The following is a 72,089-nucleotide window of genomic DNA, read 5'->3' as shown; positions in this document are numbered from 1 at the left end:
CCGGATCGATGAGGTTAAGGACTAGCAAAATGCCCTTTGCCACCTCCTGGCACCGGTTTCTCCAGGTGTCATGGTCCTTGGTGATCTCTTGGCATTACGCCTTCCAGCCATCACGGTCTTTCATTATGGCCTCTAGATGCTTCTTTGCATTGATTTTTATAACTGCAAACCGGACATGCTGTTAAGACGCAATACTATGCCAAACTACGGTAGGCAACAAAAATGAGCAAAGGTGGTTGGACAACTTACCTTTCAGTTCCTCTGTCATCTTGGTCATGTGGTCTCGAAGCTGCGACTGGTCTTGCGCTAGTTTTTTGTTGTCCTCATTTAGGCGATCACACTCCCCGACCACATGACTGTTCTCCTCTCGGAGACGGATCATTTCAGCTTCTAAGCATACACTACAGCTGTTACTACCAACAATGCAACAGCACTTGTCAGTAGTAGGTATGATAAAATGGCTACTTACTCGTTCTTTCCTGCTCTTTATTACTAAGCTAGATGATCAGGTTCTGGTTCTAGGACTCTTGCAATGTCTTTTCATGATTGGTGGCTTCAAATCGCTGGCGCAAGCGTTCCACCTCTGCTATCAGCTCCTTATTGCTTGCAGCGATCCCCTCGATCTGGTCGAAGCATCTCTTGCGGTACGTTGCGGTCTTCATTAAGTCCTGTGTGCAAATAGCTAAGTAAGATAGCTATGACTAGATAGTAAGATCAGGGGGTGAAGCGAAGCTTACCTGCACCTCCGTCACAAGCCGTTTTGTCGCTCATTCAACTTTCTTGGTTTCTTCATCCTCCAGGATTTCCTCATGGACAACCCATTGGTTGTTCCGCCAACACGACACATACACATGTTGTCGCTTGTCTTGCGGATGGCCCAGGACCTCCTCCACTTCATCCTCTTCAGGCTCTTCTTTGAGTCCTGGTGCTGGTCCGGCGTTAGCAGCATCTGTGATCACCACAGCCTTCCCACGGGCTACAACGTCGATAAATGTGGTATGTGCTCTCACCTCTGGCCACTGCTCCTCAGTCTTCTCTATTACCTTCGACGTTGAGGTGTTTCCCTCAGCAGGTTTAGCGCTCGGAGCACTCGTGCCTGGCTTGGCTATTCCCTCGACCACCTGATCGGTGACTGTTGTCTGACTGTTTGCTTGCTGAGGCCCCAATGGATCTTCTTCTATGGGTTCCTTGGTGGTTGGCTGCTGGGCAGTCTGCTCTGCACTTATTAGTGGTGCCACGCCACTTTTGGCTAGCTGGTCTAGACTTTCGGTGGATGCCGAGCTAGTACATCTGAGATAAGTTCAGAAACCAACCATATTAAATGCAAATTGCTAACTTATAATAAGGTTACAAATTCTTACATGTTGGAAGCGCGGAATGATGTGGAGAAGGCGCGTCTTTTTGGCCGTACTTGCTCCACATGCTGTGTGGGTGACTCCTGGTCTCTTTCTCCATCCAGCACTATCGCTGGGCCTTGGTGCTCGACCCCTCCATCGCTTGTCCTTCACGCTGCAGTGGTCGGTGGTGTGCTCGGTCGAGTTGTCGCTTCCGTCGCCGGTCGCGTTCCTTGCCTAGGTACTCTCGAGGTCGACCCGGCTGCGTCCTTCATCGTCGTTGGTGATGTGGGTCCCATAGGCCTAGAGAAGACACCTTGCTCCATCAACTCCAGTTGCTTCCTCCTCTTTTGAGGGACAAGTTGAAAGGTGTCTGCATCCTCTCCCTCCTCTACGTCATCGTCTGAACAGGCAAAAATCGTCTGTCGACGCTTCTAGGCTGGGTTCTCCTCACGCCCCCCCCCTCGGGCTCATTGATATTTAGTGCCCCCAGTGAGCAAGGTGGCTGCTGATCTCTTCTTCGACTGTTTGGGGGCAGCCGACCGCTTACCAGCAGCTAGGGCCGCTGCCTCCTCTCTAGCTCCAAGCACCGCCCAGTCGACATCTTCATCCTCGATCTCGACGCTGGTCTGGATGGTGGGACCAGCTCCTTGTGGCCACTCCACTCTAGGGGGTGGTGACACAAATACTGTCGCTCTATCCCGACCATTAACCTGGGTATCAAAAATGAGTGAACACAATAAGTTTCCACTTATCCTACCACAATATAAGACTATGGGTACAGGGCAAGATGAGTTACCTTTGGGGGAGGTCGGGCAAGCTTGAAAGCATGCTCGATGTCACTCAATCTAGCATAATTTGGATCGGCTAAGTTAAATAGCTCGCCAATTCTGGCTTTGACTTTGATTTTGTCAAGCACCCCCTGCCTCATCCTTGTTGGGTCCGCACTCCCTTGATACTCATAGCCAGGATGTACTCTCCTCTAGCAGGGCTGGATCCGTCGGCTGATGAAGCTCCTAATCACGCTTGGACCATCTAGTTTTTTCCATGGGATCATTCCAAATATTTCTAGAATATGTTCCAGGTGCTTGGGTTTCTCCGACCAGCTTGTCCTCTTCTCCGGAATGTAGCCCATGTCACACAGCATGATCGTGTTTGGCTCTTTGTGAATGTAGAACCATTTCTTGTACTAGTCGTCGAGTGACATGTTCCATGGGTAGTGCAGGTACTGAGCTTTCATGCCGTCATGGAGGTTGAGGTACACACCCCCAGCTATCTTCGAACCATCGCTTCCTTTCTTCCATAGACAGAAAAGATGGCGAAAAAAATCGAAATGGGGCTGGAAGCCGCCATATGCTTTGCAGAGATGTATAAACGTGGCGACAAGGAGGATCGAGTTGGGATGCAGATTGCAAATCCCAATCTCATAGTAAAGATAGAGCCCTTGAAGAAACGGATGTACTGGAACCCCAAATCCCCGTTTAAAGAAGTCTTCGAACACCACGATCTCACCTGGTTGTGGATCGGGGTACCCCTCACCCTCCGGCGCACGCCATCCTGCTAGCTCCTTGTTGTAGAGTACCCCCTTGGTGACAAGGTCTTCAATGGTCTGCTCGTTGCTTCTCGATTTCCACCATTCCTTCGCCATGACCCCTGCTTTCTTCTGCGCATCACTTTTCACCATGAATCTGGACTTGCTGGTGAATGAGGAAATGGCGGAGGATTGATTGGTGGCGATTTCGGATGTATTAGGGTTGGCGAGAGGAAGAAGAAAGCTGTGGTTGTGAATGGCAATGGGGTTCAGTAAAAAGTAACTTACCTATCCTATACTTTATTTAACCCAAGAGTTATGCCATTTCGTCTGCCCGAGATTCTTGGGAGATGTGCGCATGCGCCGTAGACGGTTGTTTTCATAGCCTCGAGATCTAAGCCAATATATGCGCCTCTTCATTGCTAGTGTGGGAGGGCCCATGCTAACGCACCTACTAATAGGTGCCACGCAACTGTTTTCTTGACAAGACAAAAAGGTAGTATGACGTGCTATACCCGTCTACTTTGACCAGACGTGTCAGATCGGACTTGTTAGAGCAAATAAATAAATAAATACATGAAATAATAGTACAAGTGGCATATGGTTTTTTACCACACTTCTTGTGCCCGGGGACTGTCCAGACCACCATCATGCTCGAGGACTATCTAGACCACCATCGTGCTCGGGGACCGTCTAGACCACCATTGTGCTCAGGGACTGTTCCGACCACTCTCATGCTCAGGACTGTCTCGATCGCCTTCGTGCTCGGGGACTAAACTGACTACGGTTATTCTTGGGGATTCATCGTTTACCTATGCTTTGCTCGGGGACTACCCTGATCGCTCTCCTTGGCTACATGTGATCAGTACTCGCATACAGTTGAGGGGCATTTATTTTTTTCTCACTTGGACCTTGCTACAAGACTTATACCTCGCCTTCCAGCAAGCTCGAGGACTACATCGGTACGATGCACCTGCTGTTGCATCTCGTATCGCTTGTACGACAATTGGATTCTCAACTTAATTGGGAATTCTTTTTAGACCCTGGTACCACGTGCCTGCATCACCTACTACCAGACTCGGGGACTAAGTGGGCATACTTCACCTTGCGGTGAATGTGCTTATTTTATCGACCCCTACGCTCTGACTGTTGGTCATAACTACTACTATACAAGGGTTACTTACAGTTTTTCAGAAATACAAGTGGGCACACTTGATCAGGAAAGAAATCTTTTTCTTTTTTCTTTAAGAGCACCATGCATTCTTCGGACAACCAGAATCTTTAGCTATAATCGTGGTCTACTGCTCTCTATTCTGACTAGAATACTGGCACATTCGCTTGGTCAATGTTTCAACCAGTTGGAGATGACATGAAGACGGATCGCATTAGCTAAAGGAGATCGAACGGCGTGTCGTAGCATAATACATAGTGCTTGGGGACTAGCTGTGGGGGTATTAACCCCTATACCCTTACGGCTAGGCTTGGGCCAGCCCGGACCAGGAGGTCTGGCCCACTAGAAGACGACGCGTGGCTCGGCCAATCTACTCGGAGTCCCACGCAAGGAATCAAGGCAGACTTAGAGATCAAGCAAGATCCTGGTCGGTTAGAATAGGAATCCTTATCCGGACACCTATGGCAATTGTAACTGGTTAGGATTAGTTTCCAGATCTATAACCCTACCCCCCAGACTATATAAGGCGGGCAGGGGACCCCTCTCAAAAACATCTCTCATTGACATACATCAATACAATCAGACGTAGGACGTAGGTATTACGCCTTCATGGCGGCCGAACCTAGATAAAACCTCATGTCTGTCTTGCGTCACCATCTTGTTTGTAGCTTGCACATCTGTCTGCCGATAATCTACTACCTTAGGCATACCCCTAGGTAGACTGCTGACCATATTTTGTCGACAGTTACTAACTGGACTCTACTCAGCAAGTGATCAGACTCTGGAGGTCCAGTGTCCGGTCGACATCAGTAAGGTTCCAGTGAGGAGAAAACATGACCGGACGCGTCCAGTTAGTGTTGATCGGACGCTGCCAACGTCCAGTCAACTCTTTGCCACTGGAGCTCGGGGTATACTGACCGGTTCGTCTGGTCAACATGACCGGAGCGTCCGGTCACCCGGCAGAGGCACATAACGGTTCGTTTTTCAGCCGGCGTTATAAATACAACCTCCGCTCGTGTGTGGGGGTATATTTGCTCATTCCAACAGCTGAGAAACACAATATAGAGTGCCAAGAAGAGCAAGGTCCTAGTGAGGTGATTGAGATTTGAGAATCCCAAAGAGAGCCCTTATTAGTGAAAATCAAGAGTAGCAAAGTGTGCATCCACCTTCTCATTAGGCTTGTCGTGGTCAAGTGAGAGTTCATGCTTGTTACTCTTGGTGATCGCCATCACCTAGATGGCTTGGTGGTGATTGGGAGTTCGATGATCACCCGATGGAGCTTGTGGGTGACCCAACTCAAGTTGTGAGTGGTTGTGGGTGATTCACCGTGATGGAGTGTCAAAGAATCAACCCATAGAGGGCACTTGATCCTTGCGCGGATCAAGGGGGAGCTACACCCTTGCGTGGGTGCTCCAACAAGGACTAGTAGGAAGTGGTGAATCTCCGATACCTCGGCAAAACATCACCACGTTCCTCCTTCTATATTTACTTTGAGCATTTACTTTGTGCAATTCAATTCTTGTATTTACATTCATAGAATTGCCATGCTAGAGTAGGATTGGAATTTAGGTTGCAAGTTTTTTTGCGGTAGAACAATTAGAAATACTATCTAGGCACAAGGGGTTAATTGGGCTAACCATAGGATTTAATTATTGCAAAGAAATTTAGAATTAGCCTAATTCACCCCCCCCCTCTTGGGCATCTTGATCCATTCACTTCCCCACCGGCACATTTGGAAGCCCAGCCAAGAAAATTGTCTTTGACTTCAATGACATCCACACATGCTTTCACCTGGGAGAAATGGAGATGAATCTAATTCACACGTGGTGCCTATAACTCCTTGTCCTCCTGATATGATATGAATGTAATCTTTGAATTTTGTTGTAACTAAACCATGTCATGATTTGTAGAATGCAAGTGCACATTATCAAACAAATGCCAAGTGTGAAAGCCGGGTATCTAGACCCTCAAGCTATAGCCCAAACAAATTTTCATTACCCTAAACAGTGGACACTGGATGCCAAAGAGCTAGCTATTGCAAAGACTCTTCGGGAGAAAGAGCGCATCCGTACGGCAAAACTAAGGGAAGAGTCCCTTAAGGTTGCGGCATACATTGCCCTGGCTTTCATAAATCTGGAACAACACTCTACTATATGGCTACCATACAACTTCGAGTAAGTTCAACTCTATACTTAAAGCTTTGTTCGATATTATTTATTTGATGCAAAAGAGCTTATCTAGTTCTATGATTAAATCCATACAGCAACCACTGGATTTGTATAGCCGTCAATGTCGGGAGGAGCATGGCATGGGTCTTTGATGCAATAGATAGGGACCCGGTGACATACAAAGACTTCATATTGATTCTCAAGACGTATACATATCGATAATCCTCATTAGCTTATATGTTTGTATACGTACTTGTAACGTTCACTTTTGGATTCTAACAAGTTGTATTTGCTAAAATAATTCGAACAGAGCATTTAGGTTCTATGTCACTAATCATCACGAAAGGCATGATCCAGCAAGGAAGGAAAAGCTGGCTATAAAAATACTATGTGCGGTAAATGTAACTTGCTTCTTCAGTACTTCATTACATGGCTGTCAAAAGCATTACTTAACATTTTCATATGCAAAACACACAGTGCCCCAAGCAGAAACCTAGGAGTGTATATTGTGGATACTATATATGTTCTATGATGAGTAACACCGGTGCCTACAGGAGACACCCCTTAAGGGTAAGTTTGAACCTCTTCACCCATAGTATAAAAACTTTGTACATGGTATGAAATACTAAACCAAAACTTGTTCTCTTGTAGTGGAAAGAAGAGAAAGAAATGAAAAAGAGACCCATACAAGGATGACCAACTCTTAGAGCTCATCGGCGACCTTTGCGATTTTATATTGGACCAGATTATACACGTCAAAGGCGCCTACCATGATCGAGAGTCTGAGTTAGGTACAAATCCTCAGTACCAACACCTTTGTGAGACTGAAAGGCTAGCTCTAGGACGTTGATAACAATGTGTATGGAATTTGTATATTTAATGATGGATTGTATATATTCTTGTGAATTGGACTTATAATTGTAGTTTATATAATACTCTTGTGCTTGTAGTCACGGTCGCGGGGTGTTCGGCAACGTGAACGTGGTTCGAAACATTGGTCGCGGGGCGTTCGGCAACGCGAACGCGGTTTGGAACGTTGATCACGGGACGTTCGGCAACACAATTTTGAATTGCAAATTTGAATTTTTTTTTTTTTGAGAAAATGTACTATAGGGACGGTTCTAGATTGAACCGCCCCTACAAACAACTATTTATAGGGGCGACTAGTACTACAGCCACCCCTATAAATCGATTTGTAGGGGTGGCTGGCAACACCATCCGCCCCTACAAATCAATTTGTAGGGGCGGCCTGGGCACCGCCCCTACAAATGCATGATTTGTAGAGACGGTTCGGTCAGGGCGGCTGGCCAAACCGCCCCTACAAAGGGTTACCAGCCGCCCCTACAAATGCTTTTTGTAGTAGTGAGCATCAATGGCATGAGGGACCTCCAAGTCTAGTCAATAAGGCAGATACTGAAAGAAGATCGATTGTTTCTTGAAAGATAGGCCATCGACAGGAGGTGTGCTTCTATCTCTCTTTGTCCTATCTAGATTCTTCTTTTCATAGACGACGCGTATGTTTTTCACCATTCTGTACACGTGTTCTTCGTTATGACGTCTCTCCGAAGGGGGTTCAATCTCTGGGGTGTTGTTATAAAATCTAAAGAATAATTTGTTGCGGTACTTGTGACTTGTCTTTAAAAAGTGTCAGTTCCTTAGGTAAATTATCTTCTTGGATGCATCCAAGAACACTCATGTAGTACCATCCAAATAAACCAAGCATCCTGTCCTTCCTTTGATCTATCCAGACAAAGCAAAACAGCATGGGATAATCATTGGTAGTAACAAATATTATTGCTTTACATATGAAGTCCTCCTTTCAGAACGCATCATACATCGGCTCCCTATGCCTACATTGCCTCTCCATTTCTTGCATCAAAGGCTCGAGGAACATGTCTATATCAATGCCTTGTTGTTTAGGGCCAGAAATAAGAATAGTGAGGAGAAGGTACTTTCTCTTCTAACACAACCACGTTGGGATATTGTACATGGTCAAGATCATTGGCCAAGTGGTGTGGTCGCTTATCCTCTCATTGAAGGGATTTATTCTATTGGTGCTCAAGCCAAACCGTATATTTCTTGGGTCATCACTGAATTTTTTGTGCTTCTCATCGATCCTTTGCCACTGACTATAATCAGCCAGGTGTGCATTCTTATCATCATCAACCTTGTGCTCATCATCCCACCGTGTCATGAGTGCAGCTTCTTTAGGGTTTAGGAAGATACGTCTCAAGCGGTCGGTCACTGGCAAGTACCACATTACCAAGGCATGAATTCTTCTCTACTTTGCATCGTTGCCTAATGGAGTGTCCTCTGGGGGTTGAGATTCTTATACCACCTTTTTGTACCATTCTTATTCCACTTTTTCTCCATGGAGGCTTCGTCCTCACCGTAAAGGTCATTGTTCTTATACTGGCTGGCCCCACACCGGGGACATTTATCAAGTGACTTGAACATTTCGTCATGAAAAAGGATATAGTGGTTGGGACATGCATAGATTTTTTTAACCCCCATTGCCAATGGACTTATGACCTTCTTTGCTTGGTATGTGTTGGTAAGAACTGAGTTTGGTTGTGGCAGCACCCATGACAGGAGACGTAATAGATCATTGAAACTACAGTCTGACCAGCCGCACTTAGCCTTTAGGATGAGTAGCTCAAGCATAAAACGTAGCAATGTCCAATGTATCAGACAGCCCTTTTCAACACCATACATAGTCTCCTTTGAAATTTTTATCACCCTTTCTAAATTTTCTAGATCTTTCGGGCTCTTTAGTAAAATCTCTGGTCCAAGGGCTCGAATCATGTCCTCCAAATTGTCTTCATTCCCGACACGTGCTCCAAGATCATTATTAGCACCACCTTCGTCGTTACCATCCCAACCACCAGCATCACCACCTTGTTCATTGCTAAACTCGGGATCCATTCGTGCATCAAGCTCTGCTGAATATTAGGATAGGGATTCTAGGGTTTCGTCGTTGTATTCCTCCTCATCCTCGTCGTTAACAATAACCGTTTCACCATGATGAATCCATACTGTGTAGTCCTCAACAAATCCTCGCATAATCAAATGTGATCTCACATCTGTCCATGCCATACGATTCTTGTAATTTTTATAGGGACAAATAATTGTATCCTTATTCTCTATCAACATCGCATGCTTCTTTGTGGCTTCAATAAATTTATCCACCTCTTCACGGAAATCTGCCTTAAACCTTAACGAATCATACAACCAAGAGTTTCTGTACTCCATCTTTTACAACAACAAAACAAAGATTAAAGGGCTACTTATTCAGATATATATAAAAATGAATCAAATTAATAATTACTTAAGAATAATTGTATATACTTCAGATATATATGAATATAAATCAAATATAATTACATGAAGCATACAAACACACCATGGTAGAGGAAAATTAATTAATGATCCATTTATCTATAAATAATTAAAATACATATTTGTTGATTACAATAAACAATTTTAAACACAACAATTAGCAACAATTATATTTTACCCAATATCTTTCATGCAAACCCTAGTCCAATTTCATCAAACATAAATTTATAAAAACGAAATTAATAAAAAAACCAAACCCTAGATCTAGATCTATATGAACATGAAACATCCATAAAACTAACTAATTGTTCACTAAAATTAAGAAACATGGACCAAATAAGGGTATGATCTTGTTCCCTACCTAATTTACCCTAGTACATTCAAAACTTGGGTCTAATTTGCTTCATAAGTAGCTCAAGCACCATAGAAGAGAGAGAAAAGCAAAACTCTAATTACTCACTAACTAACCATTAAAACTTTTTAAAAAATATGGAATAGCATTTTCTTACCTTCTACGACCTCTTCACCAAAAGATTTGAGGCCAAAACCTTTTTTCCCTTAGTAGAGCAATTTTTAGGAGGTGCCCAAGACCTCCCTACCTTTTTTTTCATAGGTTGGAATAAGTGACCCGAGAAGGAAAAAGGAGGTTGCAGGCATTTATACAGTGGACATTTGTAGGGGCGGCTGGTGATTGAGCCGCCCCTATAAATCTAACAGTAGGGGCGGCTCGTATCACCATCCGCACCTACTGTTAGATTTGTAGGGGCGGCTGGAATCATGGGACCCGAACTCATCCACTGTAGGGGCGGCTGGAATCATGGGACCTGAACTCACCCACTATAGGGACGGTTGGTAGTGGAGCCACCCCTATAAAAAAAGTTCCTATTGCTAAAAATCATTTTTTAGTAGCGACGCACATGTACTAACTCATGGTCTTGAACGCATAAAAATAGCTAGATGTTCAAGCTTTAAATCCTACACACTGTTCGTTTGACTTATAAGTCGTAATTTTTCAGCCAACGAACATTATTTTTCTTTCATAATATATCAGCAACAGTACTTTCAGCCATGGCTTATCAGCCAATCGAATAGGGCGTAGAATATCTAATGAACCATACATCTGATTTATTATTTGTTTTCATCATAATATTTCATGTAATTTTTTCTACAAAATAAGATCTCACATGACCATATTTTCTTGAAACAAATAATAACATATAAAATATTACTAAAATTAGGCTTGGCACCAGTGGCGGTCCTACGATTTTAAGGGCCCTATGGCAATATTGTCGCAACGGCCGTATTACCCATGTATAAAATCTTATAATATATAGGCACTAATTTTACTTGTAAAATGAAAGCAAATTCAATAACATATTTTTAATTTAACATGTCTAATAATTATCAAGGAACGATATAGATTAAGCAATATATTTATAGATGTATGATAATTATCGAGGAACAATGTAGATTAAAAAGCAATATATTCGTTTTCTTTTCTCACCCATGACAAATATTTCTTAGGCAACATTATAAAATTCTAACATCTAAATTAAAAGAAAAATATAACTACATGAGTACAAAGTACTGGAAGTTTATAATACTATACAAATGATTAATTTAGATTAAAAATAAAAAGAAAAAATACCTTGGGACTAAACAACTGATTGGTGATCTATAGGAAAATTTGGTGACCACGGCTCACACTATATTTCCTCTGCGTTTCGTCGATCGGGACCGATGGTGGTTATCTTTTAGCACACGGTACTGTCGTTATTACTAGTTCTTCTTTTTGTGACGCTAATAGTGGTATCGGGACCAATGGTGGTTATCTTTTAGCACACGGTACTGTCGTTATTACTCGTTCTTCTTTGTGTGACGCTAATAGTGGTATATGGAGCGAGAGACGCAAACTTTGACGACGCATGCACCACTAGAGAACAGACTTTAGAATAATATCCCAATTTAGTATTAGTCTTGGCATTTTTTTTTTCTCCTGAGACTAAAGAACTCTTTAGTCCCGGTTGGTACCAACCGGGACTAAAGGTTCCTGCCCAACGGTCGTCCACGGGGCAGGGATCTTTAGTCCCGGCTGTTATTACCAACCGGGACTAAAGGTTTACTACCAAGCGGGACTAAAGCTTTTAGTTCCGGTTTGGGTGATGCCCTGGGAATAAAGATTAATCTTTAGTCCTGGTTTGGATCCCTAACCGGGACTAATTATCCCGGCCTATAATTCAGCTCATTTATTTCTTCGCGAGCCCGAGCCATTCCATTCAAACCCACTGCCTCTGTTCTTCAGCTTGCTGTTGTTCTTGCTCTCTCCCCCTCCATTGGTATTGCTCTTCGATTTTGGAGGTAACAAATTTAATCCTCTTATGTTTTATCAGTAGCTTATCTTATTTTGCGATGTAGATGCATGTGTAACTTTATATGTTGGACTTTATTATGATTCTATATGTCATTTTTAGCTCAAAATCACATGATGATTTGCATATATGTTTGGATAAACAAAAGTTAAATTAGTTCATCAAAATCACGACTCGCTCGTCCTCGCTGGAGCACGCGTCTTCCTCGTCCCCGGTGGCTTACGTGATCTTAGAATTAATTTTTCCATGAAATGAACATAGAAAATTGTTAAAAAAATTGTAGAAAATCCATACTAGTTGAACTTGCGGACCGTGTTCAGCTCGGCAAGTATGTTCTCTGCCGAGCGGTAACGGACGTCAAGGAGGAGCTTTGATTCTATGAGGGAGAGCGACAATGATCGTGGAAGACCGTGTTACCTTTCTCGTAGAATCGGAGCTCTTCCTTGGCCAAGTACGGTGCCGTCCGGTGGAGAAATGCTCGCCGAGATGATCACGTAAGCAAGATCAACTAGTACGGATGGTTATTTATTGAAACATGTTTTTGAGCTATAATTTGATGGATATTTGATAACTTCAGACCTACAAACGTCATCTATAAATGTTACTATCCTCGGCAACCTAAACGCCCACGAGCTCGTCGATATCGAGCAGGTCACTTAGAATTATTTTTTCCATGAAATGAAATACTTAGAAATCATGCATTTTATTTTTTAGAATTAAATTTTCTATGAAATGAAAAACTTAGAAAATAGTTAGAAAATTGTAGAAAATCCGTACTAGTTGAACTTGCGGACCGTGTTCAGGTCGGTGAGCATGTTCTCTGTCGAGCGGTAACGGACGTCAAGGAGGAGCTTTGATTCTATGAGGGAGAGCGGCAACGGTCGTGGAAGACCGTGTTCCCTTTCTCGTAGAATCGGAGCTCTTCCTTGGCCAAGTATGGTGCCGTCCGGTGGAGAAATGCTCGTCGAGTTGATCACGTAAGCAAGGTCAACTAGTACGGATGATTATTTATTGAAACATGTTTTTGAGCTATAATTTGATGGATATTTGATAACTTCAGACCTACAAATGTCATCTACAAATCTTACTATCCTCGGCAACCTAAACGTCTGCGAGCTCGCCGATATCGAGTAAGTCACGTAGAATTATTTTTTCTATGAAATGAACTACTTAGAAATCATGCCTTTTTTAGAATTAAATTTTCCATGAAATGAAAAACTTAGTAAATAGTTAGAAAATTATAAAAAATCCGTACTAGTTGAACTTGCAGACCGTGTTCAGCTCAGCCAACATGTTCTCTGTCGAGCGGTAACGGACGTCAAGGAGGAACTTTGATTCTACAAGGGAGAGCGACAACGGTCGTGGAAGACCGTGTTCCCTTTCTCGTAGAATCGGAGCTCTTCCTTAGCCAAGTACGGTGCCGTCCGGTGGAGAAATACTGGCCGAGATGATCATGTAAGCAAGGTCAACTAGTACGGATGGTTATTTATTGAAACATGTGAAATCCGTACTAGTTTTGTTTAAATATATCATTTTAGAAAATATAAAATTTACACTAGTTTACAAAAATAAGTATAGAAAGTAGATGACAACTGGTACCGGATCCTCGGCCTCTCGTTCGGTTGCGAAATGACTGAGGCCAGAACTCCCTCTCATTATCTGCGGCAAGTGTAAGTAGAAGATTGTGATGGAGTACCGAGTCAAGAGATAGGGACCCAACAAGGGTCGTGTTTTCTACAAGTGTCCGGATCACGATGTGAGTTTCTTACGCATTTTATAATTATGGCTAATTGACCTGCTTTTCTTGAATATTTTTGACTAAATATTTTTTGGCTTTAATTTCAGTGGGAGGGCAATGGATGCGATGGTTGGTACTGGGAGGAAGATTATGCTACATACGTGTAGAATTTGGGTACGCTTGAGGTAGCGGCTGCTGCTAATGAGGCAGTGAGCCAGTAGGAGAAGCTTATTGATATTCAACAGAAGAATGATTTGTCTGTTTTAGTTGCATACGATCACGAAATAATTATGTTACTGAAGTGCATTGTAATTTTAGTTTGTTTAGTGATAGTTGGGATTGCTTACGTTGTAGCCAGGCTTAGTTAATTAATCAACCATGTGTGTGTCATTTATGTTGTGTAATAAAATACTTAATTATGTTTAAGGTTTTCATAATTTGTCGTGTAATACAGATTATGTCACGCCATTGGATGTACAATGCCGATCACCGCTCCCAAGACTTTATTGAGGGCTTGCACTATTTCTTAGATTTGGTCGAGGCAAATAAGCAGGATGGTTTCATGTGCTGTCCATGTGCCCTATGTAAGAATTTAAAGAAATATTCAAGCTCAATGAGTCTTCATTCACATTTGCTTAAGTCAGGTTTCATATCAAACTATATATGTTAGACTAAGCATGAAGAAAGTGGGGTCATGATGGAAGAAGGTGAAGGAGAAGATTTAGACATTGATGACATTATTGCTCAGTATGGTGCCTTTGATGATACTACAATGGGGGGATATGAAGAAGAGGTAGCGGTAGAAGATGATCTCGGTGATGCTCTTGGCGATGCCATTCGTGATGCACAACAAGAATGAAAAAGTGAAAAAGAGAAAGTTAAGTTCGAGCGCATGCTTGAGAATCATAGGAAGTTGCTATACCCGACGGCCGAAGAGGGACAAAAAAAGTTGGGTACAACACTGGAATTGCTACAGTGGAAGACAAAGAATGGTGTATCCGACAAGGTATTTGGGAATTTATTGAACCTCATAAAGAAGATGCTTCCGAAGCCAAATGAATTGTCCACCACTACGTACGAAGCAAAAAAGGTTGTTTGCCCTTTAGGATTAAAAATCCAGAAGATACATACATGTCCTAATGACTGCATCCTCTACCGTGGCAATGAATACGAGAATTTAGATGAATGCCCGGTATGTAAAGCATCGCGGTATAAGATCAGGCGCGATGATCCTGGTGACGTCGAGGGTGAACAACGTCCTAGAAAGAAAATCCCTGCCAAGGTTATATGGTATGCTCCTATAATACCACGCTTAAAACGTTTGTTCAAAAATAAAGACCATGCAAATTTGTTGCGGTGGTATAAAAAAGACCGTAAGGTAGACAATATGTTGAGACACCCAGCTGATGGGTCCCAGTGGAGAGCGATAGACAGGGAATTTCCAGAGTTTACAAATGCGGCTAGAAACTTAAGGTTCGCCTTAAGTACAGATGGTATGAATCCTTTTGGACAGAAGAGCACTAGTCATAGTACTTGGCCAGTTACTCTATATATCTACAACCTTTCTCCATGGTTATGTATGAAGCGGAAGTTCATTATGATGCCGATCCTCATCCAAGGTCCGAGGCAACCTGGCAACGATATTGATGTCTATCTGAAGCCATTAGTTGAAGAACTTCTAGTTTTATGGAACAAACCAAGGGTCAATGAGCCAAAGCGCCACATAATTCTTTCTGGGAAAATAAATATAGTGGAAATTGAAGACAAGTCAGACATGTCAGAAGATTATGAAAGAAATGTCCGAATTCCACCCTTCATAGTGAAGAAAGATCCAAGCATCATGTTAAATGATGAAGACACTCCATGGTTACGACAAGATCATAACCAAGGGTCATACGTCAAAAAGAAATTCACTGTTGTGTCCGCATAATACAACGATGCATGTTTAATATATTATGTTTTAGAGACGGATATTATGTAATATGTTATGACTTCACAATTATAGATCTTGCTGAGATGATCAAACTAGTATTCAGAGTTTTTTCATCTGAGGTCATTTAGTGTCTCATTTGAGCAAGTTTGACCAAGTCAAATTTGGTCAAATAAAAAAACAACACTTTGACTCTAGTATTATGAACTCTAAATGACTTTCAATTGAAAAGTTTTAAATACCAAGTTTGTTAAACTCAAAAATATCTACAATTATTGTTTTGGCCAACTTTCCATTTGAGAAAGTTTGGATGGTTCAAATTTGTGATTTTTAAATTTTGACGCCTACAAACTAGTTTTTGGGACCCTAGATTGTCTCAAATTGAAAAGTTTTGAATACCAAGTTTGTTCATCTCATCAATATCTACAATCCTTATATAGGTCATTTTTTCATTTGAGAAATCTTGAACAAAATATAGTTCAAATTTCACAAGTGTGTGACATAGTTTTAGAAAGTCTATATAAGATTCAAGAAGTTGTGACTAGTGTTTGATAAAAATTTCTCAAATGGGAAAATGAGCTATGTAAAAATTGTAGATCTTGCTGAGATGATCAAACTTGGTATTCAGAGTTTTTTCATCTGAGGTCATTTAGTGTCTCATTTGAGCAAGTTTGACCAAGTCAAATTTGGTCAAATGAAAAAACAACACTTTGACTCTAGTATTATGAACTCTAAATTACTTCGAATTGAAAAGTTTTGAATACCAAGTTTGTTAAACTCAAAAATATCTACAATTGTTGTTTTAGCCAACTTTCCATTTGAGAAAGTTTAGACGGTTCAAATTTATGATTTTTAAATTTTGACGCCTACAAACTAGTTTTTGGGACCCTAGATTGTCTTAAATTAAAAAGTTTTGAATACCAAGTTTGTTAAGCTCATCAATATCTACAATCCTTATATAGGATATTTTTTCATTTGAGAAAGCTTAAATAAAATGTAGTTCAAATTTCACAAGTGTGTGATATAGTTTTATAAAGTCTATATGAGATTCAAGAAGTTATGACTAGTGTTTGATAAAAATTTCTCAAATGGGAAAATGAGCTATATAACAATTGTAGATCTTGCTGAGATGATCAAACTTGGTATTTAGAGTTTTTTCATCTGAGATCATTTAGTGTCTCATTTGAGCAAGTTTGACCAAGTCAAATTTGGTCAAATGAAAAAACAACACTTTGACTCTAGTATTATGAACTCTAAATTACTTCTAATTGAAAAGTTTTGAATACCAAGTTTGTTAAACTCAAAAAGATCTATAATTGTTGTTTTGGTCAACTTTCCATTTGAGAAAGTTTGGACGGTTCAAATTTGTGATTTTTAAATTTCAACGCCTACAAACTAGTTTTCGGGACCCTAGATTGTCTCAAATTGAAAAGTTTTGAATATCAAGTTTGTTAAGCTCATCAATATCTACAATCCTTACATAGGCTATTTTTTTATTTGAGAAAGCTTGAACAAAATGTAGTTCAAATTTCACAAGTGTGTGATATAGTTTTAGAAAGTCTATGAGATTCAAGAAGTTGTGACTAGTGTTTCATAAAAATTTCTCAAATGGGAAAATGAGCTATGTAAAAATTATAGATCTTGCTGAGATGATCAAACTTGGTATTCAGAGTTTTTTCATCTGAAGTCATTTAGTGTCTCATTTGAGCAAGTTTGACCAAGTCAAATTTGGTCAAATGAAAAAACAATACTTTGACTCTAGTATTATGAACTCTAAATTACTTCTAATTGAAAAGTTTTGAATACCAAGTTTGTTAAACTCAAAAAGATCTATAATTGTTGTTTTGGTCAACTTCCCATTTGAGAAAGTTTGGATGGTTTAAATTTATGATTTTTAAATTTTGATACCTAGAAACTAGTTTTTGGGACACTAGATTGTCTCAAATTGAAAAGTTTTGAATACCAAGTTTGTTAAGCTCATCAATATATACAATTCTTATATAGGCCATTTTTTCATTTGAAAAAGCTTGAACAAAATGTAGTTCAAATTTCACAAGTGTGTGACATAGTTTTAGAAAGTCTATATGAGATTCAAGAAGTTGTGACTAGTGTTTGATAAAAATTTCTCAAATAGAAAAATGAGCTATGTAACAATTGTAGATCTTGCTGAGATGATCAAACTTGGTATTTAGAGTTTTTTCATCTGAGGTCATTTAAGTTTGGACGGTTCAAATTTGTGATTTTTAAATTTCAACGCCTATAAACTAGTTTTCATAACCCTAGATTGTCTCAAATTGAAAAGTTTTGAATACCAAGTTTGTTAAGCTCATCAATATCTACAATCCTTATATAGGACATTTTTCATTTAAGAAAGCTTGAACAAAATGTAGTTCAAATTTCACAAGTGTGTGACATAGTTTTAGAAAGTCTATATGAGATTCAAGAAATTGTGACTAGTGTTTGATAAAAATTTCTCAAATGGGAAAATGAGCTATGTAACAATTGTAGATCTTACTGAGATGATCAAACTTGGTATTCAGAGTTTTTTCATCTGAGGTCATTTAGTGTCTCATTTGAGCAAGTTTGACCAAGTCAAATTTGGTCAAATGAAAAAATAACACTTTGACTCTAGTATTATGAACTCTAAATTACTTCTACTTAAAAAGTTTTGAATACCAAGTTTGTTAAACTCAAAAAGATCTACAATTGTTGTTTTGGTCAACTTTCCATTTGAGAAAGTTTGGACGGTTCAAATTTGTGATTTTTAAATTTTGACGCCTACAAACTAGTTTTCGGGACCCTAGATTGTCTCAAATTGAAACGTTTTGAATACCAAGTTTGTTAAGATCATCAATATCTACAATCCTTATATAGGTCATTTTTCATTTAAAAAAGCTTAAACAAAATATAGTTCAAATTTCACAAGTGTGTGACATAGTTTTAGAAAGTCTATATGAGATTCAAGAAGTTGTGACTAGTGTTTGATAAAAATTTCTCAAATGGGAAAATGAGCTATGTAACAATTGTAGATCTTGTTGAGATGATCAAATTTTGTATTCAGAGTTTTTTCATCTGAGGTCATTTAGTGTCTCATTTGAGCAAGTTTGTCCAAGTCAAATTTGGTCAAATGAAAAAACAACACTTTGACTCTAGTATTATGAACTCTAAATGACTTCTAATTGAAAAGTTTTGAATACCAAGTTTGTTAAACTCAAAAAGATCTACAATTGTTATTTTGGTCAACTTTCCATTTGACAAAGTTTGGATGGTTCAAATTTATGATTTTTAAATTTCAACGCCTACAAACTAGTTTTCAGAACTCTAGATTGTCTCAAATTGAAAAGTTTTGAATAGCAAGTTTGTTAAGCTCATCAATATCTACAATCCTTATATAGGACATTTATTCATTTGAGAAAGCTTGAACAAAATGTAGTTCAAATTTCACAAGTGTGTGACATAGTTTTAGAAAGTCTATATGTGATTCAAGAAGTTGTGACTAGTGTTTGATAAAAATTTCTCAAATAGGAAAATGAGCTATGTAACAATTGTAGATCTTGCTGAGATGATCAAACTTGGTATTCAGAGTTTTTTTATCTAAGGTTATTTAGTGTCTCATTTGAGCAAGTTTGACCAAGTCAAATTTGGTCAAATGAAAAAATAACACTTTGACTCTAGTATTATGAACTCTAAATTACTTCTAATTAAAAAGTTTTGAATACCAAGTTTGTTAAACTCAAAAAGATCTATAATTGTTGTTTTGGTCAACTTTCCATTTGAGAAAGTTTGGACGGTTCAAATTTGTGATTTTTAAATTTCGACGCCTACAAACTAGTTTTCGGAACCCTAGATTGTCTCAAATTAAAAAGTTTTGAATACCAAGTTTGTTAAGCTCATCAATATATACAATCCTTATATAGGCCATTTTTTCATTTGAAAATGTTGTAGAACAAAAAATACTATATTTTCTTTATTTTTATAGGTTCAACAAAAATTTCCTGTCAATTTTGGTCAAAAACCGAGAAAAAATTGAAACATTGACGTTACAATAATGTGATAATAAATTTCTTATCGAATAATATTAGTTTTATTAATTTTAAGTTACAAATATATTTTTGCATTAACAAAATACTTAGTATTAGTAACATTTATATTCTATATTCATAAAAGAAATTAAAAACTTTAGGTTACAAAATTTTCCTATTTACAATAAATAATTAGTTAATCAATAGTATTTTTTAAAATAAATATTATAAAGTATTGAAGTTGCTATGGAATTAATTGATTAACCTAGTATTAAACAAAATCAAAATCCCAGACCTTTCCAATTACGCTGGCGGGTTGCCAAAATTTTCAGGCCTTCAGTCCCGGCCCAGGCCAAGAACCGAGACTAAAGGGTGGGCGGCAATTTCGGTGCCCGCCCAAAAATACCTTTAGTCCCGGCTGGTAACACCAGTCGGAACTAAAGAATATTTAGTCCCGGCTGGTAACACCAGCCGGGACTAAAGGGTTGGACCTTTAGTCCCGGTTGGTCTTACCAGCCGGGACTAAATATCCTTTAGTCTCGGCTGGTGTTACCAGCCGGGACTAAAGGGTCTCGGCCTATATATATCGAACGTCTGTTCTGTTCATCTTTGATCTCACCTCCGTCGCTTAGCCCCGCCTGGCCGCGCCATCCATCGTCGTCGAGCTCGTCTCTGCCGCGCCGCCGCCGTCGTCTACCCCCGCTCGGCCGCGCCATTCTCCCGGCCCGCATCGCGCGCCAAATCCCGTCTCCGCCGCCGCACCCGACCCCACCCTCCGTCACCGATGCTTCCTGTGCGCTCACTGTACCCTCTATCGAACTCTCGTGATCTGCTGCTCTCGATCGACCATGTTTTTTAGATTTTTTTTACAAAGTCTCGGCTGTATGTTAGATTAAAATGTATTAAATTTTAATTAGTAGTTTATTGTTAGTTTTTAGTTATTTTTAGATAGTTTTTGATATATGTTAGATTTAAATGTATTAAAATTTAATTAGTATTTTATTTAGATAGTTTTTAGATAGTTTTTTTATTATAGTTTTTGATATATGTTAGATTAAAATGTATTATCTATTACTAGTTTATCTAATTTCATGTTAGATTTATTTAATTGGATTTAGTAATTATATATTCTATCTCTCTATATATATCTAGAGAGAGATTCTATATGTATATATATATGTACTTAATTATTTCTATATGTATATATACATGTACTTATTTTCATGTGTTGAGAGAGAGAGAGAAAATTGTATCTAGAGAGACATTCTATGTGTTATCACATGCATATCTAGAGATATAGACATATGCACTTATTTCTATGTGTTGAGAGAGAGAAAATATATTGTATCATTCTATGTGTATATATATACATGTACTTATTTCCATGTTTTTGGATCGAAAGTGTTTCTGATTCGATTCCAAAGCCTATACCTTATTATTGTTTATCCTTATGAAATATTATGTGTTATTATATTTAATTGGATTTAGTAATTCTATATGTGTTATCATATGTACTTATGTTATGTACCATAGTAATTCTATCTATGTGTTATCTTGAAGATACAAATGGCTGCTCCGGATGATAACTTGAGTGATGACATAATGGCAGATATTATCAACGCCGGCACCAATGTGGATGTAGATGACACGAGTCAGTACTTTGCTGATTATGAGGATATCCTGAATATGTCGATGGTTGAAGATCAACAAATTGTCGCGCAAGAAAATACTGGCGAGGTATATTCGATTATCTATCATCTCTTATAGATGCATGCATACATATATTTGTTGTTAATCATTGTGTTTCTACTCATGTAGCCGGTCTTTGGATCTACATCAACCACCGACAAAAGTAGGAAAGTCCGAGGGCCAAAAAAACCATTAGAGGGCCGTTTTATAATATCAGAATTCGACACCAACACCGGCAAACCATTGGGACCACATGCTCAGACATATGTCAATCAATGTGGGTTCATTGTAAGGGATAGGATCCCAGTTAGTGCTCATGAATGGAAGCAGAAGATATCCGCTCCTAATGTTAGTTTTGTATCTGATCGTGACAAAAACCTAGCTTGGAGAGATATCACTCAGCATTTCATATTACAAGCAGATGATGCTTTGAAGGAGCTAGTGAGGGATTGGACAATGAAGAAGATGGCAACATTGTTCCAGAGTTGGAAGAAGACATTGTATAAAAAGTTTATCTTGAAGAATGCTACGCTGAATTTCAATGCTAAGGCGTTTGTCAAGTTGGAGTCCCATTAGGATGCCTTCGTAGAATACAAGACATCTCAAGACAGTAAGGAACGTGTGATGAGGAATCGGTAGAATGCCCAACAGAAGCAATACCATCATCGCATGGGATCAGGTGGTTATAGGAGTGCTATTCCCAAGTGGCAGAACCTAGAAGCAGAGATTACTGCCAAGGGAATCATACCTGAAATAATAGAGAAGAACTAGCCTCAACGCGCGAAGAATTGGTTCTACGCTCATGGGGGAAGCCTAGACCCAGATACTGACAAGCTAATTTTTAGCCAAAAAATTGAGAGAGCAACACAGAGACTAGCTCGTGCTAGGGAAGAAGCTGATAGTGATGTTTTCAAGCCCAATAGAGAGAAGGATGAATTAACATATGCCCTAGAGAATCCTGAACATGGTGGTCGAACAAGAGGCTATGGGGTGATTCCATGGCTACACGCATTCCCAGTAGACAAGGATACCTACAGAAGTCGCCAGAGAAAGAAGGATGAGGAGGCAGAACGAATCCGTGCATTGGAGCAATTTATTGATGAGTCACGACAAGCATTGCTTGAATCACGTGAACGAGAAAAATCTCTTGAGGCAAGAATGTAGGAGGAGATCAAGAGGCAAGTGCAGCTAGCAATGAGTCAAATGCAATTGCAATCAACGCCGAGAGTCACCATTAGCCCCGTTGGTTAGATGAAAAGCAGTTGTACTTCTACGGAGCTACCAGTTATTCAAGACGACGCTGGGTTGCGCTTCCCTGTTGATGACATTACCGAGCCTCTAACAACATGTGAGCTGCACATTCCAGATGGTAATAATGCATCAATCATGGTGGCTGTCGGGGTTGTATCTCCAATAGACTGAACGAAGACATCAAGAATCCATGGGTCAGTTATTCAACCTGGATATGCTAGCGTCTCGGTCGATAGAGTGCTCAAAGGTTACAACAATGTTCCTCTTGACATTAAAGGCGGTGATGGGGAGAAGACACTAGGAGAAGCAGAGAAGACATTTATTCAATGGCGCAAATGCTTCATCATCATTCTTGGGGCGCCACCACTTCCCCTACCTCACCCTAGGTACGAATGAAAGTAAATGAAATATTATTTTCCATTAATTTTCTATTGGCTTCAAAAATAATTGACACACAACTTGTTTTTATAGCAGGGTCTCCCCCTAGCCTAGCCTAATCATTCATTCCCCATCTCATCACAGCGTCACGGGAGGCAAGACGACTTCATCCCCACGGCGATCGCCAACTCCTACACTGGCCCCATCGTCTCCACAACGATCTCCAACTCCTACACCGGCCCCACCGCCTCCACAACGATCTCCAACGCCTCCACGCCGGTCTCTGCCAACACCGGCCTCATCGCTTCCATGCCAGTCTCCAACACCGCCCCACCCCCTCCACAGCGATGCACTACAAAGACGTCTAAGGTCCCGGCGGCAAAGAAGACCCCGAGAAAAAGAGTTATTTCTCAAAAAATACTTCTTAAAAAGATTGATGAGCAAATAGCAGCTAAAGAAGACAAAAAAGTAAAAGATTTTTTTATAGATATAAAAAACAAGAGTCAAGCGAAGCTTAAGGAGAAGTCGTACTTTTACATACCACGAGATGTGCTGAGGCAGAAGGTCGATGCTCACAAGAAAAAGATGATTGAACTTCGTAAGCCTTCGCCACTATCAGACTATGACCGCTTCCTCGTGAAGTCACATGATGTAGATAAGAAAAGGAAAAGAGCATCAGGAAAGGATGTCCCATAGCTCGGACAACAGAAGCAACCAATGCAAAATCTTGTTGTTGCTAATGAATATGGTTCCAACATAGAAGTCTATCGACCAGACAACTCTAGAGAAGTGTCGGTTCAAGCCCTTAATGCTTTTTTTGAAGATACTGGTTCAACCTTGGATCAATTGATGGGCAAAGCTCCAATCCAGAACCTGGAAGTTGATACCTGGAAGACTTATAAATATGATAAAAGTCTATACAACCCTATGGCTCTGAATGAATTGGGTACGCAAATGTACTTGCTCAACAAGTGGTACATGCAGGCGTGTGTCAGGGGTGAGTAGTGGATCTTTGTCAGATTTAGAGACCATCATTACTTCCGTGGCGATGACATCTTACATATTAGTTTAGAAGAATTACATCAACTATACCACATGGACGCTCTGGACAAATCAATCATTAGCTCCTTTTGTTTGTAAGTGATTCTTACTTTTATTTAATAAACTCACTTCCACGCGTACATGTATATAATTATCCTCACATGTAACTTATATCTATATACAGATTCTAGATGTCAGAGCTCCAAAGAATACAAGACACCAGTGTTGGCTTCATTGATCATTATATCGTATTTAAAACCGGTATTATTGTCAAGGAGCGGTGGGTATCTGAAGCACAGAAGAATATCATGATGTTCTTCGTGAAGCAGTACGACAAGACAACAATACTTTTCCCGTACAACTTTGAGTAAGTGTTAATAATAATGTAGTCTACAGATTTTATGTAATATCAATACAACTTATATGCATGTACGTGTGTGTATAAACCAATGCAGGTTTTACTAGATACTCATTGTCATTGAGTTAAACTCAAGTCGGTTAGTAATCTTTGACTCGTTGAGAAAAGAACGGGCACTATACCAAGATATGATAGACATTATCTAGGGGTAATTTCGATCTCTCGCGCACAACTATTATTAAATAGACTTTGCCATAATTTATTAACGATCGTATATTATTGGTCGCACAGGGTTTGAAAAGAGTTTATTCGGCAACACCGCAAGGATTGCAAGGCACCACTTAATGTAGTTGAAATACCAGTAAGTTGTACTATATACACTTCCCCACGTGTTTAATTACTATATCGTACTTCAATTTACGTGTGAGATGATGAGAATAATCTTCTTCTCATACAGTGGTGTTTGCGGCAGCAACCAGGTAATAACTTATGTGGATACTACGTTTGTGAATTTATCACTGCGCACATAAGAAGAACTCCTAAAGATGTCCTCAGAGTACATATATATCAATTTTTTATTTATTTTTAAATGAATATATATATATGTATTAATACTTTTCCTTTTATTTCAAATGCAAGACTGAATGGTTGAAATGAAGGGTCATGCAAAAAGACCATCTGAAAGCAGTTCAAGAGTCAATAGCAGGATTTCTTCTAGAAAAAGTGTTAAATCCCAACGGTGAGTTCTACTTTGATCCTGAGGAACTAATGATGTAAATTAAATGTTTATTTATATCGTTATTTTCGAGAACAAGATTATGAAAGTGTTGTATATATACATATATATATCTATAATATATATAGGTTCATACTTTATTCGAATATAATAATGCTTGAGATGAGAATTAGATGTAATTATATGCGTGCGTGTATTTATATTAGCAGCGTAGAATACGTACATAAAAACATATTATATATTAAACAAATACGTGTAACTGAACTGAAAACAAATTAAATAAAAAAAAGAAAAAAAAGAAACCTTTAGTCCCGGTTGGGGTTACCAACCGGGACTAAAGGGTGCGCTAGGTTTGCTCGGCTGGAGGGCCTTACCAACCAGGACTAAAGGTCCCTCTTTAGTTCCGGCTCGATGACCCAGGACTAAAGGTGGCACCTTTAGTCCCGGGATCGTTGTCCCGGCGCGGTAACCGAGATTAAAGGCCGTTATCGCCCGGAACAACAAGTCCATTCTGTAGTAGTGATGCACACGCGCTCGCTCTGTCCACATCAACTGGTACGGTGCCCAAAGCCCCTCTTTTTTTCTACCCTACAACAGGAGTCTACTCGCGAAAGTACCACGATAGTCACATATAGATAATATGACCACTTGGGGATTGTATTACACGGTGCGTACGTAAGAGACTGGATCATAATAAACTTTTACAAATAAATTACAATTGTCGTCAGTTTGGCTAATCTAGCTACCCTTAGTCCAACGTTAGGTGTAACACAACTACACAAAGGTGCACTTTTACAGAAGCAGGATTCTCAAATCTCAATCACCTCACTAGGACATTGCTCTTCTTAGCACTCTCAAAGGTGTTTCTCAGCTGTTGGAATGAGTAAAAGTACCCCCACACACGAATGAAGTATTTATAATATGGGCTGAAAAACGAACCGTTATGTGCCTCTATAGGGTGACCGGACGCTCTGGTCATGTTAACCGGACGCGCCAGTTAGTTCACCCCGAACTCCAGTGTTTACACTGTGCCCGGACGCTGGCCAGCGTCCGGTCGTGATTTTCCCTCTTTGGAACCTTACTGGAGTCGACCGGACGCTGGCCCTCAGCGTCCGGTCGCACCAGGCGAAAATAGCTTGGTCAAATGAACTGACCTCGGACCCTGAACCAGCGTCCGGTCAGTATTTGACCCTCCATTCACTTTCAACTCTCGATCATACATGAAAGAAGTTTGCTCTATTGGATCTAAGGGCTATTTTGGAGCTACCTAGTGCTAGATTTAGCAAGTGTGCACCACACCTAACTTACTAGACTCACCTAGGTCAAGCTACCCGTCCATACCCCCTTAATAGTACAACCAAGGAAAAACAAAATCTTAAACTACTCTAAGTGTCTCTTCAACTCCAAACGATACTTAGAACTAGTCCATTCTTAACCTTGTCGTACATCCTTTGAAAACCGAAACGATTTCCATCGTAGGAGTATGACCACCATGATTGCCTAATCGATCTCCATTACCGTGACATAACTTAATTGCCTCTACAAAACACACGTTAGTCATAGTAATCACGTATTGTCATTAATCACCAAAATCCAACTAGGGGCCTAGATGCTTTCACCGCCCCTACAAATCTAACAGTAGGGGCGACTCGTATCACCATCAGCCCCTACTGTTAGATTTGTACGGGCGGCTAAAATCATGGGACCCGAGCTCATCCACTGTAGAGGCGGTTGGTAGTGGAGCTGCCCCTATAAAAAAGTCTCCATTGCTAAAAATCATTTTTGTAGTAGTGACGTATGCGTACTAACTCATGGTCTTGAACGCATAAAAATTGCTAGATGTCGAAGCTTCGAATCCTACGCACTATTTACTTGACTTATAAGTCGTAATTTTTCAGCCAACGAACAGTATTTTTCTCTAACAATATATCAGTAACAGTACTTTCAGACATGGCTTATCAGCTAATCGAACGGGACATAGAATATCTAATGAACCATACATCTGATTTATTATTTGTTTTCATCATAATATTTCATGTAATTTTTCCTACAAAATAAGATCTCACATGACCATATTTTCTTGAAACAAATAATAACATATAAAATATTACTAAAATTTGGCTTGGCACATTAGCAGTAGCAGCCATCGCTTTCAAGCTCTGACATATAGCAGCAGACAACTGGTTCATATCGTTGCTAGTTCATAAAGAAGTACTGTTGACTGATTTGTATGAGAGAAAAATATTGTTCCAACTAAAAATTTACGATTATGCCTCCCCTCTCATATTTCTATCATCTCTCTCCTGACGTCACTTTCAGCAGTCAATAAGGCACTGCATGCGTACAAAAACTAGTGAGGCCTTGTTTAGATTGTAAATTTCTATGATCTGGACATTGTAGCATGTTTTGTTTGTATTTGACAAACTTTGTCCGATCATGGACTAGCTAGGCTCAAAAGATTCGTCTCATAATTTACAACCAAACTGTGTAATTAGTTATTTTTTTTACCTATATTTAATGCTTCATGGATGTGTTCAAAAATTGATACTATGGAAAGAGAGTGAAAAAAATTTTGAGGCAATCTAAACAAGGCCCAAGTTAAAATCAACCTACTCTAAATTCAGGTGCTGCTGCACTTTTTGCATCGACACAACAAGGAGGCCCGTGGGTGTACTTTTCGCATGTGCTCGTACTTCTGTTCCAAAACGCAAGCAGCTGATCGATGTGGTGTCACCAGGCTGTAAGCCTCCGTTTTCCTGCGGACCAAATATATTTGTATCAAGATTAGCATTTGTAAAAAAAAAAAAGAAGCCGTACATTTATGCTATACAAATCTGACGTGGCCTTTATACAGCTGGAAGAAAAATACGATAACTTTTTCTCGAGAAAATATGGTCAAGTGGGATCTTATTTTGTACATCCACCAGCGCACTCCTGCTTTGAAAAAGCTGACGCCCTCCTCCATGCGATGGACCTCACTGCTCCATCCCCTAAACCCGCGCTATAGGAAAATTTGGTGACCACGGCGCACACTCTATTTCCTCTGCGTTTCCTTTTGAGTCACTGACAAGCGGGCCGAGCTATATATATATATAGACACGCACACGCATGTGGTTGGAATTGGAAGTGGAACGTGCACCGAAATAATGCCCTCTGCGATTGACCTGGTCGTCCGATATTTTTTTTTTCGTCTGTCCTTTTTCTTTCGAGAACTAACATGCATTGCATGTGGTATTACTAGTTCTTTTTGTGATATAGATAGATGCGACGAACGAGACCGGAAGTACTATCAGATAGTCGATCGGGACCAATGGTGGTTATCATTCAGCATACGGTACTGTCGTTATTACTAGTTCTTCTTTTTGTGATGCTGATAGTGGTATATGCAGGAGCGAGAGAGGCAAACTTTGACGACGCATGCACACGCGCTCGCTCTGTCCACGTCAACTGGTACGGTGCCCAAAGCCCTCCTTTTGTTTCTACTCGCGAAAGTACCACGATAGTCACATAGATAATATGACCACTTGGGCATTGTATTACACGGTGCTCGGTGCGTACGTAGTACGTTCTGACGGAGACTGGATCATAATAAGCCTTACAAATAAATTACAATTGTCGTCAGTTTGGCTATCTATAGCTACCCTTAGTCCAACGTTAGGTGTAACACAACTACACAAGGTGCACTTTTACAGAAGCCGGATGCACAGAAAAAACGATGCATCATACATTCAAGGAAACTATTACTAAATCTTTCTTCAGAATTATAGGGATTAAGCCCCAGTCTTAGAATAAGTACTACTAAACCTGAATATGAAAAAAAGAGAGAGGACCTGTAGACCATCAAAAACCAACCACTAACCACAAAAAATGACTCCTTTCCTCGATCCAGGGATCAATCGATCGGATCTGCACCAGTCAGCGGTCACCAAGCTTAGCTAGCACCTCACCTCGATCGGATCGGACATGCATGCACTAGAGGCAAAGCAATCCTAGCACCTAGCTAGCTTTTCTTGCCGACCGAGATTTCCTGGTTCTCGCCTCGTTGCGTGCGAGGAACATGGTTCCTTTTCCAATTCCATCGACCGCGCGTACGTGACGACGAACTCGTTCCACCTTTGAGCCCGGTCCGGTCCTAACCCAAACCTAGTAATACTTTATTTAATGGTAGTTGTTGCACATTGCCTTATACTAAGTATATCAACTAACACATAGTTTGCGACGACTAATATAATGACCGTTTACTAATGCCATACATGACTAGCTACGGACGACACGGCATTCCTATATATAGTACTCCCCGTGCCGCCCAAGACAGGCTATACCTCGTCGTGCTCCTGCAAATTAGCTTCAGTTTGTTCGATCCAAAAGCTTTGCTACATACCTAGCTCCGGTTGGTCGCTCGCGTCGACGACCAGACCAACCAGCAGCAGCCATGGACCGCCGGGACGACTTCTTCAGCGACTTCATGGTGCTGCGGCCGGACAAGGGCGGCGTCCGGAGCCTGCTGCACCTGCTGTGCTCCTGCAAGGTCGCCGACAACGACGCCGTCGACAGCCCCGTCGGCACCGAGGTCGCCGAGCGGCGGCGGAGGTGGGCCATCTTCGTCTCCCTCGTTGTGCAGATGCTGCTGCTGTCGGTCAAGACGCCCCTGGCGGCCTTCGGGAGGGCCGTCGAGTACTGGATGAACCTGCTCACGGAGAATGGCGGCGGCGTCATTGGGCTTGCCAGGAACGCTGTGCAAGGTACATATGAACATGATCAGTTCTTTCTTTCCTTAATTAACATGATGAGCATAAGAATAAAAAAAATAATGGGTGCGCGTATCGAACTACTCCAGCACATAAAAATGGGTATATATATATATATATACCACGATCGTTGCCTTTTAAATTTCTTGATTGACGTGTACTAACTAATCTTTTGAAAGGTGAAAAAAAATATTCGTGCATTTTTTTGCGTTTGGTTTCCAATTTTTCCAGCCTATATTTCCTTGAAATAACTTTCTTCATTTGCATATTTGTGTATTCGCTAAAAGAACAAGACACAAGGTTTAGACCTTGTTTTGGAACATAGGAATTCTTTTCTATTCCTAACTTTTCCATGTGCAACCGAGTTTATTTCTATGAAATTCCTATACGATTCTTTTGATGCGTTCCAAACGGACACTTATCCTTTTCTTCTAAATCATGTCTGTCTCTTCTTTTGTTTGTGCACGCACACAGATAAACATTCAGATATGAGATATTTTACGGTGCTTGGGAGGAACCACCCGTTCCTCTCCATGATAAATATTTTATAAGGGCAGCTTAGTAATTGTATCCCTCCCGGAGCACCCATCCGCCCAGTGCTCGGCTTCGGCTCCCAGGGGACCTCGTCGGTGATTGGCCCGCCTCGCGCTTCTATCCTACCTGATCCACCGCCGCAGCCCTCATCGACCGAATACTGAACACCGGTTAATGCTTGGGCTGTCTAACAAGCCTATTACCCAGACCCACTATGTCCGCAATGTCCCATGCCGTCAGATCGTGTCCAGGAACTCCATGTTTCTCTGAGGCATCTCCTTCAAAAACAGCTCAGCTTCGTTCGTCGATGAGGTGGGTGACGGAGCGCTTAACTAATAACTTCTGGGCGAGCGCTCAGTGGAATATAATAGCCTGCAGATCGGGTGTGTTTGCGTCCGTGCATAAGCTCCTAGGTGGCGAGCGCTGCAGCCCGACATGGCCGGCGGGTGCCGCCGAGAAGAGCTTTTCCGATCATGGCCAGCGAGTCCACCGCAGCTTAATATCGTTGCTACACGGAAGTACCATTTTACCCTCCACAATTTAATTAGAACCGGTTCCAGATCCATTAAATTTTAGTTCCGGCCCACGTCTTAAGTTCCTCCTAATAGGTTCCTCCTGTTTCTTAACTATCCGATTTAGCCAAACGGATGGCTCTAATTATTTTCGAGCACCGTAAAATTTCTCTATAAATATTTGCATAAATTGTTCTACATGTGCACGATTTGGCACCCCGTACATGTACAACTTTTTTTTTGATATTTTCTTTGAAGTCTCGAAGTTCATCTACCCGTAATATAATGGTTGTAGAAATAGTTTAGTTGATAAAGTATGAATGAATTTCCCAAAAGAATGAACATGATCCTAATAAACAAACACCCGTTTGGGAACGCACAGAAGTTATCTTCTCGATCCAATCTAACTATTAACAAATGAATGTTGTTGTACCACGAATTAGATGGAGGGTATTATATATTCTTTTTTAAAAAAAATATATCTTATTTATGAATGCGTAGCTAAGAATGCAAAGTCAAATGATGCCATCATTCTATGAATTGATCAATCTGATAAGATGGAATGAAAGCAAACACAACTGCTTAAATATATCATTCGAATGCAGACATATAGTAAGTGATATATAGTACATGCCTAGTTTATCGCTTATTCGCTTTGTGATATTTAACAATGCTGCAAGGATCAGCATGCCTAGTTTCCTGTCCCGCGAGAATTTAAAAAGAGTTGCTTTCTATAAAAACAGGATTTTCCTCCGTAAAAAAGAAGAATTTAAAAAGAGTTATCACCGGTTTAAGAGTTAATTAGCAACACGTCATTAGAATTACATGACTATTGAAGTATTGATGGATGTCACACAACTGTAGCAGTCATAAAAAATAATATAATTTGTAGATTATACATTCTGGTGCAGGGATATCTCAAATCGTTCTAGTGGAGTTAAGTACTTTCAGACATTCCTACTTTATGAACATGTGAAGAAGTCAATTCAATCATTCTTAGCTTCCTCCTGAAGATAAGGATGTTGTCAGTTCCTTATACTTAACAATAAGTTGAGTTGGGTGTCTTAATGGTTTAAGCAACTAGTTGAATATTGTCTTTTGCTTTCTGTCGTGGGCACTAACTGTGGCAATCATTTCCTTGATAGAAGGGAATTATTTCCCTGTAGTATGCTTTAGTTGTCACCTTAGGACTTACAATAAAGTACTGTAAGGTTGATGATGTAGCTTGCTTTTTAGTTTGAAATTAAAAATCAAGCATGAGTTCAGAAAAGTGGCAAGTTCGTTCCTTTGCAGATCTGCATTACACCAAATGTTTGATAATCCTCATTCTCATTTCAGTTCACTTTCTAGACATTGGATGGATCAGCCATACTTAAGTGTGGAAAACGCACAACTGATCATTTGGTTTTTGCAAGTCAAAACAAAAACCCACGTGTTCCACAAGAAGACAAACATTGTTAATTGGCTTTGTTTTTCAAACAAGTACGCAGACAGCTCTAGGTTTTCAACCGAGTATATGACCTTCCTAACAGTACTATGTACATACATCCATGTTCCGTAATTTTCACCTTAAATTACAAACAACAATCACGCTGATTTTCAAACTAGTACGATAACAATGACATTGGTTTCCAAGGAAGAACAAGAACTAAATTCATCCGTTGTTTCCACCGAACCATAAATTGCAGGGAAAGTACGAACTCCGGACAGGACATCTCCAAATTACTGGTCCTTCATCGGATTAGTTGACACGAGAATTGAACTGGACAAGAAGATCAAGGCAGCGGATAGCAGCTATAACGCAGCTCTTGGTATCATGGCTGCAAAGCTAGCCTACGAGAACAAACTCGTCATCAAAAACGTCGTCGAAAGCAATTGGCAGGTGCAGATATGCAGAGTTCAATTCTGCAGTAAATTTTTTTGTTACTTTCTCAAAAGAGAACATGATTTTCATGCTATCAGTGTCTTACATATCTCCACTGTTCGTGGTTCTGCAGATGACGTTCTTGGAGTTCTTCAACTGTTGGAATGGTACGTATACGTACGATCCGTTGTTCAGTACCACGTTCAGTCGTTGCATGCCATGCGTATTAGATGAAGTGATTAACACGCGTGCGTACGCGCTGTGTGCTTTCTTTGCAGAATTCAGGGGCGACTACACCACCCAGGCGTTCATGCTGGCGGACAAGCCCGCGGACGCGGAGCTCGCCGTGATCGCGTTCCGCGGCACGCAGCCGTTCGACGCGGAGCAGTGGTGCACGGACGTGGACTTCTCGTGGTACGAGATCCCCGGCGTGGGCAAGGTCCACGGCGGCTTCATGAAGGCGCTCGGCCTGCAGAAGAACACCGGGTGGCCGGTGCAGCCCACCGAGGCCGAGACGAAGCGCCAGTACGCGTACTACGCCATCCGCGAGAAGCTGCGCGCGTTCCTGGCGGCGAACCCGCGCGCGCGCTTCGTGGTAACGGGGCACAGCCTGGGCGGCGCCCTGGCTGTGCTGTTCCCGGCCGTGCTGGCGCTGCACAAGGAGGACGTCCTGCTGGAGCGCCTGGCCGGCGTGTACACGTACGGGCAGCCCCGCGTCGGGGACGCGCAGCTGGGGCGGTTCATGGCGGCGCACCTGGACCGCCCGCGGCGGCGCTACTTCCGGTTCGTGTACTGCAATGACGTCGTACCGCGGGTGCCCTACGACGACGCGGCGCTCCTGTTCAAGCACTTCGGGCTCTGCCTCTACTTCGACAGCCTCTACAGGGCGGCGGCGGTGGCGGAGGAGCCCAACAAGAACTACTTCTCGCCGCTGTTCGTGGTGCCCAAGTACGCGAACGCGGCGTGGGAGCTGCTCCGGGGGTTCCTCATCGGCCACGTGTGCGGCGCCGTGTACGCGGAGGGGTGGGTCATGCGGGCCGCCAGGGCCGTCGGGCTCGTGGTTCCCGGCCTGCCGCCGCACTCGCCGCAGGACTACGTCAATGCCACCAGGCTCGGCGCCGCCTCGCTGGAGCTGCTGCTCCGTGATTAGAGCTTGTGGAAGAATTCGTGGAAAATAGAGGACAGAATTCACATGTATGCCCAAGGATAAACTTCGGCTTAATTTGTCACAAGTACATACATCATCAAAGCAATTGTTCACGATACCGTACGTAGTGCCTTGCGTCCTTGGATCGCTAGTTGACGCCTATGTTAGCAGTAGTAGCACGCATGCTGACGATCGGTACAGAATGTTGTAGAGATAGAACAGCGCTGGACATAGAAGCGAAGCAACCAATGCCCGGCAAGGTACGGCAAGGCTGGACAGTGACAGTCGGGAGCACAGCCTTCGTCGCTTACTCCACGGTTTAGGCTTTCCAGCCAAAACATTATTTTTCTCTCACACAAACCAGCCAGCAGTACTTCTTTACGAACCAGCAACGAAACGAACCAGCCAACCTAACAGACTATTAATCATGGGTTGCATACTCTTGCAAGGCTCGTTAGAGTAGCCAACTAACAGCAGGAAAGGCATGTATGGTCGCCTGGCCGGGTCATCGTAATCTATATCTATGTGACTATTATATCTTTCCACTCAATTTTATACTCCCTTCGTCCTTTAATATAATGTATTAAGCATTCAAAAATTATGGCCAAATATAAGATATTTTAGGGGACAAGAGATAGTTTTGCATTAAATAGTAGCACAAATTTGGTAGATGTTATATTGTTACTTATTATTTATCATTCAATCTCCACTAATCACATTCACAATAGTGTTTGATTGAGAAATGAAGGGTATATGTGTCTTTTGTACCCCCCTTAATTTGTCCTAAAATCTCTAAATTACACTATATTATAGGACAACAAGAGTAGTAGCATAGCATCATAGAGGCAGAGCTTCGGGCCATAGATCATTGTCGCCCTTTCACCGCTAAAGAGCACGTCCATGTTGGTCGAGCTCCGTGCGCTCAGGACTGATGTTTCGATAGCTAGGACCCTGGGTAGACTAAAGCCAGAGAGGGCCAAAGGAAGGAGGACCTCAGGCAGACAAGAACAAGGGAGGGCGGCAAGGGGATCCACTGGTTGGACCTATGGTTCTACTTGTGCACCTCAATCCACCTAGAAAGTGGAGGGGTGTGGGGAGGTTCATATGTAGGGTGGGGCAGTCAAGCTTGGCCAACAGAGGCGAGGGAGGTAGCGTCCGAATTTGAGCGTGATAGCGGTGGAGGTGGCGCATAGGCAAGAGGGAAACAAGCGTTTATGTGGGCATAGGTGGGGAAGGAAGGAGCTGAAGGGCACAAATAGAAAGTAGGAGGTGTGAGAAGACCACCCAGGATGAGAGGTGGAGGGGAAAAAGTAGGGAGGCCTCCTACTTGGTACCTAAGTAAGTAGGGGAGCTGTTGGAGTGAGGCTCTTGCACTTTGGTACCTAAAAGTAGCTAGGGTAGTAATCTACTAGAGTTGTTTTTAGATACCTGAGGTGATGATGCTCTTGCTTGTTAGCATTGAATTGGAAGTCGACTTTCTTGATTCAAGGGGTTACTTCTCGTCCATGGGGCCGTTGAGCCAGATCAGCTCGGACACTAGCAAATCACGCTTCACATCAGCACACCTAGCATTGCCTTTCAGATCTTATTTCCTAACAAAATCCGCTCTTCCTCGGCCTCCTCTGCTGCCCTATTGCTGAAGCAGTAGGATAGTTGCTTCCGCGTCGGTTCACGTCCCCCTCAAACGTAGAGCACCCGCATTGCGAGGATGTAGGCAAAAGGAAGAAGACATGCATGTGCTTCCGTGCAGCCGTGGAAAAGAAATTTGATTGTTTTTTCTTCTTCTATTGTTTATACTACTCTCTCGTCCCCCCCCCACACCCCCACACCCCACCCCCCAAAAAAACTGCAATTCTAGAACTAAAGGGAGAAACAAAGGTAGTTGACAAATCACAAAAATACCCATATATCTAACATTGCAGTTCTTTTTTTAATCGGAAAAGCACGCGAACAAAATGAGCCGTCTAGCCGCCACATCGCCTTTCTTCTACTGGAGATGTGCATGCTGGTGATTTGAGTGGGTCCTACATAGCCCTGCATCCTATACTGGTACCTATATGAGTATTTTTAGGACAAATTTTGAATTGTAGAAGTGCAGTTTTGTGGGACGTGGGAGTAGGTGCAATAAACTAGATATAGCAAAAAAATGCTATCAAAACCTATTTGACGTGGCCTAGTCTTAGCACCTTAGGTACTGTCATACACTATGTATGCTCTAAGATGTCTATGACACTAAATTGCGATTTGCGAGGGGTCTATAATCTTTATAGGCAACTAAATTATGTTGTTTCATAAGCATTTACAATTTCTTATAAGTAGTTAAATATAAAATTTATCAGCAATTAACTGTGACCCACGATACTTGATACAATAGGATAAAATAAAACCCAAGCCTTAAGTATTGGTTTCACTGTGTTTCAAAAGTTTTGGAAATATTTCCATCCAGATGAAACGTCTCTCCTTCATCTCTTCGTCGTAACCCTAATATTATATCATTGATTTTGTTTATATGACATCTTATTAAATGAGATTAAAACTATGTGTGTGTTTTTTTAGACGAGATTAAAACTATGTCAGGGCTGATTAGAAGAAATATTTCACGGGGCAACAGAACTGCACAAGTGTACACACGTCACACGCGGCAGCCGTTGTAGTGTTTACCATCCGGGATTCAGCCTACCGGATTCAACCGGCCCAGCAACCCAATACCCCTTCCTGAACCCACCCCTCTCGGCCTCTTGCCTCAATCGGCCCAAAACCCCCAATCCAAGCGTCCATTCCTGAATTCCTCCCCGGCCGGCAGCCGCCCCCCGCCGCCGCCATGAACTCCGTTCACAGCGAGGCGGCCGCTGCTGAGAAAGCGCGGCGCAAGAAGGACAAGAGGGAGAAGAGGAAGAAGCGCAAGGACGCCAAGGAGGACGACTGCGGCGCCGCGACGGCCCAGGAAGAAGCACCCAAAGAGAAGAAGCAGAAGCAGAGGAAGGACGAAGACGAGCGGGAGGGGGAGTTGAAGAAGAAGCCGAAGCCGACGGTGAGCATCGCCGTTGCCGGCTCCATCATCGACAACGCCCAGTCCCTCGAGCTCGCCACCCTCGTCCGTACCCACCTTTCCTCCTTGTCGCACTAGTCCTTGCTATATCTTGCAGCACGAATCCTTACAAGAGCATCTCTTCTGTTTCAGCTGGCCGGCCAGATCGCTCGCGCCGCCACCGTCTTCCGCATAGACGAGGTCGTCGTCTTTGACAGTACTCCCTCGGCGGAGAATGGCGGCGCGGGTGATGGTGAAGAGAGTGGCGCGCGGTTCCTTGTTCGGATTCTGGAGTATCTGGAAACTCCACAGTACCTCCGCCGCCGCCTCTTCCCGATGCACAAGAACCTGAAGTTTGTGGTGAGATGCCAAGCAATGTGGTTGCCCTCGACATTTGATGATTTGTCTAGGTACTAATGGTGCTGTGCTGTTTCTGGTATGCAGGGATTGCTTCCACCGCTCGATGCGCCACACCATGTGCGCAAGCATGAATGGTCTGAGTTTCGTGAAGGTGACATCCCTTCTGGTGCCCTTGCTATTGATTTTAAATTCTGAGCTCACAATTTGAAGTAGGGTTTCATGTCCGTCAAAAAGAGTGCTGATAACTAGTTAAAATAACTTTTACCATTTCTTGTGGAGCTAATCTAGGAATATTGTGTCTTCTTATAATTCAAGCGCAACACATGCTGAACATCTGGAATGGAACACAAATGTGCACTTATAAATTAGAATATGGCCATTTAAGGCTCTTTTGCTAATCAAGCTTGCACATCTTCCTTTTAAATTTCAATTGTTACTCATTGCCTTTGCTCTCACATTTGGAAGGTCTCTCAAACTCTAAAAAAGGTCTGGCCGAACTTGGTTAGTGTAGTACAATATGGTGATGACAAAGGGGTGTTCCCCTCTGTAGGTTTTGGATTGGATTGCTACTGCTCGTTCAGAGGGGACATTTGAAGGTTGACATCCTTTCGACACTACTGAACTAGTGATTAGTGAAAGTAAACGAATACCAATATATGGTGAGGAGATATTTAGTTCAAACACACAGTTAGGTGGAAAAGTGCATAACGATTTGGTTAGTACACCAATTAACACTCAAAGTTTCTGGGAATACTTGGGATGTAATTCTGATACTCTACCTATGTGGCCTTTGAAGTTCACCCTGTACTGGGAATAAGAAACTGAGAAATTTCTTATACATGTTAAATCAAATGAAGTTTTGTTGCTATCCACACCAAGCACAGCTTGCTTTTTCCTGTATCTTGTTTGGAGGTTGCATTTCAAATGGTCTTACAACATATAGTGCATCATGCATATTTTTAAGTATTTTCTCATGTCGATTTGATGCCCAAACTGGAAGTCTTTGCACCTAATTCTGTTTTTACATTGCAATATGCATCTCTGCTGGCATGGTGGATTTCTACTACTTGTTCAAATCATGTTCGGCTCGCTCATGTTGAATAATTGTCTGTTTCCACATATTTTGATATTCCTGACCCAACAAATGCTTACATGTTACTGAATTTAGACAGGTGTAACATTGGAAAGTGATCCCTCAAAGGGGACTCTTGTTGATGTCGGATTAAGTAAGGTATTATGGATCTTCTAGTGTCCTTTTCTTTGTTCTGTGCCACTTGTCTGGGGAAAGGCGTTTACTGAGTTTGAAGATATGTTGAAAGACTGGGGAAAGCCTATCATATCTTACAATCTATGGGAGTATATAAATGGACACAGCCTTATGAAAATCTTAAATATAATTTTGCTTACGTTAATTGACTTATTTTCTGTAAATAAGGCTTTTTAAGGCAGACAATGAGGTTAGGAAAAACAAATCCCAAGATTTGACAGACCTTAATCTATCATTTACAGATAAAAAAAACATTTCACAATGTGTATTATCTGATTTGCACTTAATGGTTTCATATATAGAACAGATCACCACTTCCATGCAAAAAATGTGGCATTGATTCTAGTTTATCATGATTCTGCAGAATGTTCTGGTTGAACAAACACTAGAACCAGGCAAAAGAGTAACTGTAGCCATGGGAACAAACCGTGACCTAACAACAGGTAAACCAGTCATTTATGGATTGCAAAATATGATTGTATTGATACTTCTTTATCTATACCTTTTCCAATGTATGAAGAATTTGTGCATGTCTTAAGTAATCTAGATAATCCACATAAAGGCTATTCCTATTTCCTAGCATTTACATTTGGCAGTAATTCAACACTTCTATCATTAGAACAAATTTAGTTCATGATATTTGTTGGCTTGTTGCTTCCTCTTCAACTTTTGGTCTTTCTCATTTCAAGTTTTCAACTCATAAGTGTTGTTCTCAATGTATTCTTCTGATGTATTTTTGTTTTTCAAATCAATTTTGAAACCAAGTTATGTTGCCTATTCTTGTGCAGTATGTCTCTCTATGTCCTCATACTAGAGCAGTATTAACTTTAACTGTGTACTGTTTTATTTTGCCATTTTACTGTAACTTAACTTGTACCTGTATCTAGCTTGCATTAGGAAAGTTGTCCCCCCTTCCACACCCAGGGAACAGATGGGATCTTATTGGGGCTACAAAGCGCGTTATACTTCAAATTTAAGTAGTGTTTTAAAAAATTCTCCATTCAAGGTACTGTTTTCACATCTTGCTGTTCAGAAAAAAAGTTGTGTTATGATTACTCACTTCCACCTTCCTTCGTTTTGTTATTTACTATCCCTAGGAAGAATATGACCATATCATTGGCACCTCAGAGCATGGACAAATAGTTAATTCTTCTGAGCTTACCTTGCCTACTTTTAGGTATGCCATCTGCTGTTCTCATGGACCACCTTGAGAAACCAATTTAGATTTGTTACCATTTCTTTTATTACTTGAATGTGTAAATTCCTCCGAATTTGCTTAGGATGCTCCAGCTTTATTTGAGTATGCTAAACTGTACATTTCAACAAATAGTCAAATAGTTGTGGACACATGTTTTATGTGCTAACCTGTGCTAATAATTCTTGCTAAGCAGTAAGCAAGTAGCTGCTACCTTACCTTTGTGTTAAATTATCATGAGTGGATAAACATTTAACCAAGGAATGTGTACCTTCACTTAAGTATTGAAATGATACGTTTTAGTAAAATTCTTTCTATAGTAACTATTGGCTAGTATTGTGCTATTGCCATATTCCAAGGCTGAGCATTGTAACCATCTGTGTATGCTTTATGAATGACCCTTGCCATGTATATTAGCGACCATTGTGAGTCTATCGGGTCACTTATGAGGCTTTACTGAACAGGCACCTGCTCATTGCATTCGGTGGACTTGCTGGTTTGGAAGAAAGCATTGAAGAAGATACAAATTTGAAGGTATATATGTTATTTCTGTTATGATACTTCATATTTCTAATGAAACCTGATCTCATGCATGGAAATTAGGAGTTATGAAAGCATTTCTGGTCTATGGTCAAATTGAGAGTACTTGAAATGTCAACATTGCATGAGAACCTGAGCTAATTTGGTAGCTGAAACATTCAGCTTGTGTTTGCAGGGACTCTTTCACTTAATTAATGATTGTAATATTACTACTGTTGGTGTTGAAGTCACTTATTTCTGTGACAGGGTAAACGTGCAGATGATGTATTCACATCTTATTTGAATACATGCCCCAACCAAGGGAGCAGAACAATAAGAACAGAGGTACCTGCCTCTTGTAAGCTTTTAAAATTTCAGTTGTTATGACATCTGTTGGTATGCTAACAGCAGTAGAGAATTCTTTTTCCAGGAGGCACTTCTCATTTCCCTCCAATACTTCCAAGATCCCATTAGGCGAGCGGAACAGAAAATGTAGAAGGTAATACAGACATGCAAATCTAGCGATGCCCCACAAGTTGACCCTGTCAGCTACAGAGCTTCACTTGTAATGGTGGAGTTTTCTCACTGAGAATTTTACCTATGTGGCGATGACAGTGGAGCCAAGAGGTTGTGAGCCATAGAGGACATTTTGACACAACTATTTCGGTTTAGAAAAATTGATGTGGAGCTGACTTAAGTGAAAGTGAGTGTTAGCTTGCCATTTCGATGTATCCAGTGGTCCACGGTAGTCTATCGCTGTTTCATACTTTCATGCCTTTGACAATGTACTAAAAACGGAGGATCGCTTTTAGCACCATAAGGCCATGCTTGACGCAGTGCTATTCTTTGTTAGGCTACATTGTGCTTGATTTGGAGTCAATACTGCATAATGCAATTGATGATCACCATTAGTAGCAGTGATGGTTCATGTTGTATTGGTGTCATGGTTTAGTTCTCCTTCAGTTCCATAATGAAGTATGTGCATTAGAGAGTAGTGCTGCCCTTGTGATTGATGGGTGTGTATTTATGTGCCCTCGAGCCAAATCCCAGATGGATTTTGATCCACTAGGGTTTTTGGGTTACAATTGCCCATAAGAGGAGGCGGTTGAGTGTATTGAAGAATTGTTCGTATGCCGGCGTTATCACCCCGTGGTGATTCGTGTCTGTGTCGGAGTCGGACACAAATCACAATCAATACCGCTTTCTTATAAGGCCCGATCCAGAGGGGCGAGTCCAGCCCACGTACGTCTCACGCCAGCCACCGCCATCCTCCCTCCCCATCCGCCGACACGCGCGACGCCGGCTGCCGCCATTTCCGCGTAGCGCGAGCGAGAGGACGCAGGCGACCGCACCCACCGCCAAGAAGATGCCTGGCTATGGCCGAGTCGCAGCGCGCGACGAACTCCGCTCGAAGACGATGGACTTGGCTCCGTCCGAGCTCTCCGCCCCTGATCCGCGCCAGGTGCTGAGGAAGAGGCTCGGCGAGGAGATGGAGGCGCTCCGCGGCATCCTCAGGAAGGCCGAGCTCGTGGTGCGCAAGAATATCGACAAGGGCCGCGCGGCACCTCGCCGCGGCAAGGACGGGCGTTTCTTGGCCGCAGAAGCCCGATCAGAGGCCATGGAGGCCGACCGTACTCCATGTGCCAAGAGAAGAAAGGCGATGCCACCCCTGGAGATCATCGAGCCTCCGCCCCGGATATCGAAGTCCGATCAGGCTGCATGTGCCAAGAAAAGGAGGACGACGCCAACCGTGGAGATAATCGAGCCCCGGATATCTCAGGACGAGATCTTCAGCTTGGTTACCTGACTGTCGTCGCTCTCGTCGAACATGCCGACGCGCATCCTCGAGTTCCTGAACAAGGAGTGCACCGGTCACACAAACGAAAAGGCTGGGGAGATAGAGATCGATCTGGGATCCATGACGCGCTCCGCCATGTTAGAGCTGCAGAAGTTGTTGGACGAGTTTTCTGAAGAAGAGAAGCGTCGGCAGCAGAAAGAGGAGTCGATGAACGTCTGCAGATCCATTAGTCGCTCATCTTCCCGTGAACTAGAGGAAGGTGAGTTCATCGAAGAGGATTGTAGTGCCACCACGGATTGCGGCGATGCTTCTCCTGTTGTGGCATGTAAGGGCCTTTCTTCACCGCCACGAATACTTGAAGACGGAAAGATGACAGAGGAAGAGGGCGCCATATGCGGCGACACTGGCCCTGTTGCAACCGCTGAGACCGCAAAAAGCCCAAGCAACGGCAGTTCGTCTGGATCCTCCAGCAGCAGTGATGGTTCATCTGGATCTTCTTGCGATTCATCAAATTCAGACCACAGCGACTTAGACTCTGACAATGAATGCATGACAAGCAATGTGGCTCCTGCCGTTCTTCCCATTCCCAAGGCCGACGCCTCTGCCATAGCAATGCCAACCAAGGGTCTTTGCTCACCGCCACGAATCCTCGAAGACGGAGAGATGACAGAGGAGGAGGAGGTCGACATTGCGGCGACACAGGCCCTGTTGCAACCGAGAAGTTTGTTGAAACAGCAAAAAGCCCCAGCAGCAACCGCAGCTCTAGCAGTTCGTCTGGATCCTCCACCAGCGGCGGCAGTTCATCTGGATCTTCATGCAGCGATTCATCAGATTCCGACAGCAGACTCTGGCTCCGACGATGAGTGTGTGACAATCAATCCGGCTCCTGAAGTTCTTCCCAAGACCGACGCCTCTCCCATGGCAATGCCACACAAGGTTCTCAGTCCCATCGCTGAAGAGGAGTTTGCTGAAACTAGGAACAGCCGAAGAAGCAACAGTTCATTACTTGAAGATGGCGAGATAGAAGAAGAGCACGGCACCTCCCCTGTGGCTGCAGAGAAGTTTGCTGAAACCGTCAACAGTACAGGATCTGCCAATGGCCAATGCGTTAGAAGCAGCCTGCCTCCTACCGTCCGTCCCGAGCCATCGAAGCCACAGCCAGCGGCACAAGGCACTGTTCGTCGTTTCTATGCCAAAGGTTTTGAGAAGAAGCGCGAGAGGGCTGTGGCTGCACAAGGCACCGTTGGTCATTTCTATGCCAAGGCTTTTGAGAAGAAGCGCGAGAGGCAGAGAGCCTACGAAAAGCTGGAAGAGATGGAGAGGAACGCCAAGGCGAAGCCTATCTTCGACCGGATACACCCGGGACACTTGAGGCAGCTAGGGATCACCACCCCGGTGGAGTACGCTGTCACCTCGGAGCGGCTTTTTCCTGCTCGTCATGGCTGCCCGGTGCAGAGTCTACTTGGGCTCTTCTTGAAATCATAGTAGCAGACCACGGAGATGGCAAAGGATCCACTAGATACTCCAAGACCTATTGGAAACTTATTACAGTAGGTTCAAATCATACATGATGTATTAGTGTTTATGTAATCCGGCTGTACTTTCTGTCGCACAGTATGATGTACTTGTGATGTTGTAATCTGTATGCTGTCGAGTGTTGAGCCCTACAAAAGCTTATCGAGCATTGATCAGTCTAGTGAACCTGATGTATATTGCCTTGAAACCAGTTAACATTGCGCCCTTGTGTTGTACTTCTAGACAAGTATACATCAGGTTAATATGTGCTGAGGAAGTTGTATATGGCTAGCTATGTTTGCAGTCTAAGAATGAAAATATTCATATATTCTGGGGGAAAAACTGTCCGCAGCATTGCAATACAAAATATATGTTCCTAACCCAGATTTACCCACGTATAATGGGACTGCATCTGGAGCAAAGCCAATATCGTAGACAGATGCAATCTAAAGATATACGACGTGCGACTGCATTTGGAGCAAAGCCAATTTCGTAGACAGATGCAAGATATACGATCTACTCCTAGACAATTCGTCCAAGTCGGGCACACTGGATGCAGCAGCCAGCAGGTTAGCCATCATCCCGTATATCCAATGTGGCCCAGTCAATGTTTACCCAAACCCGCCGTGGAATATTTAATTTGCTTTGATTTTATTATTTTGAATGCAATATGCATTTTCTCACGAGTAAATAGAAGCAACTGCGCAAGTCATGATAAACTTACACAAAGACAATGAAACTTGCTGAAGTTAATTTTTTTTTTTGGTTAGTTACTTACACAGCAAATCTCTTGGCAAACTCACGAATATAAGCATCTTATATTGATTTCATCACGTTTTCATACAAAGACTATTTAGTTGATAGCCAAAATTTCGTTTCTGTGATCTGAAGTACACACTTGCTGGAGCTATTGGTATCACTACTGGAGATGGTCTCTTTGCCGAGGGCCTGAGGACCTCGGCAAAGGCCCATTAACCCTCGGCAAAGCCTTTGCCGAGGGCGGCCCTCGGCAAAGAGCTCTCGGGGAATTTTGAGTCGGCGAAGAGGGTCTTTGCCGAGGGCCCTTTATCAGACACTCGGCAAAGCCTTTGCCGAGGGCTGGAGCGGCACTCGGCAAAGAAAAGCAGCCGTCACAGCGCCGGCGTCTGGGACAGAGTCTTTGCCGAGGGCCATCTCTGGGGGCCCTCGGTAAAGAATTATTCTTTTTTTAAAAAAAATCTTTGCCGAGGACCTCCAACCATGGCCCTCGGCAAAGAAATGTGCAGAATTTTTTCAAAAAAATCTTTGCTGAGGGCCTCCAACCATGGCCATCGACAAAGAAATGTTGCAGAAATTTTATTTTTTTTTAAAAAAAAAATCTGGGACGGCTCTTGGCAAAGGACCCTTCTTTGCCGAGGGCAATGGGACGGCTCTTGGCAAAGGACCCTTCTTTGCCGAGGGCCTTGGTCATTGCCCTCGGTAAAGAGGCAGAAATTTAATTTTTTTTTGTTTTTTGCATTCCATCGACATAAACATTTCATATATATACATATATATATATCAACCATCACACATATATATATCACACAGAACCCATTTTCAAACAATATATCACAACCATAATTGTGAACCACAAATCACAATATATTACAACGACAAGTCACATGTTCATCATCATTCACATGTTTATTACGACAAGTTCATGAAATCCAAGCACAAGTCCGAACCATAAACCACAAATATTACAATAAAGTCCAACCACATCACCTAACACTAGTCCTGATCAAAGTAGCCTATGAGACGGTGGTGAAGGAAAGGCGGGATCACCCGGTGACGCACTACCAAATTGATTGGAACCCGCGGACGAAGGCTGCACAAAGGAGGAGAGATTGCATGTGTGAGTAATCCGGGAAAACAGTTTTGGAACTTAGAGATTGTATCTAGTAATCTAGGAATACAAAAAGATTAGACTCAATTAAAAATTTTGGCAGCACCTTCCCTGCACGGGGAGGTTTTCAAAACCTGCAAGAAACAACGGCACGAATGCCGACATCCACAACGGCACGAACGCCGACATTCACAACGGCACGAAGACCGACATACATGCAAAACACAAGCGAAAAGTGAACTTTCATACTTACAGAAGTAGCTGCAGGAGTAGGAGGAGCTGAAAACTGCACAGGTACACCCGATGCTTGCCCAAGACTTTGCATGATCACCATCATCTCCGCCATCTGCTTCTGCGCGGCCTCGAACGCGACCTGCTGGGCTTGCAATTGTGCGGTCAGTTCCGCGTTCTGCTCTTGACTTTGCCTTTTTGTTTCTTGCAGCTCGGTCTGCAATATTTCACTCCAATGTATCAGTAATGCAAATCTAATTTAGGTGTGTAAATATCAACGTACGACGAGTAAAACAGGAATTACCTGGAGTGCCTGGACCTGCTGCAGTGCTGGAGAAGGCCGTGAGCGTATGGGCTGGCTGGAGCTCGTGCTCCGTGCTCGGATAGCGTCGAGGGAGGGAACAATGGTGGAGTCGATGGCGCCGTCTGCAATCCACAACCGCCCATGTTTCTTGCCTCCTCCGAGTCTCATGATCGTCTCTGCATCAATGGGCTCAGTGCACACATTGTAATCTTCCCCATAGATCTCCCTTACCGAGGACGTGTACTCTTGGACTTTAGTGTATATGTTCAGGTCGGAGTACACCTGGGCGGGGCAGCCGGGTCGAAGGAGACAGAGTACGACGCCCTGCCCATGTGGAGATGTCTAGATTTTAGGCATCCGACGTCACAACTTGCTCGAAACCTTCTTAAATTTTTACCACAACCTACACATGCGATAACATGACACCTCGACAAGTTTCATGAATTTCGGACTTCGTATGAATTTTATATAATTTAAAAACACTTTTCGACAAGTTCCTCGTCATGTTACGTGAAGAAAATGCCCGAAATTTGATGCGAGTTCGTGGATAGGGACTCAACATACACCAAATACCATGAATAACATTTTTTGAATCACTAAATTGCATTATTCCATCCACCTGCAGTTCAAATTTGAAATATTCAAAAAAAATCAACGAAAAGAAATAAATTAGAGAAATATATCAAAAAAGTCAAATTTGGCCCAAATTTTAAAATTGAGATTTAAATAATGTATTATAGCACCACAAAAAAACTGGGTTCAAAAAACCAAAAAAAAAACTCTTTGCCAAAGGTCTAGCCTGGCCCTCGGCAAAGGGGTCTTTGCCGAGGGCCTAGCTAATGGCCCTCGGCAAAGAATATTTAAAAATAAAATAAAAAATCTTTGCAGAGTGCCTAACGGCGGGCACTCGGCAAAGACTAACGCCAGTGGCCGCCGTGACCCATCCGGCCATATTTGCCGAGGGCCTATTTTGCCGAGGGCCAGGTCCTCTGCAAAGGCTTCTTTGCCAAGGGCCTATCTTTGCCGAGGGCTCCTGGGGCTGGCCCTCGGCAAAGACCCCCTTTGCCGAGTGCCCGAAATCTAGCCCTCGGTAAACCCACAAGCCCTCGGCAAAGAGGACGTCTCCGGTAGTGTATACCCAAATATTGTGACTGTGTAAGAGGCGCTTCACTGCTTTTATGAACAAAAGCACTTCTTAACCACGAAAAGGTGTTTTCCTTATTGCGTCCAACTTCGAAGCCATCAATTGTGCCAAACTTATTCTCCCTCCTTCAACAAGAGCTTCCTTCAAATTACTGAAAAGCTGACCAGGTGGCCTAATTCCTTTGTCCAGCATCTCCTGGAAATATACGCAAGCTTCTTCGAGCCTGTTCTCAAAGCATAACCCATTGATCAATGCCGAAAACATATGCATACATGGGAGGACACCTCTCTCCCCCATTTGCTTCCACAGCTTCAATGCCATATCAACTCTTCCGTTACTACAGAACATGCCAACCATCATTGTATAAGTATTGAGCCGAGGCTCACAGCCGTCCATTCCCATTCTCTGGAATATATTATAAGCCTCCTCAAATTTCTGTGATTTTATCAGATAATGAAGAATTACATCATAAGTACGGGAATTTGGACCAATTTTACACTTCCTCATCTCGTCAACCATCTTGAAAGCATGCTGAAACTTTGAGGCTCTGCAGTAAGCTCCAACTACTGCATTGCACGTAGCACCTCCATGGGGAACCCACTTTTCTTATAATGCTCAAAGTACTTCAAAGCTTCATCAAGCCTCTCCTCTGAGCCAAGGCCATTGATAAGCATACAGTACACATGAGGACTTGGCATGCAACCACTTGCTTCCATCTCGTTGAACACCTTGATGGCCTCATCACATTTGCCAGACTTGCAGAAGGCGCTAATCAGCATCCCGTAGGCAACAACATCAGGCCTAATGACAGCATCAATCATTTCTTGGTACATCGTTTTCACCATCAACACATCTTTCTCATGGCCCCAACCTTCCATAAGGACAGTGTAGGTTTTCAAATCAGGTACAAACTTACCCTTCCTCTTCATCTCCTTATAGATGGCTTGCGCCTTCTTCACTTGTTTGGATTTGCTTAGCGTGTCAATCAGCCAGTTGTAATCCGACAACTCAGTTTTAAGCCCAAAAATGCTCATCTTCTCGAATGTCTCAACAGCCTCTTTGACCTTTCTAGCCCGAGCATACCTTCGGACGATGAGCTTGAATGTGTCCTTAGACAGCAAGCCCCGGCACCGCATGGTCTCCACCAAGCTCCACACCAACCTGAACTGCTTGATCTTGCCGAGCGCCTCAATCAGGTTGTGGAGGCCCTCAGCCGTGTAACTGAAGCACTCCTGCCTCTCTGCCCAGCGGAAGAAGGCAAGTGCTAGCATCCCAGCATTGCTCAAGTTCTTGAGCACTTCAGCTACGAGCTCTGGAGACATGGCCACCCCAAGCGCATCAAGCGTCGATGCAATCCTTGGTTCTGGTTGTGTGGACACAATACGACACACCATCTTAGCAGCCTCTGACATGCCCACAGGGGGGCCATCCCCAAAGGCGTCGCCTGGCGCGACTGTGAATCGCAGTGGCTCTGCACTGGCGTGCTCATCCGTGGACCGCCGAGCCACAGTACAAAACCCTGAAGCGTGCGTTCGGCCGAGCACCTGGCAGGCATGGCCAAACAGTGTGTGGCATGGCAGTTTTGGTGGAGCAGGAGGTGGAGGCATTTCGTCAAACAGTCCTTGCGCATCTGTAGTGAGCGCGCAGGGGCCACTCCTCACGGAGCTACCGAGCAGGGTGGATGCTGGGCGGGCGAGGCGATGCATCAAATTGTGGTTCTGAGAGGAGGGTTTGAGGGACAAATGATTTTGCAGTGGCGGTGAGCGGTGGGAGGACAATCAGGACAGGAGGGCGTGGCAGTGCCTGCACTAGTGCTAGATGCCTAGATGCGAAAGTTCTTTGTCCTTCTACTATCCAAATAACTGCACAAACAAAATGAGTAACATGTCAGTTCACTAATTATATGCACAAAGTGCAGAGTAACATGTCAGTTACCAAAGTGTGCAACTCTAAATTAGTGTAAACTTGTGGTTCAAACAGTAGTCTGCAAGACTGCAAATGATTAATTTCATAAGTATTCTTATGGTCATATTTTACAAACTGTGACCAGTACCTAGTGAACTGCTTCCAAGCCCTCATGTGCCATATATGGCTGCCGGTGCTAGGGATTTACCTGTGGTTCGGCCAACCACATGTAACACCTTAGCACGTGGAAGTATTAAATATAGCATTATGTATCCAAAAAATCATCAGTAGGATCCTATATTTTTAGAATATTGCTTATTTCACCCATGCATAGTTATTTTCATCTAAAACATTTCAAACAGGTAGCAATACTAACCAATTTTCTTCCCAGCTCATGTAACACATCCTTGTTAAACTTCAATGTGTACCCATAGCTCAGTTGTTATCTTGTAGCTCCACTTTTTGGGAAACAGAACCTAGTTTGAACCTGAAAACTCATCAGTAGAAGCAAGGTGATCAGGGAAGTAAACTGAAAGGAGTTAGAAATACATTTCCACCAAGTGTGTCATTGTAGCTATGCACAAATTTCCATTCAGATTGTAGTTCACAAAGAAGACGATAAGAGGCAACGAACATGTTTGATAGCTGAAAGTGAAGATTACCATTTTCTATTGTTCACAAATCAGCATCTAAGCTGAACCATTTGTGCCTAGGATGGCTAGCGGCCATTCAGCTACCATAATTCTTTCTACAAAAATCATGCAAAGTACTTCTGATGCTGTGGAGAAAACACATATAAATATAGCTTGTACCAACAAAGATCAAACATAGGGGAAAAAAAAGATAAACATCTTAAGAGGAGAAATAAATATATCCCCTCTTAGTTTGAAAATAGATTTGAAAAGGTTGATTCAGAGTGTCCACTTAAGAATGTTTATATCCCCCTCTTAGTTAGGACTTAGGCGTGCACAACCTCTGTTAGGTTCCTGGGCATGTCTGATTATACAAAAATACATGTGAGATGGAAACTTTTCTAATCAATTCACCCACTGAAAATAGATACCATTCATCCACTAATTATGTGCAGGAAACAAACATTCTATCTATTGCATGGAAAGCCTACAAGTTACAGTAGGACAAAGGGTATCAAGCAATTCAGCCCCCCAAAAAATTCAACATTTGCAACCTCGTCAAATGCTTAGCTGTTAGATAGAATACTGGTTGGTTACTTACGATCTAGAAGACCCCTTTTGTTAATAACTTCTTTATGGACCAGAAGACGCAAGTAGAAGCACTGAGATGGATGAAGCTAAGACTTGGATGAAGGTTCAGCTCGTATTTTGTGAAACTTTCTTCAATATAAACACGTATCTGAAGTCGGATGAAGGTTCAGGTCTAGTAGATATGTTTGATTTATTCCTTGAATGATGGTCTGTATCGTCTCTTTCGTACCAATGATCTCACAACAATGGAGCAGGTTTCCAATGAATGATTTTCTATATTACCTCTTTTGCAACCGAATCGATGAATAAGGATAATGAACCTATAAATGCAGTAGCTAAGGTAAACCTTTAAAATGCAGCAGCTAAGGCAAACCTTTAAATGCAGTAACCAAGGCAAAGCATCTTGCACGTGCAGTCAGTAGCTAAGAACAAAGGTGAAACTACAACTGGAGATATTGCAACTAATATTTTGCCAATGGACTTGAAATAGACAACAAGGACAGTTTAACACAATTGTTAATTTGTGGTACAGTTCATTGAAGTTATTTACATCTGAAACAGCTCAAGAAACTGAGCCCAATGCTCAATTCTCTGTTTGTCCCAGACCATGGTTAAAGAGAAGGAATAAAGCATCAGTGTACAGTTCTCGCTGTAAATCCCTTTTCTGAACATGTTTTCCTCAATTGATTTAATTCATTTGAATCACTTGTACTTAGATCTTAAATCATATATACAGACTCTACTTATTTTTATGCTGTAGTTCATTTGACTTATTTGCATCTGAAACAGCTCCAGAAACTGAGCTCAATGCTCAATCCTGGTCGGTAGTCCAAGACCATTAGGATTTAGGAGTTTCTTTTATCGACAACTTCAAAGGATTCAAAGGAATATAGACACAAGATAATATACTAATAGTTAACTGTAAAATAAGTAGACTCTGGAACTGAATACAGACACAGGTATAAAGACGCAAAGCTAAAAGCAGGGAAAAAGAGGCGATGGTGGTAGCGGCTTAAGATAGGGCATCTCCAAAATTACAGGAATCACTCAGTCACTCCACCAGATTGACCATCAATTGAAAAAAGACAAGTATTCCAACATATTGTAAAGCTGGAAAAGCAGTATAAATATATATAAAAAAACAGCAGGCAGATATGAGGATTTCATCGTGCAAATGACTGAACGTGTACTGAGCGGATGGTCTTCAATATTGGTGAGGCAACAGCTAGGCGTCCAGTTAACCCATAAGGTAAACAGACACATGTATAATCAAAATAGTTAACTGATCACTGTGCAATTTTTATTCCATCGAACTGTAAGCTAAATTAACTGAATCCAAATAGATAACAGATCAAGGGGGCCTTGGTGTTCACCTTTCACTGCAGCCGCTTGGTGTTCGGACCAGATGGAGAGTGCCTTGGCATTCACCTTTCACTGTAGCCACTCGGTGTCTGGACGACGCATTGGTGAGGCGAGTACGGGGCTGTCAGTGCCGCAGCCGGTGAGGCTTTGTACTGGCCTGATCGAGGCTTCTTCCTGCTGGTGGATAAGTAATACGGCGGAGGAGGTGTGGCTCCAGTGGTAGACCTAGGATTTGAACCCAGGGTACGCCTAGCAAGAAATATAAAATGCAATACATATACGTAATTCGGTAGATAGTTGGATATACAACTACAAGATAATTTAAATCGTTCGATATACAAGTAGAAAATAACAAAATAATAATAATATGTTTAAAAGTCTTATATAATACTTTAAATTCAAAACTTGCAAAAACAAAAATATATATTGTTCTTCATGCTTCAACTTCCTGACAACAAACAGACAAGCAGACAGCCTGTTCGTTTCGCTGTGGCTTGTCGTAAACGATCGTAAATTTCCAGCTGGAACAGTATTTTTCTCTCAAACAAACCAGCCAGCAGTACTTCTTCACGAACCAGCAACGATACGAACCAGCCAACCGAATAGGTTGAGAAAATGGCACATCAGACCCACTTAACTGCAATGTTAAATCACAAATTAGGATTTGATTTCATCCTAAGCTATGCAAATGAGCAAACCACTGGCCATTAAAATATAGAAACACACACCTATTTCACAAATGCACAATCCCTAAGCACAATTTCACAATCCCTAATCCTAAAGGGAAGCAGACTCTTAGTGACTCACCAGGGGGCAGGGGCAGGGGCTAGCGGCCAGCCGCCAGGAGGCGCTCCTGTGGAGGCGCGTCGGAGTCGTGGGGCGCCGTGCGGGGGCAGCTCAGTTGCTGCGGGCCGGCTGGAGCCTGGACGGCTGGAGCTGAGGGCGGTTGCAGGGCATTGGGAAGACGGAGATCGGGGTTAGCAGGGCCTGGGCGGGTCCGTAGCTGTCGGCGGCTCGTCGTCTTCGCGTGGCGGTGGCTGGCGGCGCGCCTCGCTCGGGAGTCGGCGCTGTGCTGTTGGGCCTTCGGGGGGGAGACGAGGAACGGGCACAATATCGACGCTTCTGAAAAGCTGTTTGGGCTGTGTTTTCAAATACCTGGCACGTTGATCAACCGGTGATCTCTAGTTATCGCATAGGCACAGTTCATCTAAACGGTCGTTTCAGCGGATTAATCGGCCTGTTCGTTTAGCCATGGCTTATCGTAAATGATCGTAAATTTTCAGTCGGAACAATATTTTTCTCTCACATAGCCAGCAGTATTTCTTCATGAACCAGCAACGATACGGACCAACTAACCGAACAGGCTGAATTTTTCTAGAGAAAACTTGGTAATCTAGATTAAGTCATCTCATTTTTTAAGTTTATATTTTAGGACTTAAGTATGCTATTCTTTCGATAATGGAAAATGCTAGCGCACGGATGTCCGCTGCGGATGTTTTCCATCGGACGCCCGCCCGCACGCCTGAGAAGTCTGCCCCGACACCTGACCACCCCTATCCGCGCACCCCGTTCCATCCCCATCTGTTCGCCCCCGCCCCCACATGTGCATCCCTGCCCCGTCAAGCCCCCGACCACTGGCCCTCAGCGCGCTGCACGCCACGTCCGCCAGACACCAGCTCGCTGCACCCCTATTCTCCGGCACCCCTGACTCTTCGAACAACAGGAAACACGTGTAACATGAAACAGTTGAATGCAACGTATGTGTGAAACCATATGCAACATTCAAATAGAACACTTGCAACTTGCATCATGAAAACAGTTGCTGCAACATAAGACTAAAACAGATGAAACATTTTGGAACATACTATTGCAACATATGTGTGTGAAAGCATCTAGGCCTCTAATTGGGTTTCGGTGATTAATGACAATATATGATTACTATGACTAACGTGTGTTTTACAGAGGCAATTAAGTTAGGTCATGGTAATAAAGATCGATTGGACTATCATGGTGGTCATGCCCCTACGATGTAAATCGTTTTGGTTTTCAAAGGATGAACGACAAGGTTAAGGATGAACTAGTTTTAAGTGTCGATTGGAGTTGAAGAGACACTTAGAGTAGTTTAGGACTTTATTTTTCCTTTGGCCATACTATTAAGGGGGTATGGATGGGTAGCTTGACCTAGGTGAGTCTAGTGAGTTAGGTGTGGTGCATACTTGCTAAATCTAGCACTAGGTAGCTCCAAAATAGCCCTTAGATCCAATGAAGCAAACTTCATTCACGTACGTTCGAAAGTTGGAAGTGAATGGAGGGTCAAATACATGATCGGACGCTGGCTCCGGTGTGATCGGACGCTGGCTCAAGGTCCGGTCAGTTCATTTGACCAAGGTGTTTTCGTCTGGTGCGACCGGACGCTGAGAGGTCAAGTGACTGAACGCTGAGGACCAGCGTCCGGTCGACTCCAGTAAGGTTCCAGAGAGGGAAAATCTCAACTGGATGCTGGCCAGTGTCCGGTCACACTGTAAACACTGGAGTTCGGAGTGAACTGACCAGCGCGTCCGATCAACATGACCGAAGCGTCCGGTCACCCCGCAGAGGCACATAATGGTTCATTTTTCAGTCCATGTTATAAATACTTCCTCCATTCGTGTGTAGGGGGACTTTTGCTCATTCCAACAGCTGAGAAACACATTTGAGAGTGCCAAGAAAAACAAGGTCCTAGTGAGGTGATTGAGATTTGAGAATCCCAAAGAGAGCCCTCATTAGTGAGATCAAGAGTAGCAAAGTGTGCATCCACCCTTCTCATTAGGCTTGTCATGGTCAAGTGAGAGTTCGTGCTTGTTACTCTTGGTGATCGCCATCACCTAGACGGCTCGGTGGTGATTGAGAGATTGGTGATCATCTGGCGGTGCTTGTAGATGACCCAACTTAAGTTGTGAGCGGTTGTGGGTGATTCACCGCGACGGAGTATCGAAGAATCAACCCGTAGAGAGCACTTGATCCTTGCGCGGATCAAGGGGAGCTACACCCTTGCGTTGGTGCTCCAACGAGGACTAGTGGGGAGTGGCGACTCTCCGATACCTCGGTAAAATATCGCCTCGTTTCTCCTTCTCTCTTTACTTTGAGTATTTACTTTGAGCAATTCAATTCTTGTCATTTACATTCTTATAATTGTCATGCTAGAGTAGGATTGGAACTTAGGATGCTAAACTTTTATGCGTTAGATCAATAGAAACACTTTCTAAGCACAAGGGGTTAATTGGGCTTACCATAGAGTTTAATTATTGAAAGAAATTTAGAATTAGCCTAATTCACCCTCCTCTTGGACATCTTGATCCTTTCAATTGGTATCGGAGCCTCGTGCTCACGTATTTAGGCTTCACCGCCTAGAGAAAGATGTCTCATGGGGATGGACCTCCTCCTATCTTTGAGGGGGATGATTTTCCATGTTGAAAAATTCGTATGGAGGCGTACTTAGAAGCTCTAGATGTTGGAATACTTAGAGCCGCCTCACAAGGCTTCCCAAAATCTCGGGATGCTACTAACCTACAAGGCGATGAGTTGAATTATGAAAAATGGAATGCAAAGGCTAGAAACACTATATTTAGAGGCCTTTGTAAAGATGTGTTTAACCAGGTGAGGAACCACAAAGATGCCCATGCACTATGGTCGGACGTTTGTGCGCTCCATGAGGGAACAAAGAGTGAGAGTGAGGAATGTTATCATCTTATCATGAAAAAGCTTAACTCTTTTGAAATACTTCCTAAAGAATGTGCTAATGAAATGTATTCATATTTGAATGGTCTTATAGAGGAAGTCAATGGGCTTGGATTAACTCAAATGCAACCATCTGATGTTGTAAGAAAGATCTTGAGTGTCCTCCCCATTGATAAATATGGGCATATTGTGACCGTGCTTCATCAAGGTGATCTTTTCACCGCTACACGGACACAAATCTTGGGAAAGATCAATGCTTATAAGATGTACATACACATCACACCTCAAGATGGCTCATTCTCTAACAAGAAGAAAGAAAAGGACTTAGCATTCAAAGCTAGTCAAGAGAAGGGCAAAGCAAGGCTTGAGTATAAGAGCTCAAGTGATAATGAAGTTGATGATGCAAGCCTTGCTCTCATGGTGAGAAAAACCGCCAAAATGCTAAAGAAGCTCAACAAGAGTGGCATCAAGTTTAATGGCAAGAAGAAGAAGTTCTTCACTAGCTCTAGAAGGAAGCCAATCTACGAGATGGATTGCTACAATTGTGGAGAAGTTGGTCATCTAGCTCACCAATGCACAAAGCCCAAGAAAGACAAGTTCAAGAACAAGAGCAAGGGCAAGAAAGATAACTCAAGTGATGAAGATGAGAAGAAGAAAGACAAGCCATACAAGAAGAGAGATGGCAAGAAGAAGGACTTCCACAAGAAGAAGAAGAGTGAAAAGGCATACATCGTCGGTGATTGGCTCATGTACATTGATTCATCTAGTGGCTCATCCGATGATGATAGTGACAATGAGAAGGTGTCCGCCATTGTTATTGACTCTTCATCATCTTCACCACCACCATTGCCATCATGCTCTACACACCTATGCCTTATGGCCAAAGGTGAATGCAAGGTATCAAATGATGATGAGAGTAGTGGTGATGAACATGCTAGTAATGATGATAGCGATAGTGATGATGATGAATATGAATCACCTTCTTATGATGATCTTGTTAAATTGCTAAATAAATACTCCAAGATCATTATAAAGACTAGAGCTAAGAATGATAAGCTAGAAGCTAAAAATGATTCTATTTTAGCTAAATGTGATATAGCCAAAAAGGCTAGTGTTGAGCTTAGAGAAGCAAATGATGCTATATCATCCAAACTCAAGGAGCTCAAATCTTCTAAGAAAGAGCTTAGAGAAAAACATGATAAACTTGAGAGGATACACAATGAGCTCATGACTAGCCATAACAAGCTAAAAGAAGAATATACAACTCTTAAGATTAATCATGATAACCTTGTTATTGCTCAAGAATATTTATCCAATGAGCCACACGATGCTACTAATAATGTTGTTAAGATTGATATAGCTACATCATGTGATAATTTGATCATTGAGAGCATTGAGCAAAGTTCTAGTAGCAATGGCAAGCAAGTGGTTGAGGCCGATGATTATGATGAGTTTGTCAAGCTCAAGAATGACAATGAAAAGCTCAAGAAAGATCTTGAAGAGATCAAAGGTCACAACACTATTGTGCTAGAAACTCTTGATCATGATAGTGAATTGATGCTTGGGAATGAGAAGCTCAAAGAAGAAAACAAGAAGCTCAAGGAAGAGAAAAAAATGATGCTCTTAAGGAAGAGAACAAGAAGCTTAAGTTAGAGAAAGAGCATCTCAAGATTAGATTGAGCAAGTTCACTAGAGGCAAGTATCTTCAAAGTGAGCTACTAATGAACACCATCATGAAGATAAATAGAAGTGGCATTGGGTACATGGCAAATAAAGAGAAGAAAGCTCAAGCCCAACAACATAAGCCAAAGCCAAAGAAATGTTTTGAGTGTGGATAAGAAGGCCACTTTGCTCATGAGTGCCAAACTCCACCACCATAACCCTTGCCTAAGCATGCTAGACCTTTTGCCTTCAATGCTCACTACATGCTTAGAAAGGATTCTAGTGGAAAGATGAAAGTCATGTTCTTAGGACCTCCAAATAAGAATAGGCCTAAGAAAATTTGAGTTGCAAAGTCACTTATTGAGAAGGTGAAGAGCCCTCAACAAGTTTGGGTTCCTAAAGCTTGATCTCTTATGTGTAGGTGAACTACAAGACCGGTGAAAGTCATTGGGTTATTGATAGTGGTTGCACACAACATATGACCAGTGATCCTCGTATGTTCACCTGACTAGATGAAGAAGTAGATGGACAAGAAAGAATCACATTTGGAGATAACTCAAGGGGCAAGGTTAAAGGATTGGGCAAAGTGGCAATATCAAATGATCATTCTATCTCAAATGTGCTATATGTTGCTTCTTTGAGTTTCAACTTGCTATCCATTGGACAATTATGTGATCTTGGCTTCCAATGCTTGTTCACTGAGAAGGAAGTTGTTGTATTTAAGAAGGATGATGATCAAGTGATATTCAAAGGATTTAGATACAACAACCTATATTTAGTGGATTTCACCTCTGAAGATGCAAATTTGAAGACTTGTCTATTCACCAAAACAACACTTGGGTGGCTATGGCATAGAAAACTTGCTCATATTGGAATGAGCTCACTCAAGAAGCTAATGAAGAATGATTTGGTGAGAGGGTTGAAGGATGTGAAGTTTGAGAAGGATAAGCTTTGTAGTGCATGTCAAGCCGGCAAGCAAGTTGCAAATACTCATCCAACCAAAGCTTTCATATCAACCACAAGAGTGCTAGAACTCCTTCACATGGATTTATTTGGGCCAACAACATACAAGAGTTTGGGAGGAAATCTTTATTGTCTTGTGATTGTTGATGACTATTCAAGATATACATGGGTATTCTTCCTTCATGACAAATCCGAAGTTGCATCTTGCTTCAAGAAGTTTGCCAAGAGAGCACAAAATGAGTTTGAAGTGAAGCTCAAGAAGATAAGAAGTGACAATGGGAAGGAATTTGACAACACAAACATAGAAGCGTATTGTGATAAAGTTGGGATCAAGCATGAGGTCTCCACAACATATACTCCTCAACAAAATAGTGTAGTTGAGAGGAAGAACCGAACATTGATCACTATTGCAAGAACAATGCTAGATGAGTACAACACCCCCGAAGCTCTATGGGCGGAAGCTATCAATACCGCATGCTATGTATCCAACCACCTATTCCTTCAAAAGTTCCTTGGTAAGACACCTTATAAGTTGCTCAATGGAAAAAAGCCGGACATCTCCTTCTTTAGGGTGTTTGGTTGCAAATGCTACATCTACAAGAAGCAGCAACACCTAGGGAAGTTTCAAAGACATTGTGATATTGGTTTTCTTGTTGGTTACTAATCAAAGTCCAAAGCATATAGAGTATTTAATCATGCCACCGGCTTGGTTGAAGAAACATATGATGTGGAATTTGATGAATCTAACGGCTCTCAAGGAGCACATGAGAATCTTGATGATGTAGGTGGTGAACCTTTGAGGGAGGCTATGAAGAACATTCTGGTTGGAGACATCAAGCCTAAAGATGATGAAGATGATGTACAAGTGATTGATCCACCTTCTTCATCAAGTGTGCCACAAGATAATGATAAAGATGGGAGAGTAGAAAATGAAGACACCCATGTCTCTGTCCACAACCTACTCCTCAAGTGGTCAATAGAAGAAATACACCTCTACTATAAGATCATCCACAAGATCTCATCATTGGGAGTCCATCAAAGGGTGTAATGACTCGCTCACAAAAACTTGCTTCATTTATTGCTCATCACTCTTTTGTCTCTTGCTATGAGCCTACCAAGGTAGAAGAAGCTCTTCAAGATCCGGATTGGATAAATGCCATGCATGAAGAGTTGAACAACTTCACCCGCAATGAAGTTTGGACTCTTGAAGAGCGACCAAAAGGTGCAAGAGTTATTGGAACAAAATGGGTGTTCCGCAACAAGCAAGATGATCAAGGCGTAGTTGTGAGGAACAAGGCAAGACTAGTTGCAAAGGGGTTCTCTCAAGTTGAAGGATTGGATTTTGGAGAGACCTTTGCACCGGTTACAAGACTAGAAGCCATTCGTATCCTCCTTGCATATGCATCACATCATGAAATGAAACTATATCAAATGGATGTGAAAAGTGCATTTTTAAATGGCTTTATTAATGAACTAGTCTATGTTGATCAACCTCCCGGGTTTGAAGCCTCTAGATATCCTAATCATGTTTATAGGTTGTCCAAGGCATTATATGGGCTTAAGCAAGCCCCAAGATCTTGGTATGAGCGCCTTCAGGACTTCCTTATTGAGAAGGGCTTCACCATCGGGAAGGTCGACACCACACTATCCACCAAGAAGCTTGATGGGCACATCTTCATTTGTCAAGTGTATGTTGATGATATCATCTTTGGATCATCAAATGAAGATTCTTGTAAAGAGTTTGGTAAATTAATGTCCAAGGAGTTCGAGATGTCAATGATTGGAGAGCTTACATTCTTTCTTAGTTTTCAAATCAAACAAATGAGAGAAGAGATTTTCATCTCTCAAGAGAAATACATAAATGATCTTCTCAAGAGATTCAAGATGGATGAATGTAAGCCAATCAAGACACCAATGCCAACTAATGGACATCTCAACCTAGATGAGGGAGGTAACACGGTTGATCAAACTATCTACCGCTCTATGATTGGTAGCTTGTTATACCTAACCGCATCTAGGTCCGACAACATGTTTAGTGTGTGTATGTGTGCAAGATTTTAAGCTAATCTTAAGGAAACTCATTTAATTGCCATAAAAAGAATCCTTAGATATCTTAAACACACACCAAGCATTGGCCTTTGGTATCCTAAAGGAGCTATATTTGAGTTAGTTGGCTATTTCAATTCGGATTATGCTGGTTGCAAAGTTGATAGAAAAAACACATCCGGAGGGTGCCATTTGCTTGGTAGATCACTTGTGTCTTGGTTCTCCAAGAAGCAAAATAGTATGGCTTTGTCCACCACCGAAGCAGAATATATTGCCGTGGGTGCTTGTTGTGCACAGATACTTTACATGAAACAAACTTTTCTAGACTATGGGGTAGTTCTAGATAAAGTACCTCTTTTGTGCGACAATGAAAGTGCGGTAAAACTTGCAAATAATCCGGTTCAACACTCTCGCACCAAGCACATAGATATTCGCCATTGCTTTCTTAGAGATCATGTTGCTAAAATGATATATCATTAGAAGGTGTAAGGACCAAGGATCAATTGGTGAATATCTTCACTAAACCGCTAGATGAGGCAATATTTTGTCGATTGCGGAATGAGCTCAATGTTCTTCAAGTATTGCATTGCATGTGCATGAATGCTGTTTTATCGTTTATCTTCAATTATCCTCTTATTGCCTATTTTCATAAAAAGAATAATAGCCTAAGGCAAAATATTTTTGAAAAACATGAGGGTTTGAGAGAGGTCACTCACATAAGTCTCAATTGGTGTTTATTTGGATCTTATTGGAGTTGGGACTTGATTGGGAACAGGCAACACGAAGGATTTTGAAGATTCGCTGGAAAAGGAGTGATCGGACGTTGCACCGGACTCTGATGTCCAGCGTCTAGTCAGTTCACAGGAGGTGAACTTGCTGTGAAGGAGTGACCGGATGCTGGAACAGTGTTCTCCCAGTGCCTGGTCAGAAGGCGATCCAGCGTTCGGTCGATCGAAGACGAAGGAGACAACTTACACCAGACTCTGGCTACGTCCGATCGGTGTACACCGGACGCATCCGATCATGATTCCAGGGGATTTGGACCTCTCTGGAATTGATCGGACGCTGGGTGGCAGTGTCCGATCGTTGCCACCGGAGCGTCCGGTCAGTAGAAAACCTATAGGACCCGGATTCTTTCTCCTTTTCCTTTTCTACTCCGTGGGGGACCCCCATATAAGCCACGCGTCGCTTGACCTATTCCCGTACCACGCGTCGACATCGCTGTCCCAAGCTGTATCACCACCGTGCCTCCACGCGCCACCGCTCGCGGTCGCCACACACCGTCGTGCCTCCGCGCGTCGCCGCTCGCGCTCGCCGCCACCACCGTGCCATGCGTTCGCACGCCACCACTCACGCTCGTCGTGCCTCCATGCGCCGCCACTCGCGCTCGCCACGCACTGTCACGACTCCACACCTCTGCGCCTACGCACCGCCACCCATACTCAGTCACGTCTGAGCCACCACCACCGCCGCCGCCGCCGTGCCCTGCTCCCCGCGCCAGCGCTGCTGTCTTGCAGCCGCACCCTACTCCCTCACGCTAGCGCTGCCGTCTCACCGCCGTGCCCTGCTCCCGCGCCACTACCGCCCGTGCGCCCGCAGTTGTCTAGCACCACTGAGCAAGCCCATGGCCTAGCATCACCAAGTCCCTGCCCTAACGCCGTCGGTGTCCTAGCCACTGCTCACCGTGCCTATTCATCATAGTGCATCGCCAATCCACACCACTGCAAACCCTAGCCGACCAGTGGTTCCCCGCGTGTCGCTTCTTTTTTCTTCTTCAGATCATCGGTTCGTCAGGTAGCAAGCCCTTGGTTTCTATTTCATACCTAATTGCTTGCTTTCTTGGGGTTTCGTATCTCTAGATGAATAATTAAGATTATCTGTATATCCTCTATTCTATCGTGCAGCGAGTCGATGCCGTTGAGGTCATACTTATAGTTGTCAGTCAACTCGGGGTCAAGCTCGCGAGTACGGATCAAGGCCAAGCCTCGGAAGTGATAGTTGGTAGTTGTTTCTTTTTAGTAGCAGTTGCTCTTTTTAGATCCAACCAATGGTTCACATCAAGAATGTTGGAGGTGGTCCCGGAGATTAGGATCCGAGGCATCTGCCTCGTTTGCCTATAGATCCAAAAGGCAAGGCGACAAAGAAGCTGGCAACAAAGAAGCACAAGTATCCAGATGCAGATACAGCTAGAGCAGCCATAGTTGCAGAGGCCATAGAGCATGCCGAGAGAGGAGGTGTTCATAGTGGTGTAGTTATTGCAGATTAGTAGCTTCCACCAGCGACAGTAGAAGCACTTGAGCAGGTTGAGCACCGTCATGGTGGTCCAGCTAGGACTGTCATGGTAGCAGGATGGCGAGTTGTCTTGGATGAGAGTCAGCCTTAGGGGGAGCCACAGGCAGCAGAGCAGACTCAGGAGGGATAACAGGCCGAGGAGACAGAGTAGGCACCTCAGCCATAGCTTCACTGCTCTGGTCGTACTTGTGCTCCAGTCACACCAAGGGTAGATACACAGTGGAGGGGTTCTCGTCCACCACCCAGACCATAGGGTCCGCCTCTAGTGACTCATCTAGATCTGAGGGCCGCCATGGCCAAGCAGGTGCAGCAGCTCAGACTTATGGAGTTTGAGCAGTGGTTTCTGCTGAGGCGAGATGAGCGTGCATCAGAGGGCTTCTACACACCACTGCAGGAGGATTTCTACAATGCATATCTTAACAGTGGAGCTGTTTTCAGATCTCAGAGTGTGTGTAACATAGAGTCTATTGTTGCAGTAGTTGGAGAGCACATTTGCCCCTACCTTTCTTACCTGCCAGGGCTGACAGATTTACTTGGACGGACATAATTGTATGTTCCATCTTGGGTTCATCAGTTCTATGCTTCTCTCTGGATTGACCCGCAACACAGATTCATACATTTCGCATTTAGTGGCAGAGATTATAGGCTAACGAGCACTAGGGTCAGAGAGATACTCTAGCTTTAGGAGCAGCCCGTCCGGCTACATGAGGTTTGCTATGGATAGACAGTGCCCCCAGATGTCCTCATGGCGGGATGGTGCCCCCTATAGATCTAGTCTGCCATTGCTTCACAGAGTCATTCAGCGAGGGGTCTAGCATGACACCCAGTGATCTTACTCCCACTACTAGAGCACTTGATGCCATTATGAGGAGGACACTGCTTCTGAGGATGGGGTATCACGAGGGTTTGACTCGCATACAGTTGTGGCTACTGAACTGTCTGATGCAGCAGACAGTGTTTGATATTTGAGATATCCTTCTATCAGAGATGGAGGACACTATTGTTGAGGGGTTCAGAGGTCACCAACAGTTGCCCTATGCCCACTGGATCACATTTCTTATTCACAGGGCAGTTACTATGAGGCCGCCTGAGATGCTAGCTGAGTACATTGGTGCTACGACAGAGTTCCCTGCATATAACCTAACTCAGATGATCCATCATAGTACACCGACTGCACCTAGCCAGCCACACCATCGTCCAGAGGTGCCAGAGACTACAGCCCAATAGGATGCTACTATTAGGGGCATAGCAGCTATAGAGGAGGAGTAGTTGGATGCTCAGCAGGAGGGGATGGTTGCGAGCGACCCTAGTGATAGCTTAGATGAGGACTACCGCGAGATACCTCAGATGCCTCCTCGATGACATGACCATGAGGCCAGTAGCTCTAGTTCAGCTCCACCTGCACTGTAGATAGACCCTGCTCTACTTGCCATACTTGAGTGGATGAGGCAGGATCAGGTTCGCTAAGCTCAGGAGACCGCCGCCACGTTTGCATAGTTCCAGACTCGATAGGATGAGTTTTAGTGGTAGCAGCAGGCCATACAGCAGCAGCAGTAGGCCATGCATTAGTAGCAGCTCCTCTTGCAGTAGCAGCTCCTTGGATTTATGCAGCATGTAGTGATAGCTATTGAGGTTTCACCGCCATAGCCTTCACCCTAGCTTGGTTAGTCTGCCACCACTTCTATGACTCCAGCGTTATAGCCTAGTGGGCTTCAGAGTCAGGGACAACCACCAGCATAGTTTGCTTCACCTACAGAGCATATGTCCCAGTGGTTTGCTTTGCCTATGTTAGCCCTACAGTTCACACCTCTCCAGACGGGCTTCACACCGGCTCAGACTTCCTCGCTGCTAGTGCCAGAGACTATAGTGTCTAGGAGCCTTGGTGCATCCTTTAGTGAGTTGACAAGGTAGCCTACTCTGCCATATTTGCATGTCCTAGGTCCTTCTATAGTTGCACCTGTAACGTCTCGCCTCTACAAGGCCGGACTCGCTTACATCTGGCATCTTCTCTAGGATATAGACTGCCCTCACAGACCAACACAGGTCTTTTCTGCGCACTTTATCCTCACTCGTGCATACCCGGGAAGAACTTCCTGGTCGGTCACCCATCGCTCCAGGCCAAGCACGCTTAACCTCAGAGTTATTTGCAGATGGGCTTCCGGAAAAGAAGTTGCAACTTATTGGTATGAGTATCCTATTAATCCTATTAAGCACTAGGCCGGGATGTTACATCCTCACCCCCTTAAGAGATCGACGTCCTCGTCGATCAATCCCAAGCCAGGAGCGTCCTCTCTTGGCCATGTCCGTGTGTCCAGTGCCAGCGCATGTGCCATGCTGTGTGACCACACCGGATCCACACCAGCCATGCGCACCATGCCTACGCAACTACGACACACGCACCCGTGAAACCGCGAGAGTCGGCTTTGATACCATTCTGTAACGTCCTGCCTCTACAAGGCCGGACCCGCTTACATCTGGTAGCTTCTCTAGGATATAGACTGCCCTCACAGACCAACACAGGTCTTTTCTGCGCACTTTGTCCTCACTCGTGCGTACCCGGGAAGAACTTCTCGGTCGGTCACCCATCGCTCCAGGCCAAGCACGCTTAACCTCAGAGTTATTTGCAGATGGGCTTCCGAAAAAGAAGTTGCAACTTATTGGTATGAGTATCCTATTAATCCTGTTAAGCACTGGGCCGGGATGTTACAGCACCTATTACCGGGACTACAGAGACGCTCCCTTCCTCAGTGGCATCATCAGAGCCAGCTGCTTTAGTCATACCTGCACAATCTAGAGTAGCTCCAGTTGTTGATCCGACCTAGACCGCTTCAGCATCGCTTCCAGCTATAGAGGGTCAGACAGCTTTGAGTTCTGGCTCAGATGATGATGACACTCAGTTTTAGCTTGCTCCTCGTACCTCAACACCCGACTCGTCCGCTGTAGCCCCATCGACCGACCCTTAGGTTTTGGTGTTTGACGCCAAAGGGGGAGAGGGATCGAGTATGCTAGACTTAGGGGGAGCGACTTAGGGGGGCTTAGTTTACTTAGACTATCTATTACATTTGGAGTTTTATGTGTGATACACTATTATGCATTCATTGTGTGTTTACCTTTATGCATTAAACTTTTTATGTGATAGTGATATCTATGTGATTGTGATATATGACATGTGTGTTCTCTTCTTTGAATTATTTATGTCATATCACTTGTGCTGTGCTCATTTGCTTTGCTTCTGCGTTTCACTCCGATGCAAATGAGCTTTATTACTTGTACTCATGCTTATTTCATATCTTTTGAGTACATCATGTTGGCTTGGGTCATATAAGTTTGCCTAACTCTTTTGTTCTTATTACCAAAAGCTTATATGAACCAAGCATGTCAAAAACCTCAACTCTTTCACATACTCGAGGTAGTATTGTCATCAATCACCAAAAAGGGAGAGATTGAAAGCATCTAGGCCCCTAGTTGGGTTTTGGTGATTAATGACAACACATGATTACTATGACTAACATGTGTTTTGTAGAGGCAATTAAGTTCGGTCATGGTAATGGAGATCGATTGGGCTATCATGGTGGTCATGCCCCTACGATGGAAATCATTTTGGTTTTCAAAGGATGAATGACAAGGTTAAGGATGGACTAGTTCTAAGTGTCGATTGGAGTTGAAGAGACACTTAGAGTAGTTTAGGACTTTGTTTTTCCTTTGGTCATACTATTAAGGGGGGTATGGACGGGTAGCTTGACCTAGGTGAGTCTAGTGAGTTAGGTGTGGTGCACACTTGCTAAATCTAGCACTAGGTAGCTCCAAAATAGCCCTTAGATCTAATGGAGCAAACTTCATTCACGTATGTTCAAAAGTTGGAAGTGAATGGAGGGTCAAATACATGACCGGACGCTGGCTCACATGTGACCAGACGCTGGCTCAGGGTCTAGTCAGTTCATTTGACCAAGGTGTTTTTGTCTGGTGTGACCGAACGCTGAGGGCCAACGTCCGGTCGACTCTAGTAAGGTTCCAGAGAGGGAAAATCTTGACTGGACGTGTCCGGTCACACTATAAACACTGGAGTTCAGGGTGAACTGACCGACGCATCTGGTCAACATGACCGGAGCGCCCGGTCACCCCGTAGATGCATATAATGGTTCGTTTTTCAGCCCATGTTATAAATACTTCCTCCATTCATGTGTGGGGGACTTTTGCTCATTCCAACAGCTGAGAAACACCTTTGAGAGTGCCAAGAAGAGCAAGGTCCTTGTGAGGTGATTGATATTTGAGAATCCCAAAGAGAGCCCTCATTAGTGAGATCAAGAGTAGCAAAGTGTGCATCCACCCTTCTCATTAGGCTTGTCGTGGTCTAGTGAGAATTCATGCTTGTTACTCTTGGTGATCGCCATCACCTAGATGGCTTGGTGGTGATTGGGAGATTGGTGATCATCCGGCGGTGCTTGTGGATGACCCAACTCAAGTTGTGAGCGGTTGTGGGTGATTCACCGCGATGGAGTGTCGAAGAATCAGTCCGTAGAGAGCACTTGATCCTTGCGCGGATCAAGGGGGAGCTACACCCTTGCGTGGGTGCTCCAACAAGGACTAGTGGGGAGTGGTGACTCTCCGATACCTCGGCAAAATATTGCCGCGTTCCTCCTTCTCTCTTTACTTTGAGCAATTCAATTCTTGTCATTTACATTCTTAGAATTGCCATGCTAGAGTAGGATTGGAACTTAGGGTGCTAAACTTTTGTGCGTTAGATCAATAGAAACACTTTCTAAGCACAAGGGGTTAATTGGGCTAACCGTAGAGTTTAATTATTGAAAGAAATTTAGAATTAGCCCAATTCACCCCCCTCTTGGGCATCTTGATCATTTCAGTGTGAAAACATATGCAACATCCAAAACAAAACGCCTGCAACATACGTCTGAAACAGTTTGAACAACGCTTGCAACATGCCTCTAAAACACTTGCAACATATGCAACATCTCCCAATCTACTTTTATAACATCCATATGAAACAATTGCAACATGCCTTCAAAAAACATTTGAAACAATTGAAACATACATTGCAACATAGGGGGAGAGGCCTGGGCCTATCGATTCTAAGTGATGGGGCCAGAGCCAGCGACGAGCGGCTACACGCGAGCACCACCCAACACCAGCACCAGCGGCGTGCTCGAGCAGCACCAACACCAGGGCTACCGGCACCGGGCTTGGCTCGGCAACGACGGTGGGGGATGAGAGCGGGGAGCGCCATGTCCGCCGGGGTGGGGGGACCTTGGTCGCAAGGGTGGGAGAGGGTGCCGCGCTAGGGTGGGGGAGAGCCACCCACTCCCCTACAGCATCATCGCGCCATCTCCATGGATCTTGCCGGAGGTGAGTGGATCTCGCTCATGCTCCATGGATCTCGTTGTGGTGGGAGAGAAGGCCGTCGAATCTATCGGGGGCCCTCGGTGAGGACGCCGAGGTGAGGGACGTCGGGCGTTGGTGCGCTGTAACAGGGGATGAGGAGCATGGAAGGGGTAAGGATGGGAAGGAGGAAGCGAAATGATAAGTTTTTTTAATATACATGTGGACGGGAGCAAGCAGTGGGGGTGAAAAAACCATCCGACATTTGTGCGATCCATCGGACGCATGGCACGTAGCATTTCCGTTCAATAATAATCGACATATTCATGAATAATTCATTTAATGACTTTTTTCAAAGACTCAACAAGAGAATTGCTTAGTAAATTTATTAGAGAGCAAGCAAAAAAATCAAACAAAGGACAACAAAGAGGACAAACAGCTAAGAGGAGGGCACACAATCATTTCATGATTTGATGACATTTTTTTAATATTAGTAGATATATCCTTTAAGGCTTTAATGGTGAGACATCTATTGCGATTTTGTTACTAATATCAAAATTTGCATAAGTCAGTGTACATGCATGCTATGTTTGGAGCATGCTAAGGACTAGAGCACTTTGTTAATCTCAAAGTTGGTAGAGTAATGCACGCAGACGATATGAACTCGACGTCATGCTATGTTTGGAGCATGCTAACGATCAAAGCGCTTTGTTAATCTCAAAATCGGTGGAGTAATACATATACAGATGATGTGACTATCTGAGCACGACGGGACATAACCACCTTACCACAGTGTTTGCAAGCGAATGGAATGTTTGATTTCGTAGCACTATTTCAGCTATACTTTTCAATGAATGAATAGTGTTTTCATGTTAGGTTTTCTAGTATTTGGTCGAGTGGCTTTGCTAGCATACGTGCGATGAGGTAAAGGTCACACGATATAATTACCTCACTGCTCCCTTGAGCGACTCGAGGGCGACACCCCGGCGCCGCTCCGCCCCCCCACCATCGCGCCCTCCTAGGTTACCGCCGCTGCCCTCCCTACCGTTCAGCGGCGGTGGCTAGTGGCGGTCTGCACAACCAGCCCCATCGTGGCACCCCCACCTTCTCCTCTCCCCACCTTCTCTCTTCTCCTACCTCCTCTCCTCCACCTCTCCTCCTCTAGATCTGCTTCTCTGGCGAGCAGGTAGGCGGGCGGGGTAGATCTAGGCCCCCCCTAGGCTGGATTCGGCCTCCCCCTCCTAGGATCTACGACCGCGGTGGGTGTGGCCGCGCTGCTACTCCGATAGGCTGGCCGGCCAGCGGGGCGGTCTAGGCCGCCTATACGCCTGCTATGGCGGGCCTAGCCATGCCGCTGGAGCATGTGGCTGGGCGCGCTCATGGCGCTTCCGCTCGTGGCTATGTACACTATGGGGTGGGGTTCCATCGTGCCCATGCCTTGGCACTACCACGTCGAGCCCCCTCTAGTGGTCGACCAGATCTGGGCCCCTAGGCTAGATCTAGCTTTTGGGGGGCGCCCTGCCCTTCACGTCGACGACAGCGGCCGACGGCTCCATCCGAGCAGCCAGAGGTGGCGCTGGTGACAGCGGCGGTTGGATCTGGCTAGCCAGCAGCGGTGGAGCGGGCACGCTGCGGCCAACTGTGTGCTGCCATGGCGATCGATGGCTGCCTGTAACCGATTCTTCTCATCGGGGACGTTTGGCTGTGGGTGGGCAGGGTGCCTACGCCCAGGCCGCTAGCTGCTCTAGTGTAACACCCTCGGTGTTACGCCCTAAACAAACTACTAAATCATGTCATGAGCATCATGTTATGTAATAATGCATGTGATAGAAAGTGTTGATAAATTTCTTGTAGCCTAAATTAATCAATAAAAATGTTAAATGGAAATTTATTCAATAACTCATGTTATGTCAAGTAGGGTGGAAAAAATAATTTTTATTGAGCAAAAATACTATAGAACATATGTGTGATACTTAAATAAAGTTTGAAGTATAAACTTTGTAGATGACAATGAAATACTTGCTGTGGAAAAATAATATTGCTAGCTAACATTTCTAATAGCCTAAAAATGGAACTTGAAATCAAATTTAGCTCAAGGACTTAGAAGAATCTAAGTACATATATACAACAAAGCAATGCCATGTTTGGCAATTTATTTTGTGAAATCGAGTTAAGAGATGGTATCGTGTTTTAGCTCGGGTTGGTAGCCTGATATGCTCTTTTGAGCATGGGGAAGATGGTTTAGGTCCAGAAGCAATCGTTTAGTTGTTATAGGCACTTTAAAATGCGTGCACGACATAGTTCTCGAGCTGGCTCACCGGGTGGACGCGGTCACCAAGCTCGGGCCCTCGGTGTCACCGCGCTAGTCGTGTGTGCGTGCGCTGCCGCGCATGGCCGGCCATGGTTGTCTCTGCCCCACCGCGTGGAGCCACTGCTACTGCCGCCTGCCCCGCCCTGCGCCGTGATGAAGCCACTATCGGCGCCATCACCTCGTCGTCGTGTCCACGCACTGCTACCTCGCCTCATGTTGCCCCTATTGACGCCACCACAATGCCGTGCTGCACTGCTGCCGCTCGCTCTGCCACCGTGTGCATATGGACTGCCACCGCGTGCATATGGACTGTCCTGGCTGCGCTCATGCCATCGCCTCGTCTTAATGGCGCTATGGCCGCACAGGCCATGCCCCCACTTGCCTCCCCACATGCGCACATGGTTTGGTCACGTGTCGTGTAGTGAGTGCGTAGACACGGTCATGGGTCCGGCCGATCGCTAGCTGCCAAGGTGAGGACGGCCAAAGCTCGGACCCATCTCCCTCTTTCCCTCTGCTCTTGTTGTTGGAGTCACGCCAGCACGTTAGACAACGATACATCATCTCCAGTCAGTTCTGCCCATCTACAGCCCCGCCAATGAGTTCTCCAGCTGCCCAACCCCACCCAGCCATGAAGTACGCACTGCCAAGCTCTAATTTGAAGCTTTCCCGCTGCTGTGCTAATAAGACCGCGATCAGCCATGGACGAGGATAGTCCCCCTACCGTCCACCCCGATCCAATTCACCTACACCACTAGCTTTGCCTTGCCTATCTCTCCACCTTACACACGCCAGATGAACCGCTATTGCCTCTCCATCGCTGTTGACGCGACCACGCCGCCGTACGGCTAGTCCGCATGTGGCCACCCCTCCTCCGCCATCCTCCACTCCAACCATCACCTTGTCCTAGCCCATGGTAGCCTCCTGATGCTCACGCGCTAGCCAGTTAGGTCTGTAACAGCCCCAGCTCACCGGAATGGGTGCACCGCCGCCGTGGATGGCCGCGCATCGTTGTAGCTCGCTCTAGCGTGTCCCGCCGCCCCGCATTGCTGCTTGGTGTAAGCTGTTGGACTGTAGTCAAAGGTTGACCCGATTGACAGGCCTATGCGAGCCTCTTATGGTCAGTGCGGTCGCGCCGTGTCACAGCCCGCTGCGCCACCATGCACTGAGTCGCTGGGGATGCGCGCAGGTGAATGAGGGAAAGGTCAGGGGGGTTCAGTGAGAAGGTCTATGAGAGGGGAAATAATATTGGGATTTCGATGTGATTCGGGAGGAAACTGAGGACGTGGTTGCAAAAATGCCAGCGCGTGGGTGCCTCGCACGCTACGTCGCATAGGCCACGCAAAGAATCCGTTTTCTTTTTCCAAGGAATTAGTAAATAGTTTTCTAATTTAATTTTTGAGGTGATCTTTGGTAATTAATATAAAATTGTGTAGGTGTCCAAAAATTATGAAACAAATTTTGTTAGGTTCCTAAAATTATGATCTATCTGTTAGTGTATTTAGTTCATGTTTATATGTGTTGACACTAGGAGCTATTAAATAGTTTGAGAATGCTTAATATTATTAAGTTGATTATTGTAGGAATTTTTGTGGTGAATTGGTGATAGTTTTGATCCTGAAAGTTTTACAGCAGTTTTATTGTATTGTTATGTGTTTACTATAATTTTTGTAGCCTTAGAATAGACTAAGCATTTGGATAGTTAAATGCTCTTTGTTTCAATATACATTAAATCACTAGTAGAAATAAAGATGTATTCTTAATTTGCAAAGTCAAGTGTTTGTTAGTTGAATCCAACACTTTGCTTGCTGAAGATGATAGTTAGCTTAGTATCTTAGTCATTAGAGCTAGCTTAGTAGCTTGATATATGTATTCTTATTTTAAGAGTTGCTGTTGCCTAAATGCTAAGTGTTGCATCATCAGCGCATGCATGTAGAGAATGTGTTGGTGGAGATAGTGACCACAGACGATTGCGAGTTTGAGGAGATCATCGAGGAATACGAGGAGGAGATCCTCATGAGAGAGGAGGTCCTGGAGCCACCGATGACTGACTCAGCTGACACCGCGCCTACCCAAGGCAAGCCCCGGTGGATAACCCTTATTTTTTATAATCACTATATATATATGTTATGTGCATTTATGTTACATGAATCTTATGAAAACAACCTGCATAGATATAACTGTCCTAT

General features: G+C 43.4%; 2 protein-coding genes and 2 pseudogenes across 2 annotated transcripts; 3 read left to right on the top strand and 1 right to left on the bottom strand.

The window, feature by feature from the left end:
- The first annotated feature begins 29,369 nt into the window (after positions 1-29,369).
- Positions 29,370-34,280, top strand: LOC136529367 (triacylglycerol lipase OBL1-like). Its single transcript, XM_066522438.1, has 4 exons — positions 29,370-29,797; positions 32,538-32,731; positions 32,847-32,880; positions 32,992-34,280. Exons 1-4 carry the CDS (start codon positions 29,488-29,490, stop codon positions 33,861-33,863), a joined length of 1,410 nt encoding a protein of 469 aa, XP_066378535.1. The 5' UTR covers positions 29,370-29,487; the 3' UTR covers positions 33,864-34,280.
- A 2,339-nt stretch (positions 34,281-36,619) lies between these two features.
- Positions 36,620-41,175, top strand: LOC136528822 (uncharacterized). Its single transcript, XM_066521811.1, has 10 exons — positions 36,620-36,954; positions 37,042-37,248; positions 37,333-37,399; positions 38,421-38,479; positions 38,880-38,958; positions 39,403-39,521; positions 39,613-39,692; positions 40,175-40,244; positions 40,497-40,574; positions 40,660-41,175. Exons 1-10 carry the CDS (start codon positions 36,682-36,684, stop codon positions 40,723-40,725), a joined length of 1,098 nt encoding a protein of 365 aa, XP_066377908.1. The 5' UTR covers positions 36,620-36,681; the 3' UTR covers positions 40,726-41,175.
- Positions 41,176-41,517: 342 nt separating this feature from the next.
- Positions 41,518-43,763, top strand: LOC136529800 (suppressor protein SRP40-like; annotated as a pseudogene).
- A 2,828-nt stretch (positions 43,764-46,591) lies between these two features.
- Positions 46,592-52,689, bottom strand: LOC136527931 (pentatricopeptide repeat-containing protein At1g71060, mitochondrial-like; annotated as a pseudogene).
- Positions 52,690-72,089: the final 19,400 nt, after the last annotated feature.

Source organism: Miscanthus floridulus, chromosome 19 (genome assembly GCF_019320115.1).
Source record: "Miscanthus floridulus cultivar M001 chromosome 19, ASM1932011v1, whole genome shotgun sequence".
NCBI lineage: Eukaryota > Viridiplantae > Streptophyta > Magnoliopsida > Poales > Poaceae > Miscanthus > Miscanthus floridulus.
Note: the sequence above shows the minus strand (reverse complement) of the source record. Positions and strands in the feature narration are given on the sequence as shown.

What these genes read in the sequence shown, in the direction of transcription:
- LOC136529367 (XM_066522438.1), top strand. Translation starts at nt 29,488, where the DNA reads ATGGACCGCCGGGACGACTTCTTCAGCGACTTCATGGTGCTGCGGCCG. An exon ending in TCGTCGAAAGCAATTGGCAG is followed by an intron (nt 32,732 to 32,846) that starts GTGCAGATATGC and finishes GTGGTTCTGCAG; the next exon opens with ATGACGTTCTTGGAGTTCTT. An exon ending in GTTCTTCAACTGTTGGAATG is followed by an intron (nt 32,881 to 32,991) that starts GTACGTATACGT and finishes CTTTCTTTGCAG; the next exon opens with AATTCAGGGGCGACTACACC.
- LOC136528822 (XM_066521811.1), top strand. Translation starts at nt 36,682, where the DNA reads ATGAACTCCGTTCACAGCGAGGCGGCCGCTGCTGAGAAAGCGCGGCGC. An exon ending in ACAAGAACCTGAAGTTTGTG is followed by an intron (nt 37,249 to 37,332) that starts GTGAGATGCCAA and finishes TCTGGTATGCAG; the next exon opens with GGATTGCTTCCACCGCTCGA. An exon ending in GCAGAACAATAAGAACAGAG is followed by an intron (nt 40,575 to 40,659) that starts GTACCTGCCTCT and finishes TTCTTTTTCCAG; the next exon opens with GAGGCACTTCTCATTTCCCT.